Source organism: Tasmannia lanceolata, unplaced genomic scaffold, assembly GCF_043159265.1.
Source record: "Tasmannia lanceolata isolate RefF3 unplaced genomic scaffold, GAP_Taslan_0.1 ptg000015l, whole genome shotgun sequence".
Classification (NCBI taxonomy): Eukaryota; Viridiplantae; Streptophyta; class Magnoliopsida; order Canellales; family Winteraceae; genus Tasmannia; species Tasmannia lanceolata.
In genome coordinates, this window is record NW_027518692.1 from 29,014,173 (window position 1) to 29,073,730 (window position 59,558).

Here is a 59,558-nt window from a genome sequence, read left to right on the forward strand (position 1 = left end):
AAATTTACGCTCAATTTAAGTCAAAAAAAGAGCATAAAATTTGTTTTACGCGCATTTTACGTCAAAAGAAACAGAGCCTGTAGAAAAGCTGGTGCTGGTTTGTGGTTGCACACGTGCATCATTAAAATTCAGGGAATTTTGCTCATCTTGAAAAGCTCAAAACCATTTTCTATCAATTCAGGGGCATTTCCTTGATTTCCACACGCAAGCACACAACAAAAAATTAAAAGGTACACGGCCACATACCATTGTCTTAAGGCAGTCCCAGTCGTTTACTAAAGCCTGCCCAGCTGGACGAACGGACTTCAGCACCTCTGGGCCCTTCTCAGACCCAAACAGAAGATTCCCAATGAGTTCAATACTGTTGTCTACGTGCAATCGATGAGCCATTACATCGAGCAACTGCTTTTGAGCATGATGTTTCCTGGGGGAACCTTCTGGGGATTTCCGAAACTGGAAAGAGAATAAATATTAATGTGTGATTCAGAAAAACTGAATAAAATGTGACAGGAAACTTAAGGTGGGTAACACTAAAACACATCAAGGATGAAAAAGTAACCAAAATGTAACAATTGAAAATCTTAAGCTCTGTATGACAGAAGAGGAGTTTGCGATATCATGATTATCCAAAGTAAAAAGCAATTAAGCTGGAGAAAAAGAAAGTCAACCAACCTTGTTCCAGAAATAAAGAAGATCTGCATCTCGTTGGTTCACAGCCTTTGAAAATGATGGCAATGCGTTGGAATCAATGAAGCTAAAGTTATCATTTGCTGGGTTTGTACCGATATATAAGAACAATTGTTCCTTGCTAAGGCCTACATCCCCATATTGCATAACATGGGAACCAAAACTGTATGTATCATGGTTTGAAGTCCTGGTTTTAACCTACAAATGCCCAAATAATGAAATTATTCAAATTCATAATAGTAATTCAAGCACAATGCAAGGTTTTGGGTTTTTACCAGATGATATTGCTGCTTCAGAGTTTCAGTCCGCAAATTGTGTATGTCACTGTCCACATCAGGAAAATAATTATACACCGTACCAAACTTAACCCAGAATTCAATACTAAAATGACAGTTTTAAGTTTTTAGCTCTTATAAATAACCAGATCCAGCAAACTTAAGCACAGGATCTCGTTCCTCCAGGAATCTTTGCCCAAACACAAATATAATTAAAATGTCCACTGAAGTTGTGAACAAAAAGAAAAAAAGGAGAAAAAGGAAATGCGTAGCTATTTTGAATCTTAGATTTGCAGCAATGCAGTCCACAAGTGAGGCTCACCAGCTAAAGGTGACAAAACTGCAGCACTAATTGAAAAATAAAAGTCCCAAAAAAATCAAAGAATTCAATCAGGGAAAATCATATAAAAATGATAAGAGGACAAAAACTTGAAGATTCAAGTAACAATTTCCATTATCATAACTCATGAGTTATGCAACAAGGACGACAGTTCACTTATTCTAGCTTCCCATGCTGGATGTGGATGGCACGCACTTACCCAGCCTAAAACCAAGAGAGAATTCATCCACATCTTCTCTCGTGTTTTGGTATTCTTGAGAAGGATACAACAATCAGATAAATTAAACGATTCAAAAAAAATTATTATATAATTTTGCTAGTCATGAGTATCCTATAAAAAGATTTTGAACTATTTAATGAGTCTTAGCAGGACACAGGGGCAGATCACCTGCAAGGCCCAGGCCCAAATGCCGGTGTGCAGGTAGTGCCCAACATGGCCTTGGCATCCTTTTATTATTTTTCCTATTTTTCTTTTTGAATAGTGATTCCATTAAACCAAACCAAGAAAAACAGGAAGGCAACAACAAAGGCAAAAGCAATTGATGAAACACTAACAAAAAAGAAATAAAATGGTCCAAACTTAACCAACTGAGGAGCTGCTTTTAGAGATACAATTGGATCATTTTTCTATTTAACAAGTCTCATTACTTCTCAAAGTCCTGATTTCCTAGGGATGGAAGGCGATATGAAGACATGCTTGTATCAATGTTGTCCCAAACAGCCCTCCTAATGTCTCTCTGTATACATAAATAGGGGAATATCTGTCATTTTATTAAAGGTGAAGAAGTATCTAGGTCATTTAAAAATGGCCATTATTGTGACATGATAATTAGAAAGCTCCTTAATATGGCCATTATTGACTTAGACACTTGTTGCAAGTTACATAGAACTTGTGCAACTGAAATTTTTTGCATATAAAGAACAAATTTAACCAATTCCGTGCCGTGGAGAAAAATACAAACCTGTCTTCCATCCAAGCAACACTATACAAGTCCCCAAGACAAGTCTCATATTCTGGAGGCGGACTAGGATTATCTCCAGGACAGTAAGTTCCCCAACTGCTCTCTTCGGCATTTGAAGCTGTGGTTGCATAGATATTTAAATCCTCTGGAAGAAGACCCTCAAAAATACTCCCAGATTCGCAAGCTTCGAGATAAAATACCTATGGTACCACAGAAACACACAATCCATAACTAAAATTGCTCCCATAAACACATTTAGATCATAAAAATGTTAACAGTAACATATGTTCTCTGATACCAAGCTTTTATAAGATCCAGAAGCATGCTTTTTCTTTACGACCGCTATTAGGTCATCTGCATAAAGGTAGGGATAGGTGGGCATCCCTGAAAATAAACCACAACATGGACACTAAAGTTGTCAGTTTCATTATTTCCCAACAAATGACAATAATATTACTCACAAAGAAAAAAAAACCAATGTTTAATAACTCTGAACTCAACTCATTCGAGTTCTCAAAAAAAGTTTGGGACTAATATTTAAGGACTAGAACCAGACTTTAAAGACTGATGTCAAAACTTGATTGAAGAACATGAGTCAAATCTTCACCGACTCAAGTCAACATGGTTATGTGTTTCGAGTGGAGGCGTTTCAACTTTTAACCATGAAAAACCATGCCAATTTCTAGTAAATAGCCAAAAGATTTGAAATATAATAACTACCGGCAAAGAATACTAACCAAGGACCCCAGGACCACCATGATCAGAATAGTAAACAAAGATATGGTCATTAGGACCACTATCGACAACCTTCCCACTGCCTCCAGTAATAGCAGTTTTGTTTCCAAGGAGAGCAGCAAAAAAGTTGTTAACAGTAACATCATCTCCAACGTAATCCTGCAATGAGTAGATTTCAGTCCTGAGAAAACCGAAGGATAATTGGCATATCCATGATGTGGCTGGTTAAGACGTGGATGAGTAAATTAAAGTTATTAAACCTTGGGGACTCCTGCGTAAACATCCCCCCCTTGTGGGTGATTAATGATGATACCGGGCCTAGGATTTTCCTCGTTGTTAGCAATGTCATCATACATGAATACAATGATATTTTCATCTTTCAATCCGCCTTGTTTCATGATCTGATATGCATGGCACACATCGGCCTGAAAAAGAAAAACACTTCAGTTGTGAAAGGGTCACATATGAGCATCAACCAAACAATATTTTTAACTTAAAATCAAGGGAAAGTGCATTGCACTAGAAAGAGTCACTAGTAAGAAGAGAAAAAGAAAGGTCAACATAAGCAAGTGTGCAATAGGGCCTCAGACTCGCAACAGAAATGCTGCATATAAGAACATGACAAGAAACAAGAAGATGGACCTCTTGTAAGAACTAATGATACACATGCCTCACATGTCGGATGCCCGCAGTAGAATTCAACACTTGTAGTCTTGTGGACCTGAAATAAGTTGAACCAGCAAGATGGGAAATTCTAGCTAAGATCTGTGTTCTTTTTAGGGAGTTGATATTTTACCCCAACAGCAGGTAAAACAATATCTTAAACCAGAGGTCTGCACATCGCAGGATGGATTGTAGGAGGATACACCATTGTTAAACAGTACGCCAACACAATTAGTAAAAGTTTTCAACACCAGATATAAAATTGTAGCTCCTTTCCTCTCCCCTTGGAAAATCTCACCCACTTGTTTATGCAATATACTCAAGGGATATGATTGCAACTTACGCCGAGAGAAAAACTTACTTTTTAACATCTGAGTTGCAACATTGTACCACCTTATTTATAACTAACAAAATCAAACAGTGACCGTTCAAAAAAAAATCAAACAGATATTCGCTATATTTAACATACACCCCATAAAACACCTCCATTTTCAAACAATAAAGCTTTATAATACCCGTATGCCACAGAGTCAAGGCTAGGACAACCAGAAAACTGGTAGCAAGTGTATCTGTCCTCTTTTTACTACAATTAGTAGGTACCAAAAGAAGAAAGACCAACAAATTTGCACCAATCCATCAGGGAAGCCCCAGACATGCATGTCAATGCTGAAGGGAGGTTAAATAGCATTCTAAGATACCCTACCCAGAAACCAAAACAATTTTAACAAAACATACTGTAACGACCCGATTTCCAGAACCAAGCCGTTACACCTATTTGACAAATTCACCTGATGTTCTTTATGAGCAGCGGAAGTATTCTCAATAATGAAATCCATTTAAAATTTTAAACTCACTCTGTTCTAAATTAAGGACCTAGCATCCCAAATAAAATTTATTACAGTCCGAAATTAAATACTTAAACTGAGTCTAAATACGACAGGTGACCCATCTGTCACTCCACCCTCTCTATTTATTTCCCATTCCCGCTTTATTTATATGTCTTCGTTTGCGAAGGCTCCCTCTTCTACTAATCCTGTGGAGGGAAATGTAGCAACGTAAGAGCAAGGAAAAAGGCTCACGACATAAAAGAAACAGTACAATAACCATAAAAATTTCAATGATCAACATTAGAATCCATTTTAAACTATACAGTTTTTTTTTCTCAAATAAATCAAATTTGGAAATAAATCAAGTAATATGAACTCTCATCCTTACTGTGATTCCCAATATGTTCTCTCCCCCAATAGTCATACGGTCATTATGGCCATTATGGCAATTCCCCAATTACCCTGACTCTGGCCGTCAACTATTGACCATCAAGGAACCTCCGCCCCCTAATGAGACGTGCTCCTTTCTAGGATTTCCTTTGGGTCACCTTCCACCCGAGGATTTTCTTTGGGTCACCTTCCACCCGAAAATCTCCCCAATAGTCATACGGTCATTATGGTCATTATGGCAATTCTCAATTACCCTGACTCTGGCCGTCAACTATTCTCTCACCCTTCATTTCAACCTAGAATGGCATGCAGAATTTATGCAAATTTTGCTTTCTGAATGAATATGAAACTTTGCTTTCTGAAATGAAATTCTAAAGAAATATGGTATTGAAGATACTTTTACCTTCTAACACAGTCACATATCAAATAATCATAGGAATTACACTGAATTACCGTTATGAAGCGAGTCCATATTCACTTGCCTGAATGTACGTGGAAAGGATCGTGCAGATGAGAATTTCACGAAAGCAACGTGAGAAGTACCCTTTTCAAATTCTGATGTTTCCTGTGTTCAGTGTTCTTTCTATCAAATTCCTTTCTGATAATATTCCCTGTGTTATTTCTATCAAATTTAAGATCATGTGGGCCCCGTATGTTACTATTCATGTGGGCCCCGCATGTTACTATTTATGTGGGCCCCGCATGTTACTATTTATGTGGGCCCCGCATGTTACTATTCATGTGGGCCCCGCATGTTACTTATATAGGTGGTAGAACCAACCATTGCTTTATCTATATAGGTGGTAAAACCAACCATTGCTAAAAAAATAATATAGGTAGGTGGTAGAACCAACCATTCTATATGAAAGAGATTATTGCTAATATAGGTGGTAGAACCAACCATTCTCTAAAAGAAAGACTTACTTGGTAGTGGATTTCCTTCTTCCCTCTCTTCTCTTTCTTCTCTTTCTTCCCTTTCTTCTCTTTCTTCCCTCTCTTCCCTTTCTTCCCTCTCTTTTCTTTCTCTCATTTTCTTCTTCTTCTCTTCGGCTATTTATAGCCTTTTCTCTCAACAGTATTTTGCACTGTTTACTATTAAATTATTATTCTCGTCAACTACGTAACAGTGAAATGAATATTAAATTTTACGTGTAACAGTATAATGAATATAAAATTTGTCGAGAATAGTAACGGTTGCTTGTGAATAGTATTAGGATAAATTTTTATTTTTGTGAACAGTGAGATGATTAATATTATTTAAGTATTATTTTCGTCATGATTAATATTATTTAAGTATTATTTTCTTTCGGTGGAATATTTAATTATTTATTTTCGTTCGGTGGATTATTCTTTTCGTCGGTGGAATATTATTATGGTCCAGCTGACGTTGGTCCCGCTGGTGGTAGGACCCGCTTGTGTGGAGCCCGCTGATGTGGGACCTACTTGTGTGGGACCCGCTTGTGTGGGACCCGCTGATGTGGGACCTACTTGTGTGGGACCCGCTTGTGTGGGACCCGCTGATGTGGGACCTACTTGTGAATAGTACTTGGTGGGTCCTACTGTGAATAGTAATTATGAATAGTCTTATTCTGAATAGTACTTATGAATAGTAATTTGCATAGTAATTTTGCATAGTATTTTTAATATATATTTTTACCGGTTATTACACATACCTCTTTGGATGCCACCAAATTTGGTTTTTATTCTCAAATAAGATTGTTTTAATTTAACGTTATTTGAAAATCAGACATTGAGAACTCTTCGGAAGTCATTAACTGTACTCTTGTTATAACCTATTATATCCATTATTTGCAAATAATCATATTGAACTGCAAAACCAAAGGCATTTAAGATTGTATGCAAATAACTGTGAGAGGCATTTGGCAAGGCCTGCTTATATCTAATAACAAATAAACCAAAAAAAATAAGAACATTCTGAGAAATCCCTAATAATACATTAAAAGTGCCTGAAACAAAAAGAAAAGAAAAAAAACCCATGTTAAGTCTGAGTAGCTCATAACAGGCCGTAAATTCAATACTCCAATGCCACTCAAATGCCCTTCTTAGATGTACAAGAATACTTCAGTCATCAACGTGAAATATGAAGTCGAAGCTCACAGCCACACCAAACGAACACATAAACATCAGATGAGAAACTGTTTATAGAACTATAGAGGCCACTCCATCCAATACAAAATTATCTGCTTACCTTTCGATCAATCGGATTATTATGTAGGGCACAAGGTTTAACACTACTAAGCTACAATATTAATTGACATATTATCGAAGAGGCCTGAAATCTATGAATAACCTTAAATAAATAAGAACTCAATAAATAGTAGAAACCATGATTTTTTATATCAATTTTCGATCAATCACACTATTATGTAGGGCACAAGGTTTAACACCACTATATTACAATTTTTATTGACAAATTGTCGAATGGGCCTGAAATCTATGAATAACTTTAGCTAAATAATAACTCAAGAAATAGTAGAAACCAGGATTTTTATATCACCTTTCGATCAATCGCACTATTATGTGGGGCACAAGGTTTAACACCACTATGCTACAATATTTATTGATATATTATCAAAGGGGCCTGAAATCTATGAATAAACTGTAATAAATAAGAACTCCATAAATAGTAGAACCAAGGTTTTTATATACGCAACATCTTAAGCAGAAAACCCTCTCTCTCAAATATTAGAACAAATTATATCAACAAAATTTACGAAAAGAGAAAACTAATCTCTCACTAACCAGATCATGATTTCAAAAATTAAAAGAATTGTCAAGCATATAAGAATTAAAAGAAAAGGAAACAAACATGATTCCCAGTAATTCATCACTTCTCCAACTAGATCAATAAATTATCATTAAACCATTAAAAACAATAAATTAGCTAAATTAAAAGAAATTCTAGTCACTCAAAATCAAAACTTTCTTTCAGTTCTGAAATCCCCCTCTCCCGAAAACTAAACGTAATAGAAAAAAAATATGTCAAAACTCGATCTGAAAATTACTAAAATCGATCAAAGTCCTTGAAAATCTGTACATCACCAACTAAAAACCAACGAAGCCCTGACACAAATATTTCCTATAGGGATACGGAAGAAAATTACAAAACAATGCAAAATTCAAGAAGAATTCCTTGAAACAAACACCTGATGACAGTAATTTCCGTGTATCCCACAGATCCGGCAGTCTATACATCACTAACACCAAACCCTAGCACAAATATCTCCTAAAGAAATACGAAAGAAAATAACAAAAAAGCGAAAAATTCAAGAAGAATTCCTTGAAACAAACACCTGATGTCTGTATTTTCCATATCCCGCAGATCCGAAAATAGCTAAAATTGTTGAAAAACCATGAAAATCTACACATCTAACACGAAACCCTAGCACAAACATCATCACTATAATCTATCAAAACCCATGAAAATCTACACATCACTAACACGAAACCCTAACACAAATATCTCCTACAGAAATACAAAAGAAAATTACAAAACAAAGCAAAATTCAAGAAGAATTCATTAAAACAAACACCTGATGCCTGTAATTTCCATATCCCGCAGATCCGAAAATAACTAAAATTGCTGAAAAACCATGAAAATCTATACATCAATAACTCGAAACCCTAGCAAAAATACCATCCCTATAATCGATCAAAATCTACACATCACTAACACGAAACCCTAAGAAATAAGAAAGAAAATTATAAAACAAAGCAAAATTCAAGAAGAATTCATAAAAACAAACACCTGATGTCTGTAATTTCCGTATCCCGCAGATCCGGCAATCAGAACGGCCCATCTAGTTCCGATGTCATCATCGCCGTCGCCGGAAAATTCCGACGGCAGCCGGAGATGGTCTTTGAAGAAATTCCGGCAATCGGCTAGTAAAAACGAAGATAAAAGTACGAGAAAGACGGAAAGATTCTTCATCGCTGAGATATTATCGCATCCAAAACGAATTTTGGTTTTGAAAAAGAGCGAGAAATTAAGAGCAGAAAATCCGATATTTATAGCTTTTACCGAGCTGTTTTTTGACTTTCGGTGGCTTCGATGGACCAGGTGGCAAGCTCTCAACCGTTGGATATCTGTCCTTTTTATGGGGCCCACTCTTTTACTAATTTATTTGAATTTATATACTAGTTCCCTTTTCTTCCCTGGACCACCACTCCGAGGGTGTAAGGACGAAGGAGTAGCCATGATTGAATAGACTAAAGGTGGGTGGTCCGGGAAGAAAAGGGGAGAATATATCTCTTCCCAGTTTTATTTGGGTGGTTGAGGAGGAGGGGATTTATCAGCCGTCGATATCTAGTTGGGGCCCAACTCAATCCTGATTTGATGGAGTACCTTTGGCTGCATCTTCATTACTTCGTTGGCAAGTTTGCTGGAAATTGAAATCCCTGGAAAATACGCAATTGCAAATGTCATCTTTTTTGGTTGGGAAGTATAAGAATAGTCTTTTACAGCTCCATGTATAGTAAAAGACAAGGTAAGTTAGTGCAATTATTAAAACATGGTTGAGCTGATATCATTTCCCTCTTGTTTTTCTTCTTTTCGTGAATTTTTGAATGGCCAGAATGCCCTTGTTAGTGCGGTGTATAACAATTTATTTAACTGCCCTGGTAAGAAAAATCACACGTCCGGAAGAGAGGAAGAGAGAAAGTTTATGGGCTATATATATATATATATGAGGAAACTGTTGGTGAGCTTAACCAAACTTATGGTGAGCTAGCTTGCCCAATCACATGGGTCCCACATTTTGGGGAGTGATCCAAACCATTCATTTGCAAGGCCTTATCATAGATAGGGGGTGTACCAAAAATCAGCTCCATAGGATCATCCTAACCCCTCCATTTGTGGAGGACAAAAATGGGGCAGATTTGTGTCTGTCCATTTTTGTCCTCCACAAATGGAAGGGTTAGGATGATCCTATGGAGTTGATTTTTGGTACACCCCCCATCTATGTAAGGGACTTTCAAATGAATGCTTTGGATCATCCTAACAAAGTGGGCCCCCATGTGATTGGGCAAGCTAGCTCACCATAAGTTTGGTGAGCTTAAGCTCACCAACAGTTTCCTCTATATATATATATATATATATATATAGAGAGAGGAAACTGTTGGTGAGCTTAACCAAACTTATGGTGAGCTAGCTTGCCCAATCACATGGGTCTCACATTTTGGGGAGTGATCCAAACCATTCATTTGCAAGGCCTTATCATAGATAGGGTGTACCAAAAATCAGCTCCATAGGATGATCCTATGGAGCTGATTTTTGGTACACCCCCCATGTATGTAAGGGACTTTCAATTGAATGGTTTGGATCATCCTTACAAAGTGGGCCCCCATGTGATTGGGCAAGCTAGCTCACCATAAGTTTGGTGAGCTTAAGCTCACCATAAGTTTCCTCATATATATATATATATATATGTGTGTGTGTGTGTGAAGCCTCACTCTCCCTCTCAAGGTGGCAAACGGGCCTGCCATGCCGGCACGGCACGAAACTTCTAGGCCCAATGTGGCCCACGGGCTAGGCATGGCACGGAAAAGTTTGAGGTTAAGCACGGCACGGCCCACGGCCCGTACCCAGTATCGTGCCGGGCCGTGCCGCTTGTCGTGCCGCGGGCCTAAACCCGCAGCCCGGCACGGCCCATGACTTTGTGCCGTGCTGGCACGGCTCGTGTCACTGTAGCTATTCGTGCCTTGCCTTGCCGGGCCGCGGACCGGCACGGCCCATTTGCCACATTGATCTCCCTCTATAGACGTGCTTTTAGCATCCCCAAGGAGCAGGCGGCCCTGTGGACTGCGGAGTGGGTTGGGCACGTTAATGCTCCCAGAAAACAAAACTGGGAGGGTGGGAGAACCCAGTACCAAACAATATTTACACAGTGGGGTCGAGGAGTGACAAATTAGTATCAAAGTTGTACCTCCCCGCAATACGGTGTGCTAGCTTCTCCCTCTGTATACACATTTTCAACAACCCCAAGGGGTGGGCTCTGAGGAGTATGGTTAGCGTTGCTAGAAAACAAAACCGGAGAGGGTGGGAAAAACCAGAACCAGACAATATCTACACAGTAGGGTTAGGGTGTGACATAGTAAAAGTAACTTTCTATGTTGTTCTAGTATAATTTTACATCATTTTAATATTTTATCATTGTTTTTGCAATTAGACGCATCTTTCTATTTATTTTTCTCGTAATTGAATTTTACTACATTCTTAGCATACTCGGCTGCTCTGCGCGCCATAATAATAAGTATATTCGACCCATTGGAATCGGATTTGATGTTAATCCGGACGACACATATTTATATCTATTGTTAGCTACAGCCCTAATCAGCAAGCATTGAATCAATGTAGAAAGAATGAAGCTGAAGACCAAACTGAAGATCACCATATGTCTTTCTCTAATTTAACTCCTTATTTCAATTTTTCAAATATATATTCGATACAATGTGCCATAGAGAACAGTTATTGGACCCACCTATGCTTTGTATGTGTGATCAGATCCATTGATCGGAACTATAAACCGCAGAATGGAGTTGATAACTACTTGATCTGGTGATCCATCAAGACCTGTTTAGGCATTGTTTGTTTTGGGTTTTGAGTCCAAAACTGATTATTGGAGTCAAAATTGCATCTAATTTTGGGCCTAATAATCAGTTATGGACTCAAAATCAATTCTCCCAATCCAAAACCAAAGGGGCCTCAGGTTTATGCTAAGAAAAACAAGAAAATTTGATTTTTGAACTCTTTTATCTTATGACATGGGATTTCCATTTAGGATGGTACCGAGATCTTGTGTCTCCTTGTCAAATCAACGGTCTTGATTTCACATACAATTTGCCTGTTCCATCCAACGGTTTTCGATTTTAGCTAATTTTATCACCATTTGATCAAAGTGATTTCAATTGATATTAATTCCTCCGTGGGGCCTATTGGTGAATAGTTTGGTTAAAAATGGGCCCCAGCTATTTGTGGTTGGGGCAGCTCTAATAGGCTGTTTGGATTTTTTTTTCATAGAAAACTATTCCTCGCATGTTTGATAAACTCATTTTTCATGGAAATATTTTTGCAAAATCTAAATTTTTCCTTACTTTTAAAGGGAAACTGCAGACCTACTACCTACTAGACACTGAAATTTTATTTTTCATGAATTTTTTTTCCATTGGAAAATTTTTATTTTTCATAAATTTATTTACCCTGGACTAGGAGATGTGCCCAATTTCTTGGTACTGATTCAGTGGGCTGACTCAAGCATGAAAATTGCATGACCCATCAATTTAAACCGTCGGATCCAAGGAATTTTGATGAATAAATGGATGATTCTGTGTCTTGTGAACATGTTTAGATGCAGATATATTTTTCCATGGAAAATGAGTTTTCCAGCATCTGGGTAACGCATTTTCTATGAAATCTCTTTAAGGCCCGTTTGGATACCTCCCATTTTGTATTTGGATTTGGAATTGAATTTTGAATACAAAATGAATAGATCTGGCAGCTCATGTTAAGTGAGAGGGTACTTCCTAGTGGAGGGGAGAGGTTGAGGAGCAAAGAGGGTGAAGGAAACTACCAGAGGATTTCTAATTTTTAATTTCCATAGCAAATTTAGAAATTTGATTTTTTTTTCACTGTCTGTTGCTAAATTAGAAATCCAAGAATTTGATCCGATCCAAATTACAATGCAAAAAGGGCTGCAAATGTGACAAATCCAAATCAAAATCTTCTCAGCATCCAAACGGGCCCTTAATAAAATTGAGAATTCTCCCTATTTTTTAGTTAAATTATAACCCTAATACACTTTGGATTTTTTTTTTATCGGGATTTTTTTTTCCCACCATAGTCCGGTCAACCAAACATGGGATTTTTATTTTACTGGGTTACTTCCGGGGAGTTTTTTTTCCCACCAATCTCCCCGGAAGTTTTTTGTTCCACAAAAGTCCCAAGAACCAAAAATCCCAGGAGTTTGTTTTACTTTCGTGGTAAAATGCTAAACTCACACAAGTCCTTGTAGAAACGGTGGAGAAAGGTGCCTTTATTGGTCCACGTCATTTGCCTCTACCATTTTCAGTGCCTCTATTAATGCACTAACTATGACGTGGATCCAGTAAAGCCTCCCTTCTCCACCGTTTCAACGAGGGCTCCTGTGAGTTTAGCATCCCTCTTTTGGAAAATATCTTTCCATGGATACTTGATATGCAGATTTGATTCCTTATTCTAGGCTTTCCAGCGTACCAAGTTACCAATGGCTTGAGATATTTAATGAGGAACGATTCCATAGAAGTCGTTTTCCAACCTCCAATACATCAACATGCATTGATGTGATATACGCCGATTATTATTTGGATAATCAATGGATGGTGATAAATCGACCCCCTATATCTCTTTCTCTCTCCTAATTAATTCCTACCTCCAAATCTCCAATCAACATACGTAGATACGACGAGAGAGGTGCAACTCAGATCGGGTTGGGTATCTTTCGGTTTGGGTTCGGATTGACTTTTCCTAACCCGAGTTGAGTTCCAGGTTAAGGCGTAGGGCAATCTGACACGGGTGAATAGGTTGTGCCCTAAAAATCATTTTCATAGGCTGATCCTAACCCTTCGATCCACAGAGGGACTGAAACTTTGAGGATTGATCCTAACCCTCCTATGATCTTGACCATTCATTTGAATTGCCATCTCAATTTGTTAGCTGACAATGCCATGTCAGTCCACCATGGAATATTTATTGGGCCAGCTGTGACTTCTGAGAGATTCATTTATGCTATAAACTCATAAAAACCAGGAAAATAAAAAAGTCAATTCTAAATGGCAATCTCTAGTTCTCTACCCGCTCAACTCTTTCTCCTATTTCTCTCCACCCAGCCCTCCTCATTCAATCCTTTACTACTAAAAGGAAAAATTAGTGAAAAATCGTCTGCTTCTTTCCTGCTATTGCCTTATGTGTCCCACCTTAATTTTCGTAAAACTCCCACTTATGTCATTTTTCACCACTTCTTTTTCGTCATTTCCCCTTCTCATATGCCCTTGCACATGAGTTAAAAAAAAAACCCAGCTGTCTCTTTTTATGCCTTTTTTGTTCCGTAATTGTCATAATTTTTTCAATTTTATTTGCAGTTTTGACCGTAATTGTCATATTTTAGTACCTTCGTTCATATTTTCTTCGTAATTTTTCTGCTTTGCTTCCATGTTCCCGTAATTTTTCATTTAAAACTTAGTACCCGCACACGATTATTATTTATTGCTATTATGTATTGCTAGCCACCTTCGCATAAATCGCACTTCTACCAATCTTTTGCAGCAAAGGATGGGCGACAAGCAGAAAAGTACGCTCGGCGAAGGTGGCTAGCAGATCCCTATACAAAAAAAAAAGGAAAATGTTATCCGCACTTCTGTATTTTGATGAGGGACTCCTCACTTTATTAAAAGTACGGTATGGCCATACGTCAAAAATCCATTTGACCCGCGGGTCGGCCCTCACGGGGCGGGTGCGGGTCCAAGCCCAATGACCCGTAAAATTTTCCGCGTCACTTTGACCCGGCCCGCTTGACCCGTTTCCCCATATTTTAGAGGGAAATGATGTGATTATGAGAGTTTTTATATATAGTGTAAGTCATTATAGTGAGTATTGTTTTTCAAAAAGCACTGTATGGCTTACATCGTAGGATGATCCAAACCGTACATTTGATGGGCCACAATGTAAGTAGGTTGAATGCCAAAATTCATTTCCATAGGATAATTACAACCCTCCAATCAATAAATGTCTCCTAAATATGCCGTTCCTCTATAGACTGCAGGGCTAGGATCACCGCATGCAAATGTGTTTTTTCGGAACATCCTATTTACGAGGTGGCCCATCAATTGGACGGTTTGGATCATCCTATTGTGTAAGTTAAACAGTTCTTTTTTTTAATAGGGAGTGTAAGAAATATGTTTTTGGTTTGTAAGCTTTGTCACAAAATTCTTGTTACAATATATATGGTATAAGCCCATGTAGTGAACTATTTTTTAATAAGCCGGTAGGGGTCTTCACAAAACCTCAACTTACCTATCAAAAATTGGAGTGAATATTTTACGGCCTACACCATAGGATGATCCAAACCATCCATTTGATCATTCCCAAAGGAGGATCGCATCCCTGCAATCTATAGATAAATGACATATTTTGGAAACCCCGTAACTGTTGGGATCATCCTATGGAAATGATTTTTGGCATACAACCTATGGTGTAAGTCCGTACAATCAAGCATTTTTCAAAAGAATCGTACGCCCTGTATCATAGGATGATCCAAATCGTCCATTTAATGGGCCACAATATAAATTGATTGTTCCCACAAAATAATGTACATATGATAATTCCATGCCCTTCTTTTAGAAAAACTTCCTACTGTATCCTATTAGCTAGGGGCATTTACGTCATTTTGATGCTAGAAGTTTGTCTGAATGAGAAATGATTTGAGGGTACAATCGTCAATTGCATACGAAAAGTACCGCCATATGGTACCTGTCTATGACAATTGCGGAAAAAAACTACGAAAAAGAGGTATAGACATATGACAATGACGAAAAAACTACGTTATACGACGCATTCGAGACAAGTTACAAAATATTGACGGATTCCGAGCACCTAAAGAGGAACAACAATTATGGAAACCTCTATCGATTGGAGGGCTACGATCAGCCTATGGAAATGATTTTACAAGCACAACCGATTGGTGTTGTGTTCCATCACATGGACGATTTGGATCAACCTATAACCCTCTATAGATCGGAGGGTTAGGATCAACCTATGAAATTTTTTTTTAGGGCACAACCTATTTAGGCAGTGACCCATCTAATGGACGGTTTGGATCATCCTATGGTACGGGCCATACCGTACATTTTAATAAAGTGAGGAGTGCGATCATCAAAATATGGTGAGTAGTGCCATTATAAGATATGGCAGTGAGGACATTAGCACTATATATAATTTGAAACCATCGCTGTTATTTGGATGTTCCCACGCGGGTCGGGTTCAACCTGAATTTGGGTTGGGTTGAGTTAAGATTTTTCGCAAATCGGGTTGGGTTGGAAAAAATCAACCCGAATTGGAAATCGGGTTGGGTCGGGTTGGGGTGTCAGGCAACTCGACCCGAAACCCGAATTTGGGTTCCATCTGAAGAAGTTCTGTATATGTATTTTTCTTTTTCAACATTGAAATAGTCTCCACAGTCCACAATGGATGATTTGGATAATCCTATGGTGCGGGCTATACCGTACTTTAATCAAGTGAGGACTGTGATCATCAAAATATAATAATGCAGATAACATTTCCCTTTTCTAATTATTAGTCCCTGTTTGTTTTGGATTTCGAGAACCGACTGTGAGTTAAAAACTGATTATTGGTGACTCACTATTGGTTCCCCAAATCCAAAACAACTCGGCTTGAGTTTTGGTGGTCAACAATTAATACCATATCAAATCGGGTCAACCCGACCCAACCCGAATTGAAAATCGGGTTGGTTCGGGTTGAGGAAATTGCAAATCGGGTTGGGTTGGGTTGAACCCAGCCGGGTTGGAAAAATAGGTTCCTCGGGTTGGCCTCAACCGACCCAACCCGGCCCAAGTTACTCCCCTAACGATGATGAAAAAACTACTTTTCCTTATTCACTATGTGAGGGTCAAATTACAAAAGACACTTTTTTTCCAAACAACGAAAAAAACTTGTCATAAAAGTAATGAAATAGAGCAGGTCAGCCCTTACGAAACAACGAAAGACACTTAGGAACCAAGAGGATTGATCTTCCCTCTAAGAAGATCAATCACGTTAGGCAATGTCTGAAACCATTTATAATCCCATATGACATGCATACGATACCAACAAAAAATAATTATTACTCACCACTTGACATTTCATAAGGGATGACCTACTCTATTCCATTACTTTTCATGGAGGAGTTAGAAGGACAAAAAAATGAATTGCCAAAGTGCCCGTCGAATAGAAAATGGATTCCGAAGTTTTTGTACAAACTTCTTGTTTTACCTTAAGATTCACAACAATCTCTCCTATTCTGGACAAGTAGATTCAATCCCCTATAGTTGAAAGCTTTGAAGACTATGTGGCTCTCCACCTTGTGATTTGTTTTATGTATTCGGACCATCTCTTCCCCCTTTTTTTTTTGCAATAAAGTTGGCTACCATTTAAAAAAAATGAATTGCCAAAGTGCTCGTCGAATAGAAGATAGATTCCAAAGTCTTTGTACAAACTTCTTGTTAATACGTTGAAATAAACAAATTGAAATAAACAACAAAAGACACTTTTTTTTCATGAAAAGGTCAAATTACTTTTCCTCATTCACTGTGCTTTTTTTAACCAAACTGATCATAAAAAAACTTTTATCTTTTTACCTTTTCTTTCCACGCAAAATTGTACTTAAAACAAATTTTATGCTCATTTTATTTTTTCGCCCATTTTAGAGAGCCTGGCTATTAGTCATTGCTCTTCTACCACTTCAATCAATTGATATGCAACTACGCATTTGTGGTACCTCATGCTCGGAGCATCTTCATCTTGCTTTTCTTTCTGTCTTGCTTTTCAGAAGTTGCCAAGTGGGCTCCATAGCGATTGTTATGTTAGCATAGTATGAATTAAAATTCATATGCAGTATTATCTTGTTTGCTAAGACTCTTAGTCGCACGTGCAAATGCACGTGCCTTTTTTACTAGTTCTAACAGCATAAAAGTGCATCCTTGAAAAATAAAGGCCGTCACCCAAACAATGTAAAACCTATTCCAGGGAAAACTTGTCACCGTCTTAAACATTTCAGTGAAGCAAAATCAGTTCATCCATTCCAAACCTAACTCTGTTTGAGAATGGAGGGAAGTGAGAGCGTGTTAGAAGCCATATACGAAGAAGAAACCCTAGAAGATCTGGATGAGGACATTGACATGATCGATGCAGAAACCCTAGAATCAGACTGGAGAGAGCAGATTGCATTCAGCAAATTGACGAATGATGACGGAGGTGGAGAAGATAAAACGATGAATTCAGAATCTGGAAGCCAAAGCAATCGAAAACGGATGGCGAAGAGAAAGCCTAAAGCAACAAGGCCGATATTGAATGTACAGGACCCTGGCAAGTGAGGTTCTACCGAAATTTTCATTTAATAGTTTTCTTGATTTTAGAGCTTGGAAATGTATAAAGAACAACCATCTCTTTTTGAAGTACGACCCAAATTTTCTTGTAGTATGACCCAAATGGATATTTGAGCTTTAAGTAGTTGTGTAGTTCTAATGATCAGATGAAAAGAACTGTGGGATTTTCTTTTCTTTTTTTATTATTATTATTAACTGAATACATCTCACTTACTGATATGGTAGAAACATATAAGATTTTCTTTTCATTTTTGGAGATTGTTTTGTTCGATTAATTGAATTTACGGTAGAAACATGTGACTGTCTCATGTGTTACCATGTTAGTTTCTATGTGAAATTCTGATTATTTTGCATTTTTATGCTGCCTGATTGTTTATAAATGCCTTTTGAAACTTTCTTCTTACTTCTGTGTTTGATCACACTCTTTTCTAGGTTTGTTTTAGACAGCTGTAGACATTTGAAGGAGAAGAAACTACACTTGGTGAGGACTGCTGTTGATTGTCTTGGTGTTTCTGCTATAGGAGATCTCATCAAAGAGGTAGGGTTTCTATAGCTCTTTCATTTCCTGTAATTATGGGTAAGAGCAAGTTATTGTAAATGAATTGATGGGTTAAATACAATTCCTGCTGATTTCATGAGATTAAACATTGTTTTTATATGGAGCTAACAATGATTAGTATGCAAATCTGAATTTTGTATGACAAACATAAATGCTTATGCTAAAATTCAAATGTCAAAGATATGATGAATAAATTGTATAACTAGGTAGATTAAGTTCCTCCCTATCACCAATGTGGAAATCTATTGTAAAGAAAGGAATAATGAGGAATATCTTTTTGACAGGGGCTCATCACAACAAGCATCCAAAGCAACAAACTAATGGACTTGAACTTAGCTAAATACATGTACACTTGGTCTAGTAAGCAACCACCAGTTATGACATGTAGACTAGATCGTCTCCTTGTACCAAAGGAGTGGGAGGACAGACAAAAACTTTTGGTCCGATTTGTGTTACCTAGATCAATCTCGATCATCATCTGGTTAAGTTAGAAGTCAAAGAATAGTCGAGAACCCCAGCCCCTTTCAGACTGGACTTATCGTGGCCTGGAATCGAAAGAGTTTGTCACCTAAGTAGAAAGCTGGCGGGGAGGACTTTTGAGGACTTATCATGGACTGGAATCAAAGATGCTTTGGCAAAACAAGGAGCCGACCGAAGCGAACTCCTCATTAGTGATATATACCCAATATTTAGTACTGTTTCACTCTTGTATCTTTGCTGGTTTTGATTGAGTTTTTTCACTCCCTTTGAGGACCCATAGTCCTGCTGTTTTTGTACATATATTTTTTCTTTACAATACAGTTACCCTTTTCAAAAAACAAAGAATGACTGGAACGACTAGAACAGCCAAGAATACAGACCGTATGATTCAGTACAATTTCTTTTACATATTCCTTAACAGAACGATAAGGAATTGACAACTATAGTGTAGTATGCTAAGGTTAATTCTTAGGTTCATCACTTGCAACATGCTTTCTGTTGGGTGTGTGTATAGGAGAGTATGCTTGCATTGGGCACAAATGACAAATGTTAGTGTGTGCCATTTCAGAATATTGCATAGTGGTTTTTTTTAGTATGGTTTAGTTGGAAATGTCTTGTCTTATTCTATAGCTTCAGTATAATTTGGTATTCTTCTTGTATGACTCCAGCCATTTAGCAGCAAATGCCGAAATTCATATGGTTAAACCAACCACAACAGAGACAATGTGACATTGCTTGATTTGAATAGATTATGACATGTTTAAGGTATGGATGCTAATACAACTTTCGTATCCATTAGCCATTATATGCTGCTACCGAGCAGAAAATCATGGATAAAGGGGAAACAGTCTCCATCATATAAATATTGGCATTGTACTTTGTTTTTTGATGGGGAGAAGGTTACTATTGTGATTATTTTTTATAAGATTATCATTTTTGACCGTGATAAATCTATGGGTTCTCAACAGGTTTATTATTTTTGGTCTGACTTTTTGTTACATGTATACATTTCTTTCAAATGGTGGTGAAAGGTGGTCTGGGGGTAGATTTGTATAGAAACCTATCAGATCATGAAAAAGTTTGCTATACTAAACTTCTTTGTAGATTGGAGGGGTCATACATCCTAAGGGATCAACCTGATCAGTGGGTATGGCCAGACTCTAGTGGCATCTTCTCTGTCAATTTTTTTTTCATATTCTTAGATCACCCCACAGCTACTCCTTTTCGTTGGCAGAAAATTTGCTCACCCTTTGTTACTCCTAGAGTTCAGGGTTTCTTCTGGACGACGACTCTTGGCAAAATAAAAACTCAGAATAGTTTCATTGTGCATTGGGGGAAGTTTCATATTTAGATTTTAGACCAGTAACAATTATATGGTGCTGAATTGAAAGTTTCATTGTTCATTTGGGATTTCTTACTTTGTTTGCAAGTTGCAGGTGGATACAATTCAGCGTTGTGGGTCAGTTGACCGCTGATGGTAAGCGCTTTCGCACAAGTGGTGGCATATTCTTTAACATCCTAAAAGTACGCGAACCAAAGGCGTACACAGAAATAATGGCAAGGGGAAGGGAGTTTGAGGTGCAAAAGACTATCACATGCATACCTACATTCATATAATATGCACATATGATATAGTTATATAATATATACCCATTTCCCCAAATCTGTATACTCTTTATGTTCGTTATTCACAGTGAATAATTGAAATCGCAATATCTGCAAGGGAAATTGTATATTCATCCCCTTTTCTTACCGGGGACATCTCCTTGTAGTGTAAAAAGAGTAGTCATAAATAAACTAGAGGGTGGTGGACAAAGGAAGAAAAGGGGGTTAATATATCACTTCCCGATCTGCATTCCCATCCTTAAGCTTATCTTGAACCTTCCAATAATTTGAAGCACCATAACTATATAATTCTAATTGTATGTACCTCCATTGCAGAAGCAATGCCGGCGAAAAAACATCAGACAAGTGCCAAAGAGAAGTGAAGAAGTCATTTCTCCAACAATATCGCATGCATCTGGTGGGATTGCCAACCAAGTTTCAAGCACTTCCCAGCGTATGTTACAAGTGCAACCCGAAATTGCACTGTGCAATCCTAATGGGGGGCGCGTGTCTGTTCTGAACAGGATACGCGTACCTGTTACTTATGATGATGAAGTGGTTGGGGAGCATGTGAAAGCTGAGTCGACTTGATTTTTTCTGAAACAAAGGAAGTTCCAAATACAAGGAAGCCCATAGTTGATATGAGTTAAAGTATCAAGTGTTGGGTAATTCGGTTCTGTTGGTAGGATTTCACAGAGATAAGAGTTGGATATTTTGATTTGAATCAGCAAACTACTTCGGCAATCCACACTCCGCAGTTGGCAGTCTTGCTAGACTCCGGTGGATGTTCAGAGAGGAATCCCCAGCTTTTTAAAACCTTCTTGAGAGCAGATGAATTATCCTCTCTTCTTGTAATTTCAGTTCAACCCAAAGGACTCTGCATAGCTTCAAGACCCAATTTATGTCAAATATAGAAAGTGTTTACAAAATTTTCAATCATGTATGCCTCCACATTACCTTCATTTGCAAGCTTGCCCACCTCCAAAGTTGCTTACCGTTTGACATGACAAAAGTGAATTCTATACATGCTGAGCCTTTCAAGAACTTCATAAAATTGTCCACAAGGTTGTAAGGAAAACCCGTGTGTCATCTCTTAACTATCCCAGGTCAAAGGACTTGCCAAGGAACATGGAGACTAGCTAATATCATAGATGAGATTAAAGATCTATGTTTTTTCCTTCTCTCATTCTTAGAAGCACCAACGATTTAGCTGATCAGAGTAGTTAAACTGTTGATTTTTGTAACCATTTATTGGTTAGATACACTTATTGAGTACCAATTTGCGTGGAGCCACAAGGTACAGTGGGTCCCAAATGATCTAGACCATTCATTTATTGGTCCCCAATGTTGCTCCAAAAATCTTCTCTATAGAATGATCCTAACCCTCCGATTTGTGGAGATTTCTATAGCCTGCCATCCATTTTACAGCAAATACTTTGGAGGCAATCGTGATCTTATCATTGGATTATTGGCCTGATTTGGTGCCACTCAATGCAATGTCGTTCAAGTGGACGGTTCAGATTAATTAAAGGCACTATGGTGTAATGTGGGAACCATATTGCATTGAATGCTGATTGTGGGCCCAAAAATTACAGAGCTTAGCTATACAAAAAATTATAGGGCTTAGCTATATCCCCTCTGTCTGATAAATGGGCCTTCATAAGGATGGGTAAAAGGTAGACCGTACAATGGACATAAGTCTGCTAATCGGATGGTTAGTTTGCTAGCCCACCAGATGAACGGTCTAAATGATACCATGGTGAAGCCTTATAAACATCTAGACCGTTCGATGAGCGACTAAACCGCACCGGATCAGGCGCGATTGACTGTAGCCCGCCTCTAGTAGAGAAATGAAGTAATTTAAAGGCTGTCTGTAGTTTCTAGTTAGGGTTTATTCCTCTACTTCTTTGTTTGTCGAAACCCTAGCTCCGCATTTCCCCCTTTCTCTTATTCAGCTCAAGGTACTCTCTCTCTCTCTCTCTCTCTCTATCTTTTTGTTCTTCTGGATTTTTAACTTAAGCAGGAATCTTTGTGTCGTTTTATTGTTAGATTCGATAATGTTGTAGTTTGGGTGATTTCAGATGGATTTGTTAGTTTTTAAATTGGATTTATGCCTTAGACTTGTTTAAAGATCAACGAATTTGGCTCATCTCTGTGCGATTTGTGATAGACTTGTTAATTTTTCTATTAAACTCGTTGCAACATTGTAATTTTTTTGATGCATCTTCTGTGTTTGGAGTTTCGATTAATAACCCTGATAGACTAGTTAATTTTTCGATCTATGATGATTCGGGAAATTTCTCAAAGGAAAAAAGGTCTGCATTATTTTTTACTTTACTTTTGAATGTTTACTATCTATCCATACTTGCTATAACTTTGGCTGATACTTCAAAATGTGTTTCTCAAACTCAGCTATCATTAGTGTAAGGCAAGGGAACCAATTTTTTTTTTTCCATGTCATTGCCGTGGCGTATTAGGTGTGTACATCTTGCATATATACTTAAATATGCACACCCATACATGATGCAACCTCTTTGAGAGAATAGGGGGGAGGTTGTCTGGGTTTGGGTTTTGCGTATTGAAAGATGAGAAATTCAAGAGCTACCATTTAGAAACTAACAAAAAAGAAAGGGAATTCGAGATCTCCTAGAGCTGTCATGCTGACTTGGAAGTGGTTATATCAGTTTAGAGATCAGAGTGTTTGGATCAACGATTCAAATGGTACTTTTTCATTAAAGTATTTTTCCAAGTCCCTTATGGGGGAGGATGATTTCATCTCTTCAATTGCTAAATTATGGAAGGTTGATATTTCTTCTGGAGATCAATCTTTTAGTTGGACGAGACTCATGGAGAAGATCAGTACTCTTGTAATCTTTAAGAACAAATGTTTTGCTTAGCTACTAGATCTTGCCATCATATCGTCACCACTGCAAGGCGGTGGGCATGGTGTGGAGAACATGTTCTTCAATGGTTTGGGCTTAATAAGGGGTTTTTCTTGAGTTCTGAGTCAAAATTCTAGTGTGTTGGAGATCCATTAATCTTGGGACAAAAGTCATATGCTTTGGGGAATGGTTCCATATGCAGTGATGTGGGGAATTTGGAAAGAAAGGAAAAAAAAGTATTTTTGAGGACAATGGAACAAAATGATTTTTTTAATGAATTTTTGTTAGATTCTAAGGAGATGAGGGAAGTTTTTCTTGTAAGAGGATTCCACTAGTGCCATCAAGTGGGGGCCTCTTGTCACAATTCCTTAATGTGGAGGGGTTTTCATATCACAGATGAGATCAATGGGATTTGTAATAATATTTTTATTTCTTGTGAGCATACTTTCAGAGAGGCTAATGATTTAGCAGATAGATTAGCTAATGGGCGTCTCTCTACTTTGTTGTACATTGAGCAATCCCTTAATGTTATTTTTTTTATTTTAATGTTTTTTTGTTATCTTTTCAAAAAGAAAACATTTAGTTGTGCATTTCTTTCTAAACAAAAAGAGGTATCTGGGTATGTGTGAATTCATGTAGTTGTTCACCCTTATAACCATAGTTACAAATGTGTCCGACCTTTTCAAAAATATCACACTATTTTACGTTTTTCTTGATAAAACAGCATAATCCCTACATTTTTCTGCGATCTTGAAAAATCATCGAGCTATCTTCATATTTGTTTCCCACAAAATTATCACGATAAATGGGGCCCGCCACCCTCTCCTCTCTTAACCTGATTTGGCATCAAAAAGTGTTAAAGGTGCCCAATGTTCACGTTATAAGGGGGGCACATGCGTACTGCGGGGGGTGTTGTGAAAATATCATCTCCCTGATAAATTTATGATATTATTCGTTGCCCTAATTTTTTTTCTTCTAAAATTCTATATTTTTATGAAAAAAACTAATTTTTTATATATATATTTTTCAGTTTTCCTTGATGTAAACCTGAAATTCACAAAAAAAAAAGTTTAACCAAGAAAAAATATTTGTGAGTAAGCTTACAACCGATTTGCTATGCGTTTGCAGCCCACTTCCTGTACATTGTTCCAGAATAGGAATTCACTGTTCCAAATGTATGATTTATTGATGCCCAAATCGTTGATTTATTGTAATTTTTCTTTTTATCAGATTCTATCTGACCAAAGCAATCTGAGTGTAGGATTCAGGAGAACATCTTAACAAGGTGATACCATGGTTGAGAAGGGGAAGGACAGAAAAGAGGAGGTCGTTACTAGGGAGTACACGATCAACCTTCACCGACGCTTGCATGGATGGTTAGTGGTTTTCTTTTCTTGACTGTAAATTAAAGTTGCTTATTGTGTTTTAACGTAAAACGTCTTTGTTGGTGGGAATGTGAATGTGTAATGCTTCCTCTTTTCTTTTCTTTAAGTCATTTCTTGTTTAACAAATGGATTATTTACTTTACCCATTGCTTGGTTCTTGAACTGGATCTATATTTGATAGTTCCATGTGGTGGTCATTGATCTTGGATACAGAAAAAAAAAGAACGAAAGAAAAGCATAACTGGGATAGAGTCACTTTGCTGTACATGCACATAATAAGTGCCGTTCAAAGTTTCTTTCTTACTGAAAATTATGAATTTGCCGAACCTATAAAATAAAATAAAAAAAATCACTGAACCTATTAATTTCAATTTTTCCCTTATGTCTGTGAGTAGAGAGCAAGTTCTGTGAGCCTGCCAAACTGCGAACTAGTTAACTATTGTATTGCCTGCTTACAATGAATATGCACCTATTAGTAATTTTACATTTAGTATGCCTATGCGGCTATGCGAATGCACCCAAAATTAAAGTTTCTTCATATTTGCCCGTCATTGTTGTCGCATACCAATATCTCTACCACCAACCTTATGAACTTTGATTTTCCCTTTGGATTTCTCTAAAGCGAGTCCATTCAGGATCATCCATTCCTTGATTAAATGACATTTTCTATGGAGGCACCTTTGCCAAATTTTCTTGGGGATATTTTCCCCTCTTCAACTTATTTGAATATGAGCATCATTTCCTGTTTGTTAAAAGTATGCTAGACTGTAATGCTGAAATAATGTATCACAGCTATATTTATTTAGTGAAGGCTTCCATGGTAGTGTATTTATGATCTCAATGCATGTGAGTTGTAACTAGAGATAGAAATTATGGCATCTCTACAACATGAATGCCATTGATTGGATTTGAAGTATATGAATTGCATTCCTTTTTTAGTCTTTAGCTCAACATTAAGTCCTTTAGAAGTTTCTTAATTTGCTAGTCCTAATAATACGAAAGTCAATAGCCACTTAGCCACTTGTGACATATTATTTAACACGTGCTTTGAGTTGAAATGCCAGCCTGAGTGATCAAATGTGCACGCTAGTTTGTTAGTTATTGGAGGGATCAGTTTGTTTGACTCTTGAAAACCTAATTAGAATTTTCTGATCTTTTGTGTTTTATCCAAATGGTTCTGGTTTCTTTTCATGCATTTTCCTAGTTCCTGAACATCGTAGATTTTGGGGAAGAAAACTTCTATTTATACAGATTATCTTAAAATAAATGTTGTAGGTGAACTATGTAAATGTCCACGCAGCAATTTTTTATGCTCTTATTTTGTAAAAATGACCATACCAATGAGTGCATACTAGTTTTTAGGTTTGACAGGGATATTCTGGTATGAGTTGCATTTTCATAGATGGATTTCAGATTAATCTATCACTAACAAAATTGAGTTTAAAGGATGCCATGCAATGCATAGTTAAATACCCCATCAATAACAAAATTGCTTTTATTGACATTTACATATAACACCCAAAATGTGGGTTTCTTCATATTTGCCCCTTTCCCATCCTCCCTCACCATTGGTTATACTAATGTGGCCTTACTGATTGAAGAAAAAAGCCTTGTGGTTCATTTTTTTTGAGGCTTTTTGTTTGAGTTGTACTATCATGACTACTCTGAAATATTATTGCATGGGTCTTTTTTGAAACAGTACCTTCAAGAAGATGGCTCCTAAGGCCATAAAAGAGATTAGGAAGTTCGCGCTAAAAGCAATGGGAACAAAGGATGTTAGGGTGGACGTAAAATTGAACAAGCAGATCTGGAGCAGGGGGATCCGTAGTGTCCCAAGGAGGGTCCGTGTTCGCATTTCTCGCAAAAGGAATGAAGAGGAAGATGCAAAGGAGGAGCTTTACTCTCTTGTCACCGTTGCCGAAGTCCCTCCAGAAGGGCTCAAGGGATTAGGCACAAAGGTTGTCGAGGAAGGTGATTAATTCATTTGTTATCATCTTATTTGGTTTCATGACCCTCCTATCCTACATAGTTTAAAACTTTATGAGAAATTTTGTGTTTTGAGACTAATTGCTTTTTTAGTGTCTTGCCCCATAGTTGTTTAGAACAACAACAACACTTTTTTATATAGATACTTTCTAGTCATATTCTATAGCTTGTTTTGTGAAATTATTAATTTCTTCTTTTCTTATTCTTTGTTTATTTTCACTTTACGTAATGTCAGAATTTAAATTGATCCAGATCTATGCTACCCTGCTATTATGCTGACATAACTTTAGGGAATTGATATCTGCGCCGCCTTGTTTCAATAATGGCACTCGAGTCTTCACTTTTGAGGCCCTGTTTGGATTGTGAGAAAAACATTTCTGACCGAAAAAAATTTATTTGGAATTTTTTTTCTTTCCACTGTTTACAGGGGAATTACATGATTATGGTTAATTTCGAGGAATGTGATGATAAATTGAATGCCCCTTTAAATAGAGAATGAATATGTTAGTTTCAAGTTATGTTTTTTCTGGTGTAAGAAAAGTAAATTTTTTTAGAAATATCCCAAACTTTTCCAGAAAATTCCTGCAATCCAAACAGGTCCTTAATGTCTTTGAAGCCTACTACAATCTCCAAGATTTTTTTTACAGCCAATTAGAAAAGTGGTTGATAAAGTAGAGAGTTCTATTATCAAAACAGAAAGTGTTGATTCCATTTTCAGATTTCTGAATTCTCAAATGCAGCTGGGCAGGTTTATTGTTTGATAGATGATCATCATCTACAAGGTATTACTTTTGTTGGTTGAAGTCTAGTGATTTAGAAGAGTAAGAAGCAATCACCAATGGGTAGTTGATTGAGTGTTATGCAGCTAAGTTTGATTTATGAACCATCTCTATTGTCAAAATAGGATACTTCTTGGATGTGTCACAGCCAAAAAATCATTGCAATTTCGGAGAAGATCAACTTTCATTGAGAAAACTTCTGTCGGTAGATTATTAGATTAGCTCGAATCTCTAATCGCTACCAAAAACATACATTGAGGTTATGTTCGTTTTGGATTTTGATAATCGATCGAATCCAAAAAAACTGATTACTGGACTCCAATTTAGCCTCACAGCCTTCTTGTTAGCTGAAGTACTCGAGGTGGCAGTTTCAAACCCAGCTTACCAACCAAACAAAATAAAAATTATAGGCATGGTGCGGGAGATCGAGCCTCTAGTTCAATGGTCAAGGCTTTGTTCTTAGACTTGAGGTCAGATGTTCCATCCCACCTTACCAACAAAAACAAAAAACAAAAATAGCATGGTGCCATGAGAGGGCATGGTCAGGGTTGGCTCACCTAGCCTTGTAGGGCTTGGCATAGTTGTGTGTGGGATGACATAGCAGAGTCGTGCTCGGCTTACCTTGACATGGTAATAGTCAGCAAAAGGTGATTCGGCTAAAAAAAAAAGGAAAAAAGGGGACGGGATAGGAAAATTTTGAGTTTAATGCGATATTGGTTCAAAAGAATGTGGGAAAAAAAAAAAAAAAAAAAAAGCAAACACAAAAGGTGTTTAAAATAGGGAAATGATTTCAGCACTCATATGTTTTTATAAGATCTTGTCATGCAGTATTTAAAGGGCTGTCAGAATAAGATGCTTTCGCGCATCATATAAAAATAGTGGAGTGCTGAAATCATTTCCCTTTAAATATTGTCATTTATAAAGTATAGTGGGAGTAAAGTTGGAAAGTAGGCAAAAATGTGTTTAATATGACTTTTTCCTGGAAAAAAAAACAGAATTTATTTAACTGTAAAAGTTTTAAACGGAGTATCAAACGGCAAACGGTGTTTTGCTAACTATGGACATGGTTGGTTGGGCTTGGCTTGCTGAGGAAGGGCCTGCGTTGGCCTTCCACGATTTAGCATTTATTTTCACCAAAGGCCCTGTTTGGATTGCAGGAATTTTCTAGAAAAGTTTGGAAAGAAATTTTTTTTATTTTTATAATTTATAACCTTTTTTACACCCTAAATAAGATAATTTGAACCAACATATTCAATTTTTACTTAGAAGGCCCTTCAATTTATATTATTTCCCTCTAAATCGTGGAAAGGAAAAGTATTCCCAAGAAATGCTTTTCTTGCAATCCAAATAGGACCTAATGTTTTCGTTTCCATGAAAATTTAAAAGAAGAATGATGTTTAATTTAAAAGCTCTTCTCAAAATGCTTCATGAATATTGAATACAAACCAAATCTCAGTTAGATGGTAGATGATCTTTAACCATGTATTGAATTACATTCATTTGGACGGTCACATTCTCCCTGTTGCTAACTAAGGCCCTGTTTAGAATACAGGAATTGTTTGGAAAAGTTTGAGAGAAAATCTTCTCCAGAATTTCTTGCTTTTCCATTGTTTGATTACAAATGAAAAACAGTAGCATGAATCACTCCAGTTTTAAGTTTTACTCTAGAGGGACATTTAATTTAGGGAAATGATACCAACACTCCGCTGTTTTTTTTATAACACGCTCTACTAGCTTGTCTTTTAGTATTTAAAAGGCTGTCAACAGGTTATTAAGGTTCCCAAAAAGCTCTCACAAAGCCCATTAAATACTAAAAGACAAGCAAGGAGAGCGTGGATATCAAAACATTGAAGTGCTGATATCATTTACCTTAATTTATAATGATATCCATCTAACTCGGCCATATTCATATCATTGTCATTACACGATCAATCATGGAAAAGGAAATTTTTCCCAAGAAAAAATAAAATAAAATTCTGCGACAAACGTTCTCCTCGCAATCCAAACAGGGCCCAAGTTGTTTTGCACTCTCAATGTGAGATATATCACATGGTTTAAATCGTCCAAAAAATGCAATTTCTGTTTGTTCAAGAACAAAGATTTGAAAATAACAACAGAAAAGACAGATTCATTACAGAATAGCATCGACATTGAACAAAAGCGACTACATATGAATGAATTTGATATCATTATTCTTACTAGAATTTCTAATATTGAGGAAAGGGTCAATTGTATGTGTAAAAAAATGTATGCTACAAGTTGATATGAGATAGGCATTGAAAGCATTCAATTAGCTCATATGTGATTTTAGAGAACACCTGACTCAGTGATGAATTAATCACAGAACCCAGCTGAAAAGCTATTCTTCCCAGTTCCAGATCCGGGTTCGTTTTGATAATGAGCATTCTTTAATACCAGCTGGGGATCTTCACACTACTTGTACATGGGCCTCTGCTAAATCAACACAGCATCTCCTATGATTTCAAAGTACTCCGCGAATATTTCCACAAACTGACTGCTAAAACCACTGCACCTGCTACGCCCGCCAAAATCTGCCAAGAGCCAAATAAAATTGAGGTTTGATGTTAAAAGAAAAGAAAAGAAAGTCAAAGGATTTTGGATTTACAGTTTTCATAAATATGTGAACATTAAGTAATGAATATACACTAGTGTAGTTGAGATATGAACAAGACTATCCATTCAGTGTAAGCTACTCTACTTTACAAATGACATTAAGGACTGAATTTATACTGGTGTAGTTGAGAATATGAACAAGACTATCATTAAGTGCGAGCTTGTCTAGTTTACGAATGACTAGGTAGGAAAATTTCTCTGGGGCAGAGTACTAATGACCCGAGGAGAAAAAGGCGGCGACAAAAAATTTCTGCACAAGTAACAAAACCTAAGGCCCCTCCATTGACCATGGTCTCCACATGATCAACTTTGGGGGTCGGCCAAGTTTCGGGAGCCTCAGGAGACTCTTAAGATGATAACTTTGGTAGTGTTCGTTGAAAAATACTGGGAAGGTAAGAATGAAAAGCATCTAGCAGGGTGTCCTGTTACAAGAGACTAATAATGCCCCCTCGTTGACACAAATGTACGAAGCAGACGTAAAATACATGAGACTTAGGAAAGGTAAACTAACCGTATCTGAAATCATATCATAAACCATTTACATTGTTTAGGCCTGTTGCTAAGAATCACTAACAGTCCAAAAAAGATAATAGATACACTGATTGATAACCACGGAATTTATATTGGTTGCCATCATGTCTCAAAATAGTCCATGTTCTAACAAGCCAAAGAACAAATAAATTAACAAACCAACGCCGGAAAGTGTAGCCCAAACTATTCAGTACTTTAATAGTCTACACAGCTGAGAAACACTAAAGTTACGGACAATTCCCCTTTGTAGATTATAAGGGTGGCCCAGTGCACAAGGCTCCCGCCATTGCGGGGTCTGGGGAGGGCTAGATGCACGCAGCCCTACCCCTGCTTTGCAGAGAGGCTGTTTCCGTGAATCGAACCCGTGACCATCAGGTCACAATGGAGCAACCTTACCATTTCGCCAAGGCTCGCCCTCTACATTCCCCTTTATAGATTATGGATATTAAAAGCTAAACAACAGAACAACGAATCATGTCTCAAATACTAACCAATGTTATCTGTAAACTCGAGTTAGGCACTACACTCATGTTGGTGGGTTTCTCATTAGCCTCGATTCTGCTCCAGTGTCGTCAAGGGGACGGAGCCAGGAATTTGGTCTAGAGGGGGCAGAGAATGGTAGTTATAGCATGTTGGGGCCACCATTTTACACTTCATGTTTTGATAGATGGAGCCTACCATCTCCTCCTAACTCATGCATACAGTGGAGCCCACAATTTACGCTCTATATTTTGATGTAGTGGGGCCTACTATTTACACCTCATGTTCGATGGGTGGGGCCCACTTTTTTAGAGACCCATGCATGGCATGGCCCAAGATTGGCAGTGATTTAATAAATTCCAAGCACCCCCCAAAAAGGATTGCTTTCTACTATGAAAATCCCAATAATTCCTTAATGAAGTCCAGTATTTAAAACAAAAACTATGGGGCCACTTCATATGATGATCCAAACTGTTCATCTGTTGTGCCACAACATAAATAGGTTGCAAAGCCTAAATCATCTCCATCGGATGGTCCTAACCCTCTAATCTATACAGGTGTCTAATGGGAATCCCATTTTAGATCGAGGATTAGGATCATCCTATGGAGATAATTTAGAGGGTGCAGCCCCTTACCCAATTTAATCAGAGAGAGACTTTACTAATGTACCGTATAGAGATTGACTTTAGTAAAATACCATAGACAGATAGAGAGACTTTGCTAAAATACTGTAGGGACTTTAAACAAGAAAATTTCGAGCTGACTATAATATAGGGATCTCACACGAAGAAAAGGCTAACCAAAGCTAACGACTAGGAAAAAATCCCGAATTTAGGAGACAACTCTACGAAAATTGCTAACAGAACCTATCAACTAGGAAGAAAATCCCAAATGTTGGGTGAGGAACCCAAATTTCAAAGGGGCAATTTTAGGAAGAACTGCAAAAAACCTATTGAATTCGAAAAAATTCCATAATTTTAGGGGGCAATTGCCCCCCTTGGCTCCGTCTCTGAGTGTCGTCCACCATTCAAGTCCGACCAAAGTTACCTTTGCAATGCAAATCATCTGGTCATTGTCTGTATTATGCTGCAGCAAATATGCCTCTAATGCTTTTGCTCATTCAACACATTCTCTTTCACTGACTTCATCAAAACCTGGTATATGTATAATCCTAATGATGTATCGATTATGATCCATAGACTTGGGTCTTCCCGTCACAATCCCACTAAGATGAATAGCCATTCAAACCTAGGCTCTGATACCAAATTGATGCAAGATGTGTACAGAAAGATCATTATACATACAACTCTGATATCAAGTTGATGTAGGACAAATCTATGCAAGGGGCGTTATGGGTGAAAATTAGAGTTTTGGATCTTAAAATATGAGATTATAATGAAAAATACTTCAGGCTTAGGGTAGGTCTAGAAGGGTGCAAACGTATGTCATGAATAAGTAGGCGTATGCCGCAAAGGTGTGCCGCAAAGGTGCACACATATGCAAGGAAGATGCAAAATATGCTGGGAAGGTGCAAGCAAGAGTTTTGGTGAGACTAAGGGATGCAGGGATCAAAGAAAATAAGTAGATAGTGAGAGAAATAAAGAAAGTGTGTATCTTTTAGGTCTTATCCTAGGCTATGGTTCAACCAAGCTTGAAAGCAAAAATCTTGTTTCTCTATTGTGTTCTCAAAAACTTAACCCACTATATCCAATAGAACCCAAATAGCAACTAAAAACAAACTAGAATTCCTAACTTAACTAGAACTCCCTACATGGACATCTCCTATCACCAATAGACTAATATACTTCATTTAAGTTGCAAGGGTGGGTCCTTGGGGTCACTCAAACTCAAGTGATTAATTAAAAATGCCTTAATTACCCTTATCACTCAAGATTTTCGTAATACACTTGTGGGCCCCCTTTTAAACAATTGTAACTTAAAGAAACTAAATAATATTGATGAGAAAAGACTGTGGTACCCCTACTATAACTTAAAGGACCTAAAATCACCTAATAACACTTGAAATAAAAATATGGGGCCTAGGATGGTCCCCATCTGAAAGGAACTGAAGAAAACGCTGGCAAGTCAGATGAAACAAGAGTTTCTTTGAAAATTTATTTTGGTGAGGTGCCCTTTTCAACAACTATTGACATCGGGTTTGGATCTCAAGAGGGCCGTGATGTATTCATCCCCGAAATTAGGATTGTTTCCAGCTCTTTGGATCAGTGTGATAATGGCCCTTATGTTCTGTTGGCCTTGGTTGAAGTTGTGAACTCGTGTAGTAAGGGATATCTCGACCTCACGGTTTTTGAAGCTAATGCTAGATAGATGCGGTGAAGCACCTTTTCCTTGATAAACGGGAATTTGCTCTGTTGACATCCTTAGGAGAAACCCTATCCCCTTCCCTATATCGATTTCCGAAGGTTCAAGCCACTATTGAGTCCATATCGGAGGATGCAATTATGTCTCTCAAAGCTAACCTGGTTTCCAGGTGGGACACCAAGCTTGGAGTTGCCGTTCCGAAAGAGAGCCCTAGTGTCAAGTCTATATTAAGAATAGCGGAAAACTCTGCTAAAGCAGTTAAGATATGCTCTAAGGAATTGATCAATCTTGTTAACTACTTGTCGAAGTCCAGGATTAAGTCTAAGGGTCCCAGAGGCCCCAAATAAGCCTATTTTGCTGATGATCCGTTATTGGTTCATGTGTGGGCATTGGGACCCTATTTGGAGATCGTCGCTGAGGGTCTTTAGTTGCTCTTTATGATGGGAGTTGTTTTCTCATGGATTCAAAAATTGAAATTTGAGATGCATGGCGGCTGATCGGTTCACCAATTTGGTGCATCCTTCTCTGGAGTGGGGGTTTGGCATAAGTTTCTATCAGTGTTTTTGCCTTTAGTGCCTTGTTTGTAATCCTTTTTAAAAAAAAATTTCCTCTTTATCTTTGTAACAGCCTTGGAGGTTTTTTTAATGTTAATTCACTTCTTCAAAAAATATTATATTTCAAATAAAAATATTTTATTTTGATCATTCGAAAGAAAATTTCTTGAATATCACGATGCAAATATAAATAGGCATCAAGAGAAGAATTCAAGTAAACTTAAAATAGTATAATTTTCACTGGAAATGGGTGGACATACTTAACATACCATTTTACAAGATAATGAGCACATTGTAATTAGTAAGTAAGTACTTGCATATCCATTGACTTCTTCTAACACTTTTCAAATAACAATTTACACTAAATTGTGGTATTTGAACTTTAGGTTGAACAGTAGCAAATAGCATAAAATATTTACACAATACATGAGACAAACCACTAGATGTCAAAGACAAAATAAATGACTGCTTGCCAGAGAAAACTAACAAAACCCATGGCTTGTCCATGCTTCAGAACTGCTATTTGCATTTTATAGCTTGAAACTTGAAACTTAGTTTAACTTCATATATACGGTAAAATAACTCCCTAGGTAATATTCTTAGACAAAGTTTCTATCCTTTATGAATTTCAAGCAAATGAACTTTCAGTTCTGGAGTGAAAAACAGCTAAAGCCCCCATAATATAACTGAAAAAAAAAACACAAACTATTTTGAAATTGTGTGCTAAAAAGAAATTAATATTCATGATAAAATGTGACTGACCTTTGCATCTCGTCCAATTTTGTTTGGTGAAAATTGAAAGAATGAACTAACCAACTTTATGCGAGACAACTGGGGCATAAGAATGACCACAGTGTACTGTTTACTGCATGGAAAAGGCAATATCCTTTGTAATGCTAACTGTGCTGTTGATGGTCTTAACGATTCTCTTACTTTGGCACGGCCTTCATCTTGAATCTGCAGACATGAGAAAAGAAAATAAAAATAACTCATAAGAAAAGCCGCGAGAACGAAACCAAGTTCTTTGTGTGAGGAATGCATGTATAAAATATTTCAATGTATATAATAGAGGGCATATGTAATATCCATAGCTTGTGAGAGCTCCAAAAAAAAGTACGGGGTGCCTCTGCATGTCGAAATATACTTGAACAAAAAATCAAGTTGAGGGTTCAAGAATTCCGAGAATACCATCAGCATTTTTAGTCTAAGATAGTTTTAAAAGTTAACTAACAGCACTGAAGCTATATAACTTCACTCCTTTTATTCTTTTTTGTGGGGATTACAACATCAGATACAAGCCTCAAATTTCCTCTAGCAGAGTGATATTTAGAAAACAAAATACCTGCGGAAACAAATGTCTAAGTCCATAGGGTGCTGGGTCATAGCAGGCCTAGATGATTTTTGTTGCATTGATATTGGGCAAATAACCGTGTGTTCTTGCTAGCTAAAGATGGAGTAATGAGATGTCTCTTTAATATTGACGGGATGCAATCCTTCTCGAGCATTCTGTTTTGTGATTATATTCCGTATCTTATGGGCCTATATATTTTTCTCGATAAATTACGATCATAAAAGAGAAAGGTACTCAACCAGTTTGGGATAAAGGCTTCGTTGAGTTGAGTTGAGTTGAGAAATTACCATCATAAAAGAGGTGATATTTATCAAAGAGAAAGGCCCTCAGATCCATTCTGGCCTGTTTCCATATGTTTGATACTTCTATCCACGTTAAGAAAATAAATAAAACAAAGTATGTAATCCTGAGGTGTTGTTTGGAAGTGCAGAAAATCAATTCTATTGAAAACCCTGATTTCATTTTTCTTTTAATGGTGAAAAGGGGTCAGGTGCCTACCTCAAAAGAAGCACTAACATCACCAAAATAGACTCGTGACTGGTAGCTTCGCAGAATTCGCTCCAGCCAGTAATAGTTTTCCTATAAGGAGGCAAATTTATCACTTATTAAGATACAACTAGAAGGAAAAATATGCTTGCAAATAAAATCTATGAAACATTAAGATACTAAATACACAAGAAATATGTCTATAACTTTACCTGCAGTCCATTTTCATGGGCTCGTTGCTCAATTTCAAGGATAGCTGCGACGTCCTGATCTGATGGGCCTTCCTCCTGAATATGCAATATCTCATCCAAGGCAAGTTCAACCTGCAGGAATGTTTCCAAGAATTAAAAGGAATAAGTTGCAGCCAACGGCATGCAAAAAGGAGAAAAAAGAAAAAAAGTGGAAATAATAGATAATGAAAAATAACAGTAATTTGGCATAGCATGTGATTTTCATTTCTAGCCTCTGTTTCTTTCAACGTAAAATCGGCAAAAAAAAAAAATCTACCCATTTTTAAGTGAAAAAATGGACATAAAATTTATTTTACACCCATTTTACATCGAAAGAAACAAAACCCTAAGAAAAAAATGTGGAAATAAATATATAATGAAAAATAACAGTATATTGGCATAGCATATGATTTTTCACATCTATCAAAGATGTTCGATTTATAAATTAGGACATACCAGCTTCCATGAGATATCTGGATCACACGAAAAATTTACACTAATATCACCACGCACATCCCCCGTCCTTGAAGGTCTATTACCACCAAGGAACACAGATACACCAACGGAGTAGATCTAAAACATACATGTAATTAGAAGAAGATTAGGTTAATGAATATCATATTGGCACAAACTCTCAACAACTGAAGAGTAAAGAACTGAGTAGAAATAACTAAAGTACCTTCCCATGCTTGAAACGAAGAACTTGCATAATTCTGGTTTCCAGAAGTTTGTTCAAAAATCCAACAAAGTGAATTTCTTCCATCTTGCATTTGGTAGTTACACACAAAACAGAATAATTATTCATCAATGTGATCTAATTAGTCTAATAGACATGGACATTTCTCTTCGGTTTGTTATTAAAAATAGTCAATTAAATTATCGAAAAGATTCCACACCATAGATGTGTTCTTTAGCTCGACAGGAAAGGCTAACTGGACAGAACATTGTGCTTCCACCATAGGGCTGCGCACTACTTCTCTACAATCACAACACGGAACACATTTAGAGGACTTTACAAAAACCCCAATATGATCATATATGAGAACTTAAACATGAAAATTCAAAGTTCTAAAGTTTAGAACCAAAGATAAGTGGAATTTATACATGCATATCTACCTAACAATGGTTGCGGGAAAAGTGAATGGCAGACCCTTTAATTCGTCACGGTTGAAATGTAGGATTGGTTCGGAGGGCCTTGGTATTCCACCCTACATTTAGAAGCAACAACCAAGTCAACATAGATTTAAAGCTCAATGCATAAGTATATTAAGAGCACGGTTTTAAATTTCGGCCGAAATACAGAAATTTCGGTTGGGACCGACACCGAAATCACATAAATCCGAAATTTGGCCATAATTCAAAATTTCGGGAATATGTAATTTTTATTTTTTTTTCCTGAAATTTATTTTTTTTCCAGAATTTCGGCCAAAATTTTGGCATGATAATGAAAATTGTTTTTTTACCTAATTTCGGTATTTCGGCTGAAATTTCGGTTTTGGCTATGTCTGAAACCAAAACCGAAATTTTAAACCTTGATTAAGAGGGAGAAGAACCTTACCAAGTACTGCAAAATCAAAGGAACAGCCACTCTTGGGTCAACATTTCCAACAATGGCAACAGTAAAAGTTGAGGGGTCCTCGAAACAATTATTGAAATATTCACATGCTCTTTTCGGATCCACTTTTTGAAGGTCCCTAATTTTAATTGGCTGCAACCAAAAAAAATAAGTATCACTTGGAAGAAAGATGCAGCCAATCAGAAAAATTGCTCCTTAGAACAGTTAGACCATGCATACCCTAAAAAAATAGGAGTTCCCATAGTTCAGCTCGCGCACACGGTTTGCAAATGCAGTGTATGGGTCCCTTTCTTGTGCTCGAATCGCCTCTTCTGCCATTTGCATTACTATCTTAACTTCTTCTTCTCCTGGTACCACATTTGTTATAAATAGTTGATAGACAAGCTGTAGGATAGTCATAAAATAAATAGATTAGACAAACATGGAATAGGGCTATACACAATAAATAATAGTGTATCTATTACTAAACGATAATGGGGAGCACGACCATTGTGGAAGGGAAATTTTTTTACAATGGACATTAGAATGACTTCCGAGAGGGCATACCTGCAAGGCAGTCTCCAGGTCAGAAGGCGAGCAATCACCAGAAAAGGTTCTCATGTAAGCTCCAACTTTTGTACCAACTTCAGCCCTCTTACCAGCGAGCATATCCATTAGCACGGATGGTCTGTAACCAAATACACCAATTTCTCCAGCAATGGTTGAGCCCATAGAACATGAAAAATAATCACTTTCTGGAAGTTCAGATAAACCACCATAAGAAAACCCAGTGAAAAGAACCTGTTGAATATCAATTATGAATAAGAATCAAATTTCAACTGAAAATTATCTTTACAAACGGAAGAAAACCACCTTTGATAAGGAGAGCAGTTAAAAGTGAACATCAATGGTAATAAAATGCATTCTTGGTATTTACTGAAACGCATAATTAAGCAACCCAAGTATTTGTAACAGAGATTCTACAGAAGTGGACGACAAATAGAATATACAAATATATACAATAATACAACCACCCCACCCCAAACGTAATGAGACATCACTATAATGGTAAATGGAAACAAACAGCAACCACCAATATCCACACAGCCTCTTTAGCAAGTGGATCCGCCACCTTGCTGGATATGATGAAATATTGAAACGAAACTTGAAACTCCATCTGAATGTCAAAAGGCTCACAGCAACCACCAATATCCACACAGCCTCTTTAGCAAGTGGATCCGCCACCTTGCTGGATATGATGAAATATTGAAACGAAACTTGAAACTCCATCTGAATGTCAAAAGGCTCACAGCAACCACCAATATCCACACAGCCTCTTTAGCAAGTGGATCCGCCACCTTGCTGGATATGATGAAATGAAACTTGAAACTCCATCTGAATGTCAAAAGGCTCTTCAATGACATTTGCACAACACTGAAATTCAATTCAACTTCTCATCTATTTTTATTATTGACATTCCATTCAAAAAAATATTATTGTTATTTATTGAAGTGCTCTAATCAGTATCTAATTTTTCATTCAAATTTTACTTTTATTATTTTCACTCACAAAGATGGAGCTGCCATAGAATACAGTATTCTCCAAACAATATGATCTAGTATTTCTTATCGGACGTAAAAGTAGAAAAATCAAAAAACCATTTCCATTATTATGTAGAAAATGGCACTACTTGTTTAAGAAAAATTATCTCTTAAGTCTGTGCCAGAGAATTCATGCAACATACTACTTCATACAATAAAATAAAAGTAAAAAAGGAACCAGACATATGACTTTACATTCTTACAAACAATTAATGTCAGTGGATTTCAGGAACAATGTGTGTGCAAGACTCAATAAAGAACATAATAAACCAATCGGCCATGTCAATGTAGCACTGTAGCCCCATCTGCTAAAATACAACTTTAACAGCAACAGCTGGCAGAAATCCAACTATCAAGCACAAACTATATAAAAGATTCCTAAGCAATGTGGGATTAAGCTTGAGACGTTAATCCAGAATAACAAAGAAATAATTGAGCATGGCAAGTAGGTTATGTGGCATGGAGCCCAATTCTTATCATGCAACAAAAAAAAATCAATTTCTCAAGGGAGTCCACATGGAATTTATTCTCGTTGGAATCTTCTAAATCAAAAAATTTACAAGTACCTGATCATCAAGGAAATCCGTGCACTTATAGCACACCCTCATGCCATTTGATAAGAGTAACTCAGTGACCCCAATAGTTGGAAACTCAGACTGTTCTGTAATAATCCTGAAGCAAACAATTAGATAAAATGTAAAAATGCACAGCACAAAGGAAAGCTACAACTCCCAATGATTAAATGCAAAGATAATCATAAAGAAGCAACCAACTGAAATCACGACAAGAACTAACTAGAATGAGAACAATAACCAATTAGCATGTACTAACCCTCGATAATTCGATATGTTTTGTGCAATTGCAATAGAAATCAGAAAACTACGCATCAATGAACTAAGTTATTCACCAGAAAATGGAGAAAAATTAATACGCAAGCACATTATAAGGAGATTGCTTTAGAGAACAACTTCCTACCGCACACGTCTTTTCTGCAAAGAAAGGAGACAAGTGGGGCTCCTAGGTGACCCCCTCCTCAAGTTCAATTATGATGGTTCGTGAGTTAGGGAACCCAGGTTCTGTAGACATTAAGGGGATCTTGAATATAATAGTAAATTAGTAAATTATTTGCCAATATATTTATATAATTGTTTTCATTGAGGTGACCAGTTTTTTTATGTGAAAATATAGTTCCTTTGTTAAATTTACACACATGATGATATAAATTTAGAATTTTTTGGCATGAATAAACGTTTTTTTTCTACAATCTTTACTTCATGGACAAGACAGAGAGATTCTTTATGTCCTCAGGCCCCATAGGTGTGAGAGGCTCCAATGGATGGAAGTGCTTGCCCTTAGGAATGGTATTCTTCTCATCGACCAGGATGCCGTTGACTCTTTGGGGGTTGAGGGAGAGTCTCTTAACGTTATTTGATGGGTTAAGGATGGAAAGAATTTTCCTTGGAGATTCGCCAATGCTCTTGAGGATGGCCTCGATCATATTGAGGGCCACATGTACATATCCGTCAGCTAATGGAGAAAATTTGAGGACTCCTTGGTTGTTAGTGCCATTTTCCCACTAGAGGTCAATGTTGGCTGTTCTTTTCTATTTCTTCTTTGTTTGCCACTGACCATCTCGGTCGTGGTCGTTTCTCCTCCTTTCTTTTTTAAATTTTTGTATCAGTCAAAAGAAGTATCATTCATTTTATGGAAAAAAATCTAGAACATGAGAACAGAAAATTTTCCATCAAGTAATGATTTTTTCTGATCAGATAAATAAAACTGTTATTTAAAAACAAAATTATTTCAGTAAAGACCCCAAAAAATGTCAATAAAATGAACTAAATAACTACGTAAACAGACAGCAACAGCAGTGACTTCCCAGTGAATCTGTGAATATGTTCCAAAGTTTCTGAGTCCAAGGATGTCAAAGAATATCAACATTTTGACAAGATAAAGTAACCAATGGTAAATGGAAATCCTACAGTTCAAAGGTTACCCTGGATCTGGCATCGTGCTGACAATTTCTTCAGGAATGTGTTCTTCATCCCAAGGAGGGATGCTCTTTTCTTCCTCGAATGAATTTATTTTCAAAACAGAAGCTTTCAGGTCTTCAACTGTCGCACGAAATCGTGGTTCCACTGTCTTAATTACACAGCTGCATGTTGTACGAAAATTCTCGGAAAATTTGGAAATCTCTGATGCTGAAATATCTGTTGAAAAGATTTGACAAGAACAGCTTAGTTATAAAGTATAATAAATGGTGCCGCAGATGATACCAGCTTATGGAAAAGATACAAGGCAAAGCTTCAGCCATTTTGGTGAACATATACGAGATATGATTTAAGTCGAGTTAAGCTTCTGCAATGTGGAATATGGACAGCTCACTAAAACTTTTATACGGTGATAAAGAAGGCTGTGCTCTTAAGTTAGGCATTACTATTTAGCATCCATATGAGGGTTCATCAAATCTTTGAAGAAAACCATTTGAGGATCCAAAACAGGAATGCATGCATGCATGCATACATGGAAAACATGTCGACAAAAAGAATAGAGCATCTTTGAGGAAAAGAATAGCCTCCCACTAATTTCTAAAAATAGTTTGAGAAAACTTGGCTGAATCAATTCAACTCGAATGGATTCAGGGTCAAATAGCAACGGAGATGTGATTTTAGCAAGAGATTCAAACGTGACTCAGTCAACTGGACCAGTTGACTTGTGAAACCTAAGTGATTCAATAGGCCTGCAAGACTCAATTGAGTATTGTGCTTTACGTTTTAGAGAAGAAAATAGCGCACTTCTGTCGCTGCATTTTCTATTTTGATTCATATTTAGAGAGCGTATGACACTCACCTACAAATGGTGAGACTCTGTATCACACCTTTTGAGAAATTTCCTCACCATTACATAGGCCAAAGCTAAGTCTCATCCTCATCGATTCCCACTACAACCTCATTAATTTACACCAAAATTTGTTGCATTATCTCTGAAAGTAAGCATGCATTTCCCTTATTATTATATACGTAGACTTTTACAGTTACCTTGTCTCAGATTTTTTTTTTAAATGGTACCTTGTCTCAAATCTCAAATTTGATGACTGTTTCATCAAACATTTTTCAGAGTAAGCATTATTATTATTATTATTATTGTTGTTAACTACCAGTTACTACAAAAGCTTAAGCTGTTGGAGAAGGCGTTATTTATCTTTTATACTTTAACACTCCCCCGCACGTGTGGCCCACTTGGCAAACACGCGGCACATGTGGTCCCACTTTGAGCTGACCATCACATGTGGATTTTTGCTATCCGGGAGGTTTGAACTCGAGACCTTTGGCTCTGATACCATGTTAACTTACCAACTTCTCCAAAAGCTTAAGCTCTTGGAGAAGGCGTTATTTAATCTTTTATACTTTAACACTCCCCCTCACGTGTGGCCCCTCTTTCTAGGGTTGGCCTACATGTGGCACATGGGGCCCTTCTTTTGGGTTTGTCGATTGCATGTGGATTTTTGCTATCAAGGAGGTTTGAACCCAAGCATTTGCTCTGATAACATGTTAACTACCAGTTACTCCAAAAGCTTAAGCTGTTGGAGAAAGGCGTTATTTATCTTTTATACTTTCACAACCATCATCATCATTATAATTCAACTGAGGTGGATGCTCCCTCATGCAACAGCTGGTCCATGAAATGCCTTCTGCAATTGTCCCTAGCAAATCCCTATTATTATATACATATACTTTTGCAGTTACCTGATTATTGTCTCAGATTTGCTGATCGTTTCATCAATTTTTTTTTCAGAATTTTAATACTTCTACTTTTATATTTTTGTTATACTTTAAAATGATAGTTAAATAATGAATCTTAATTTCATGAGTCCTTTCTAAATCATTGGAAAAATTCAAGTCTTGATTTTCAATTTTAGATTTCCAAGATTCAATGAACTGAAGGCTCAACTCGCCTGAGTTCGAGTCGATTCAGGTTTCCGGGTTACCGTACTACAATTCTAATTAAAGATGAATTTTCCCACTCTGCTCATCAAAATTCTGTAAACAGATCTGTGATCCATCATTAGTCCCCCAAGGCCAGTAAGCCAATCTAGAAAGGTAGATGAAGTATCACTACCACCAAGTAAACATCAAGACAAAAAAGCGATAAAACAGCACAATTTGAAATATTTTCATCATCATTACTTACGTGCCAAACTAAAAAACATCAAGACACCTTTAGAAAACTGTTTGATTATATAACATAACAAAACTTATATTACCTTAAATGACTGCAATGCATTAATATGTGAAAACTATTCCGGTGTTGCTTAAACATGTATATATACCACAAACTGATATATGCAGAAAGACACATACAAGGATATATGTGTGTGTGTATTTACATAACTTATTTAGCTTAAATGACTGTGCAATGCATCTTAAACATGCATCTATACCACAAACTGCAATTATGCAGAAAGCTAAATACAAGTTTATAATGTAAGAAGTTGTAAATCTTGACAAGTCGATTAACTAACAGATTAGCTTACATGATTAACGAGAAAAAAAAAACACTTTCCATACGGAGCCTCCCTAAACCATGAAGGCCACACTAGCAGTGGCTGGAGATGATTCTCGCTTTAATTTGCTAAAGTAGAAGAGCGAAGGTAACATACAAGAAGGAAATTGGAAATAAAGACAAGGAAATCAAAGCAGCAATCACACACACAGCTAAATTAAGTCATGTATATAAATAAATTCCATTCAGTAATTACAATAATTGTAGGTGCTTTATTTTTTGTAACAGTTGAGTGAATTAAAGTCATGAAATTTTTCTAAAGGATTCATTTAGCCGACCCCAACTAGTTTGGGACAAAGGCTTTGTTGACTTGAGTTGAGTTGAGTTGAAGCTGGATGAAGAAAGAGCCAGACAATGGACAGCCATTCACACGTCGCATGTCAATCAGAGATAACCCAGATGGACCTTTTACCCATGTTTTCATATTCTTTTTGTATCTTTATTATCCGTACATAAATTTTATAAACTGCGTACAGATACCTATTGTATGTTTTCTGGAAGGGGTAAAATATCTGCATGGACATTCTCTTGCTTTTTGATGTCGATGTCTTAGACACCTCAGTTCATGTCAAAACTGAGACACGAGTCTGTGCCCATGATACATACCTATAAAGTCTGGATCCCCATTTATAATGAATCGAAGTTCCATAGAATGTGATGTCACAATTTATGAGATTGACTAATACGAAATATATGTAGAGGAGAAGATAAGTACTAAGTAGTTCAACTACGTAGTTACTCTGACAACAGGGAGTGGGAGTCACCACATTAAGCAGAGATTTCATGGGTCACAATTACAGAAACTAATATGCAAGTGTCAGTTGATTTCTTCGCATTCATTTTCCATTATAGTTTATACTTGAACATATAGAGTTCTTGGTAAGAAAGGTGAGTGAGAGCTCAAATTGGAAAAAACTGCGCTGGAAAAATAAATGCCTCCAAGGTTTTCAAGGTAGCTGGGCTATAACCAAGATAGGGAATATAAATCCTAGATTTAAATAACGTCATGTAAGAAATTTTGCAACTAAAACAAATCAAAGAATAATACCAAATAGACATGTAAGTAAAAGATACAAGCACTACTCACGAGGTAGAATAGTCTTTTGTAGTTGTGCTTCATACTCAATCCCAACAACAGGTTCATTGTGAAAAAAATGCTGCAAAATAACCAAACTAAGTTATCATGATGCAAAAGTGTTGGGAGGAGATAACCATTTCAAGCATCAGAATTTAAGAAATGAAAACAATTGGAAATGATTTAATAACTAAAGGGAATTTAAACTCCTAAGTCACTAAGTGGGTTAACAAATGCAAGGTTTTAAATTTCGGTTTTGGTGTTTCGGTCCTCACCGAAACCGAAATTCACGAAATCAGATAAAATAATATTTTATTCCATAGAAAATTTCGGCTGAAATTTTGGGAAAGTATTATTTAACGGAAAAAAATCTACTTTTTGGGCGAAATTCCTAAAATTTCAGCCGAAATTTACGGGGAAACGAAATTTCGACTGAAATTTTATACCGTATCGTGTATACCCAATTTCGGTTTCGTTCTTGACCGAAACCCGAAATTTTGGTCAAAATTTAAAACCTTGAACAAATGTACCATCCCACCAAATAGACTTGCCCATATTCAAGATTTATTCAATATCTTGATGGAATTGCATGCTTAATCTCGGTCATCTTTAGGGACACAAACTCCATGGATGATGACTTTGCAGACAATGTAGTCGACCTTCCAGAAATATGCATTTGAGAATGAATGTACAAGCACAATGTTCATTTCAAATTGTTTTTCGTTAATATATTTTCACCATCTATTGACCAAAAGGAAAACTACGTCACCAACTTGGATACAAAGTGAAAAGAACAGAAGAACAACACTCTAGCAGTCTAGCATCTTTTAATTGCTAACTTTTCCAAAATTAATTAACTATGTAGTATTATGGTTAGAGTTGATCGCTAACAACACGGACGTTATGACTCCAAAAGCAAGGTCAAGTCCAAAAAATACTTCTCCGAAAGCATGAAATAGCATAGAAAACTATTATACTGTAACAAATACAAAAAAAAGGGACGTCATAGAAAACGGTTTCCCTTTCCATGATGACAAAAATTCTGACACGCGTAAAATCCACTAGTATTCTGATCCCATGCTAAGCATGGGTGTGAAATGATGGGCCCCACACCATCAAAACATGAGGTGTAAAATGGTGGGGCCACCCCAATGCATAAGTTTGGATAGAGATGGTGGACCCCACATCATCAATAATATTAGGGGCAAAATGGTGGGCTCCACCCTATGCATCAGAGATGGTGCCCCCCACCCACCAAAACTTGAGGTGTAAAATGGCAGGTCCCATCCCATAAAAGACACGAGGTGTGAAATGTTGGCCCCATCCCATCAATAACATGAGTTGTAAAATGGTAGGCCCCACCCTATGCATGGGTTTGGATGGAGATGGTGGACCCACCACATCAAAACATGAGATGTAGAAGGCTGGGCCCACCCATACTAGGCATGGTTTATAAAATGTAGGGTCCCATCCATTATAGCATGAGGTGTAAAATAGTGGCCCCACCAGAGCAAGTGTACAATGGTGGCCTTCACCCATGCAATGTTTAGGCTGAAGCTCCACACTATCAAAACAAACCATGAGGTCTAAATAAAAGGTTTTCCAGTAAAAAAAATTCTTGAAAAGAAAGCAAATGACAATGGAAAGAAACATGCTTAGTATATATTATAGATAGATAGATTATAGATAGATAGGTAATGAACAAGAATAAAGGCAAGAAATCATAGAAAATTAAAAATAAAACCAATGATTTGGATTTTAGAAATACTTGTAAATATTCATCTCGCAGGGTTGCCGATTGCATCTGATCACGCTCCAGATAGGCAGATTCAATCTCTGACATCATTAAAGCACGGACAGTAGCTATTTCACGATCTGAAAACCCATGAATTCGAACCCTAGCAATCTGAAAATAAAGGCAGCCTAAGAATAAAAGAGAAACAAGCAAGTTGCCATTGTAACTTTTACAGCAAAAAAAATACCTCCATTAGCATTGATTCCAGAGCCTCAATTGTCCCGCTTTCTTTGCAAGCTGAAGTCATTATATATGCTTTGACAGGACGAACAAGAACATCTGCGGCAGAAGAACATGAGAAATATGGTGGATCTTTTCTGCGAGATATTTTAAAAAATCTCTGGTTCAAGGCACAATGGAACATGGCTTCTACTAGTGAATCCCTGTAGTCTTTCACCGTTTTCATCTCGCCAACTGGCATCTTACAACTGATCATCACTGCCGACTGGAAAGGCCAACCAAAGAGAGCAATTTTAGCACCATGGTTTTAATTTTCAGCCAAAATACCGAAATTTTGGATTTCGGTTGGGACTGACACCGAAATCACATAAATCCGAAATTTCGGCCAAAATCCAAAATCCAAAATTTCTGAATTTTGGGAAAATGTAATTTTTTTTTCTGAAATTTACTTTTTTCCCAAAAAATTTCGTCTGAAATTTCGGCATAATAATGAAATTTGTTTTTTTACCGAATTTTGGCCAAAATTTTGGTATTTCAGCTGAAATTTTGGTTTAGGCTATGTCCAATACCAATTTTTTTTTTTAAAAAAAACCTTGTTCAGCACTAGTGTTCCTTTTGTACATGGGTGAGTTAAAGTTGTTGACTGCATAATGTGTAATCTATACATGTATATGTGTTTTTCCGTATTGACAAACACACAAATGCAAAAAGAAACATGAAGATCTCGACTACTAACCCCGCCAGCTTCAGATTCAACAAAACATGAAAAGCGTGGTTCTCCATGAGAAGGAACAGGAAAAGCTGGTATATTAGGAGGGCTGGAGACTGAAACTTTTTGCCCAAAGTGAGTCTTTATCAAATCAACCACACTCTGCAAGAATAATGGCACTATTTAGAAGGGTAGACCAGAGAAGTTACTAAAAATGAAAAATAACTTAATAATTGTGCATGCAAATACCAATCCAACCAATTCAAACCTGTGTATCTGAAAAATCCCCAACCGCGACCACAGCCATGTTATGTAAATGGTACCACTTCTTGTAGAATTGTTTTACCGTTTCAGAAGAAACTGTTCTAACCACCTTTTCTAATCCAATTGGTAGACGTTCGGCATACTGCAATTGACCAAGAACAAGTTTAAAATATATTACCATGAAACTCACTACTCCTGCAAGATTAAGAAAATAATTACAATGGATATGAATAAATGATAATTAATTACAAGACATACGGTTTTAAACTTTTACCGAAAAAACACTAAACAACAGAAATGCTTCCGCTTCCATCCCCACCGAAGTGCATGAAACCAGTATGTGTTACATAATTATATAAATTGTATATGAATTGTGGTATATGTATTATTATTATTATTATTATTACTATTATTATTTTGAATAGTAGAAGCAGAAATGTGGTATATGTATTATTATGTGAAATGTGGCATGTACTGGATAATTAGACATGCGCAGTAGTGCATATGACTAGGTGTTCAATGTTGCTAAACCATCACTGGTAGTGTTTTTTTGCCTACGTGATGTTTTTTGAATGCATATTTGTCCATATTTTATCACTTCTTGAAGTTTCATATTAGATGTCCATTATTTGCATTTTTTTTCATGTGTTACCGTGATTTCATAGGATTTCCACCTAAATTTCAATCCAAAACGGAAATGTTTCCATTTCTGTCACAAATGAAACACGTAACAGAAATCGAAACCTGAAACGTAGAAGATTATAAAATCTACATAAAAATGCATCCTTCAGACTGCATTATGATTTGGAGTTACAATAAACATTTGTATCATTTACAATTACTCATTAAAAAGGTAGTTGCACAATGTGGGAGGGAGAGTGGGTTCAGATCTGGGTGCAGGAGCGGGGAATCAACAGTGTGAAGGAGGTTCAAAAGTAAAACAAGGATCAAGAGTCTAAAATGAGAGCATACCTTGCACAATTAAGCTTCCTGTAATAAGGTAGAGAATGCAAGGAAGCCAATTATTATGTTTTCCAATAAACCCAATTTTGTTTTTTTAACGATTGTACCCAAAAGAATTTTATTAATAAAGATGTACGGATGGACTAAGTGGGGAAGCCACAAAAAGAACATGAAGTTACAAAAAAAAACACACAAGCCTACACCATAGTTAAAGTATGCCTAACACAAAGCTCCACTTGGTCAAGTCCCTCACTCAAAGTATCAGGTACATTCTTAGTGCTTCTTTGGATATGTCTAAAGGAGGGAACCCAACTCCTTACTATGATCCATGATTGTAGTGCAACAATCATAGCTTCCCAGAAACTTTTTCCTTAAAAATGAGAAATCCAATGAGAGAAGTCTCAATCTTTTTGAAGAACTCTTCAACAACCTCCCCTAGATTATTCATAGAAACCCAATGAACATCAACTGGGCCCTGATTTCCACGAGAACTTCCTAAAAAGCTGAGTTTGATAAAGTTGAAGAGAAAGAAGAGAGAAGGAGAGGAGATACGTAAAATATGGACAAAAAATTGGAAGTACTTAGTAATAAAAAAAATGCCTTTGATTTAGCAATTACCTATCACACATATCGGGTTAGTTGGAAGCATGGTTTGAAATTTCCACTAAACCCGACACGAAACAACCGAAATGTTTTCGTTTTCATCCCCACCAAACACATACCGAAACTGAAACGCATACCAAAACCAAAACTGTAAGTGTATTAGTGGAATAGTATATCAGAATGTGTTACATAATTATATTTATATGAATTACATATAAAGTGTATGTATTATGTATTATGTATTAATATTTACATGAATTACATGTGAAATGTGGTATGTACTGAATTATCAAACATGCGTGATACCTCATGTCACCAAGTGTTCGATATTTGTTAAACCATTATGGATGGTTGTCATGTTTATGTGAATTTAAGTGTGCATTTGTGCTTAGTCTAGCATCTTCTGAAGTTTGATCTTAAAATTCTATCATTTGCAACCAAAACTTCCAACCGACGTCGAAATGCTTACATTACTGTGACAACCGAAACCAAAAATGAAACTTTAAAACTTGGTTGCAAGCACCACCATTCATATTGTATTCAACATAATTCTAGTAACAACGGTAAATTAATAGTAAAAATCAAACTAAAAGGAATTGGAAGTACTCTATAATCAAATGCCTTTGATTCAGCAACTGCATGTCACACATATCAGTGTAGTTGGAAACATCACCATTGAAACTATATTCAACGTATTTCTAGTAGAAGTCCCATATAAATAACAATCAAAAATGAATCTCAGATGAATGTTTTGATTCTCGGGAAATACCCATTGGTCTGAATTGGGTGGGGGGTCAACAGACAAAAGAAGAGAGAGGACTCTGACAACCCATGAAACAATCTTATTCAGACGGAGATTCCTAAATAAAATCCAAAGCCATCTCTTTCCTGCATTCGTCCAATCTTGATCGCATGCAATCAAAGAACTTGCAGAATGAAATATTTACAAGCACAAATTAAAAAAGAAAAAGAAAAGAATACAGAATGTGACTATAATAAATTTAGTAGCAGAACCTTTGATCCTTCCATCATAAGAACCCAATGCGCGTCCTGCATCCGTCCGGCAGCATTCCGCCCTCCCCTGTATTCTTCCAAAACTGCTCCTCTTTCTTTTTCCAAGTCTTCTGATGAAACTCGAACCTATGCAGTAAAAATGAGCAACTTAACAAGGAATAGTAAAGGTGTTGGCTATGTCACAAATGTAGTTCTCGGAAATTTCTCCGCAAGGGAAAATCTCGGGATATATTAATTTTTTTTAATTTCGTCGGGTTTATATCAAGAAAGAAACAATAAAAATAAAATTATTTAAAAAATATATAAAATATAAATTTAAGAAAAAATATTAATAAAAATATTGATAAAATATCAGGATATTATCACGATATTTTATGGTAAAAATGAAAATATCGCTATATTTTTAAAATCTCAGGATTATTTTGGGATTTTGTCGTTTTCTGTCGCGATAAAAACGCAATTTTTTGAAAATATCGGAGCTATTTGTGACATAGGGTGTTGGGGGGGCAAGTAGAGCACAACAGAGGACTGATGCTACCTCAGAGCTAAATTCTGCCAAAACTGATAAGGCTTGGGATAGGAGATCGGGCTTGTCAACAGGAACAAACAACTCATAGATGGTTTCATCTGCAGACGTTGAAGCATTCTGACAAGCACCAAACTCTGCCCCAATGCTTTCCAAAAACTTAATAATGTCGTGATTAGTATATTTCTTAGTGGCACTGAAAGCAAGATGTTCGACTATGTGAGCAACCCCACGCTCCTCCTCCTCTTCCAAAACTGAGCTGCCACAAACCAACAAACTCATTCATTTAATAAATCCGGTGAGTGGAAATATGTACAATTAAATAGAAATAAATAGCTTTCAAATGGGAAAATTCATTTTCCTTAATCAAGAAAAGGTTCCATTTAAAATTTTAACATTAAGGCAGCTGCAAACAGGAATGAATAAATTTAACATAAGGTAAAAAACAGAACATTGTGCTAAACAACATGAAAACGGATGCTCACTGCAACTCAACTCAACAAAGCCTTTGACCCAAACTAGTTGGGGTCGGCTAAATGAATCCTTTAGAAAAATTTCATGAAGAAGGTGAAAGGAATCTACCTGGCTCTAGTTGGGTTCTTCTACGGGGATCATTTTCTTCCATTCTATCCTATCCAAGGTCATGTTCTCTTTTATGTTCCTAGCTATCGAGTCTTTCCTCACTATTTCTACACAAGTTGTTTTCAGTCTGCCTCTACCTCTTTTTACTCCATCAATTTGCACGAGTCGCCAAATTAAAACAATAAATACAGGTCCCATTTGATTTGTCCTCGCTCCAAAACTTAATAGGTGTAATGGTACGCAGAATGAATATATTGAAACATTAAAAAAAACTCAAAAAAAAAACACAAAAAAGGGTTATAGGTCAGGATAAATGAATTGCATGAAAACAAGAAGAGAACAGCAAGACAACAATTAATGCATACACTTCATAAGTACTGCAACTTCAATCATTTGTGCCCTAACATTGGACATAGTCTGACACAATCTCATGGTGAAAATAAAGCAAGGGGCAGAGATAGGAAATGATATCAACACAGCCATATTTTGATATCTGCACAAACCCAAGAAATATAGTTGTGCTGATAACATTTCCCATACAGATTTGCAAAATCATAGTTTAACTAATCATGCAAAAGCTAATAACAGCAGCAAGGAAACCCCTTGAATAAAAGAAACATGCTAGGAAAAACTTAATACTATGTTCAACTTCAACTATCAACGAATTTAAGTCTTCGGCACATGGCCTTTACATGGTTTACATCGACCTTCAGTATGCTCCACGGATTTGTAATCCTTATCAGATCCTAAGTTTCCAATTATATACAGATTTAAAGCGAAGGGAAAACAAACCAGAGAGAAGGTATTCATTAGTATAGAGGTGTATAAAATGGAAAGACGTACAGCAGAAGAAAACTGGGACGTAAATTAGCATGAACAGAAAAAGGATGGGTGAAGAAGAGATAATGAGAAAAGAAAAGATTAAAATGCCCATTTGTGTGCTCCTTCAAGCCAATAAAATACCTCTTTTGATCAGTAAAAGCTATGTAGGAAGGAAAGGTACCATCAGCTTTTTGGAATGTGGTTATGCTACAACTGCATTAGAGACCACCAAAGAAACAGGAGTAACGGAGACCAATTCAACCCTCAACTCAACTAAGCCTTTGTCTCAAACTAGTTGGGGTCGGCTAATGAATACTTTAGAAAATAATGCACACAAATGGCACGGGCCTATCACCCCCAGCTACTTCCATAGTTTTAAATTTCCACCGAAACCGACACGAAATGACCAAAATATTTTCCATTCCCACCGAAACATATATCGAAAACAAAATCGTTAGTGCGTTGTCGCTATGCTATATCAGTAAGTATTACATAGTTACATTTCTATGAATTGCATCTAAAATGCAGTGTGTGTGTGTGTGTGTGTGTGTGTGTGTGTGTGTGAGAGAGAGAGAGAGAGAGCGAGAGAGAGAGAGAGAGAGAGAGAAATTATACGGTGGACGGCCGTGCATGCACGTGCAGCCAAAAAATACAGTGGGGCCTACATTATTTGGGTGATTCAAACCATCCATTTGTTGGGACCTTACGTAGATAGGGTGTGCCCAGAAAATCTTCTCCACAGGATGATCCTAACAGTCTGATTTCCGGAGGTTTAAAATGAACGGCACAGTATGTATCCTCCATGGATCAAAGGGTTAGAGTCATCCTACCGAGCAAATTTCTAGCCACACCCTACCGACATCCGGGCCCAACAAATGGATGGTTTGGATCACCCAAATAATGTGGGCCACACTATATTCTTGGGCTGCACGGTCCTCCACCCTATAATTTCTCATATGTGTGTGTGTGTGTCTATATATGAGTAAAGTGTTTCTGAGCTCGAGCTCAGATAGCTAATCTGAGCTCGAGCGTCAAAAACTCATGTGGGCCCACATTTGTTGGGTGATCCAAATCATTCATTTGAAAGGCCCTTACATGGATAGGGTGTGTACCAAAAATCAGATCCATACGATCATCCTAACCCATCCAAAAGTGGAGGATGGACAGATACTGTTTCTCCACAGATCTACCAATTTTTTCCCTCGACAAATGGAAGGGTTAGGATGAACCTATGGGCCTGATTTTTTGTAGGCACCCTATCCATGTAAGGGCCTTTCAAATGATTGCTTTGGATCACCCCAAAAACGTGGGCCAACATGAGTTTTTGAGCTCGAGCTCAGATAAGCTTATCTGAGCTCGAGCTCAAAAATACTTCTCTCTCTCTCTCTCTCTCTCTCTCTCTCTCTCTCTCTCTCTCTCTCTCTCTCTCTCTCTATATATATATATATATATATATATATATATATATATATATATATATATCACTTTACATGGGAGCTCCCTCAAGGAGACTCCCATCTTTTTTTCTTTTTTAATGGTATCAAAGCTGATCCTCAGAATCAAGGGAAGAGAGATATTAAGAAAATAAAAAAAAGGACCATCCTCTTCTTCCTCTCCTACTCGCTGCCCCAACCCTCTCAATCCCTTATTCCCACCCCACTGGTGCGCACTCCCCACCCTCAAACACCTAATCCCCTCCCTCTCAATCCCGTATTCACACCGATACCCCCCTCCACTCGCGCCTCTCCATCCCCAACCTCGCACAACCCCACTAACCACCCCGCACAATCCCACTGCCCCACCTCGCGCGCTTAGGCATTCTGCAACTCCTCTTCTTATTTCGTAACAGCTCCCTCTCCCATCTCCATTCATCACTCCCACCCACCATCTCCATTCGATGCCTCCCTTCGTAACCCTAAACCCCTAATCCATCCACCATATTCCTTCACCTATTCCTCCACCACCTATGCATTTCAAAAGTTTTTGCATCAATCTGAAGGACCCTTATTTTCTGACAGCATCAGAGACAAAAACAAAAATTATTGATAAGGATGACACATTCACAAGGGAAGCTATAAGCAACAGCTAGAGTGTGGACAGAGGAGATCCTACAAACTACATAGATAGTCGATCAACGGCGATCAAAGTACACTAAGGCATAGATGAAGACTAAAAAAGAGGCAAAGGGGCTGCGGACCTTCTCTTTGGCAAGCATATTGGCCATCTAGTTCGCCAATCGCCGGAAATGGTGGAATGACATCTCTTCCCCAATCAGATAGTTTGTTACTTCATCAATGATATTAATATAGCGCCAAGGGACCTTAGCCGGGACCTCCAACCACTAGATGACATTCCAAGTGTTGACTAAAATAAAAAAGGGCTGAAAGTTCCAACCTGTACGAATCCACAATACTAACCAAACTCGAAAAAGCCACTCTAGTCGAGCCATCATGACCACGAACGATACCTTCCACGCCAGCAAGACCTACTTTCCATAAGCTACATTCATCAAAGTTTAGCTTAAAAGAAACCGAAGGGAAGGGCATCACCTAGGAGTCAGGTGATCCACATGCACAACACTACACTGATAGAATTCCCCTCGCATCTCAGCTCAAAGCAAGAAATCCCCGTCAACCAGCTTGAGGATGAGGCACATAGGACATAGCTATACATAGTAGTGCATATCTGCCTGCTCGACCTTGCAAGAACCCTAGAAGACACTCTTATTCCTCTCCTTCCAGATGACACGGAGGGTAGCTATTAGGGATAGACACCACAACACGATCCAAGAAAGAAAGACCAATTCTCAATCAATTCTGCAACCGATCTTGGGAACAATAAGAGGATCCGAGAGAGGTTCAACAAAAATCTCTAGATCGAATGAAGCGGTGAGGACTCCAATGAAGCAGAGGTCTAAGCGCTCCTTAGTGGAGTCTGACCAATGGGTCAGACTCTGATGGATTATCTCGTTATTGATGGAGATTCCAGTAATGTGATTAGGTGGATCAGAGAAGGCGCTTGTTCCCCTTGTAGGTTTACAGATGTTATTGAGAAAACCCTTGGTTTGATCGATAGCTACGCTATTGAGATCCGACATGTTTGGCGCTCGACTAATGATGATGTTGATCTTCTTGCCCGTTCTAGAGCTGATAGAGATCAATTTTTGAGTTTTGATCATCTCCTTCCTTGAGAAGACCTGTTTTATTTCTGTGTTTGTTTGTTTTTCGATGCTTGCTATTGCCTTTGTTGTTTAGACCTCCTCTGTCTTCCTACTTTCTTGTTTCTGCTTAATGGAATCACTATTCAAAAAAAAAGAACACATAAATTTATAGCTTCCATCTACACAAATTGAATTGCTTGTGTGCTGTCAATGGATTAGACATCTAGCATATCTTCTTGTATTTTAGTATATAATGGACTCCTACATGTCAATACATTGAAATTTTTATGGCCTGGGAGAATCCATTCTATTTCAAAATCACCAAAACCCATCAAAGGAGGTTGAAATAATGGAAAGAAACTAAAGAGAATACCTAGAACCTGATAAAGCAGGGAAAAGAATCAACATAACCTTTAAAAAAGAAAAGAAAAAAAAATCCTTCCATTCAAATAGCCACTTCAGCTAAAAAATATTCTCAAAAGTACGTTAAACCAACAAAATCCCAACTACTGAATTCAGCAAAACCACCAAGAAAACCAACTGGTTTCAACTGAACCATTCTAAAAAACAAAATTCAGTAAAAAAAATGATTGCTATTTATCAAGATAATTCACTTAACCCTTCTACTTCAAACTCGCCAAAACCCATCAAATAAAAAGGTTCATTTAAAGAAAGAGAGTTTAAAAAAAAAAAAAAAAGACGCATAAGAAAGGCCTACTAGAGTCTTGAGCAGGGAAAGAAAAATTCACAACGCATTGAAGAAAATCCACTTCATTCAAGTAGGAAATTCACCGAGACCCAATTCCCAGAATTCAAAAATAAAAAAAGGAAACAACAACAAAAAAAAAGGCCACCAAGTTTTTCAATTAACTACCAAGAAGACCAATCAATGTCCATTGACTCATTCAGCTAAGCAAGTGAAACAGAACAATCAAAATTTCTCAAGACAATTCCCTTCACTCATTCTAGTTCAAATGAAACAAATCCATAAAAATTCTCTGCACTCAAGCTACCACAGCAAATTCACAAGAACCCAATTCACAGAAATCAAAAAATGAAAAACCCAACAAAACCCATCAAACAAATTGAAAAGAAAAACAATTAACACCCAAAAAAAACCCATATAAAACCATTAAAACAAAATTTATAATCACTCACCCGACCTTCACGGCTAGAGCAAGAGCTGCTCTCATTTTAGGCTTAGAATTGGATCGAACATAGTAATAAAGCCCATTTTCGAGCCTCCCATAATCAACTCCAACTGGGTTTTCTCCAAGAAGTTCATCCATTGAGACGTTTACAAGCTTCAGAGATCTGAATCCATGTCGGCGAACAATCGAGGGGGTGTCTGTAGGAAGTAAATCCATGGCAATAAAAAGAAAAAAGCCCCCCAAATGCTGAAGATGGAGGAGGAGAAGAGAAAATGAAAGAAAAAAGCCCCCCTAATTCTTTCTTTCGCACCCCTCTTTTGCTCTTCTCTTCTCCTCTAACCCCTTCTGCAAATCTATAAAATGCCAATTTTTATTTTTATTTTTCGCTGTCAAACTATAACTTATGAAGAAGAACAAAGTGAGAAAACCTACGCATTGGAATGTGCCACGTGTAACTTTAATTGCTTGGGACAGCTCCCTCTAGTATATTTAAGACTACTCTTTTACAATAGAGGGGGCTGTGCTAAGTAAAAAACGAAATATATCACTTCCCATAAGTAAAATAGTCTTTGGCAACTACGCATAAAGTCACTTTGACGATCAATGGTTGACAGTAATTTTTGGGTCCCACATGGAAGTTCTGTATGTAGAAATCAAGACCGTTGCATCACAAGCAACCCCCATGGTCTTCATCCTGATAGAAAATCAACGGTTTAGCTTTTTCGGCACGTACATGTCCCTGTGTAGGGCCCGAAAACCAATCGTTACCATTATGACTCTCATAACAATTAGTCGTTCTCATCTTTAAATAAGAGACAATCTTGTGATTGATATGGGTGATCTTCATCATAACTGCATCTTCTTCTCCATTCTCCATTAGTTGTGCCCGCAAGATGAACGATCCAGATGAACCGCCATGAGTTCAGTGATGAAATCTTGATCTAGTCGTAACTTCTCTTCCAAAAGCAAGCACTTGACATGAGATGGACCCCATTGCTTCCACCAAGGTGACTGGTGAGTAGGCATAGTATCAATTCCATAGCCTGTAAGGACGATGGAACATGTCCACTTAAAGTGTCATGATTGAACATACATATGAACAACTAAGACCCTACCATTGGTATTTGATGCTTCGTTATATTAGGAAATAAATGCGAAGAAAGTACGAAGAGTAGAGTAGAGTGACATGGGATTCCCCCGAGTTACCACGCCGTAGCTCTGATACCACTATTGAGACCCGGGTAGAACTCAACCTTTAGAAGCCCGTTGTTAAGGGAAGGGTGCCCGAGTCCTTATAAGCCCTCCACATTAGTTCCTCACCAACTAGCATTGGATAGTTTGCTTTTACATCTAAATGCTGCAAAATTAGGTCCGCTTTCCTTTTTGCCAGATCTATTGGAGGAGGATTCATGGTAGGTGATTTTTGCAAGTTAAAAAAAATTAAAAAATTAAAAGTTGAATTTTATTAAGAAAGAGGTGAGACCGCTGATTATTTTTTTTGTCAACGGTCATGGTTAAGCCGTGCATAAAGACCAAATTGGCATGGTTTAGGCGGACCAAAGATGGTTTAACTTTTTTCCATGGGTTGCTTTCAAAATTTATGCTTTCCTCTGTAAATAGACGCCCTCTTCTTCTACAGCCACCCCTTTGGGGGTGCTGCGGGAAAACTATACGAAAGTATTTCCGCAAGATCCCCTAATTCCCTAATTTTTCACCAATCCCTCCCTGTCAATTTCCCTTTTACACTCGTGCCCATGAATATTCTATGGAATAATTTTTCACGATTGCTAAACATGCTTGGAATTATTTTTCACAGTTGCCAAACATGCCCCCTCGTGCACCCTTTTCTCGATTAGGTTCTTCTACAAGCTACACTAAGGCCTGAAGGGTGATTCTCCTCTATTCCCGAAGCCAATTGAAGAATAAAAGAGGAGTCCCATATCACAGAAAACTAGTTATAATCATAGTTATCAATTCCGTTCCGTTCTGGTCCGAGCCGGAACGGTTTGGGCATATTTTCCGTTCCGGAAGGAATTCCAGATGAAACAGGCGGAATGCCCTGTTTCGCCCATAATTGAATAAAAATGCACAAACTTCTCGAAAAAATACAGCAATGCTGTTATAGCTGTTGGGATTGCTTTTTGACCCTTTTACCCTCATTCTATGACTGTTTATGATCATTTTATGGCCGTTGGAAGGGTATTTTTTTAATAAATATGCATTTGTGACACATATTTTGGACTATTTGTTACTTTTTTATCCTTTTCTATTGATTTTTTATTTTTGGAATTTTTCTCATATTTTTTAATATATTTTTTTGTGACCGAAATCCCACTGTAATTTCGTTTCGGTCGCCAAAATGGAATGGCCACTGAAACGGAATTTACAACTATGATTTAATTATTTTGGGCCATGAATATTCCATGGAATAATTTTTTATTTAGTTGCCAATCATGCTCCCTAATAGAAGCCTTAATCGTGTTGATATATCCTTGGTAAAGACCATTGCTGAGCCTTACGTCTCTCTCTCTCCCTCTCCCTCTCCCTCTCCCGTGAGTGTTACCTATTTACATAATTTAATCAAATCAGGAAGCTTAGTTAAGATTGATTTCTCTACCCTTCTCTAGAAGATGACTATTTTTCTGCCACTAGACACGCACAAGGAAATAGAATGTTCAAAGTGGGGGGCTCTGATTATGA

At 37.2% G+C, this 59,558-nt stretch overlaps 3 protein-coding genes across 8 annotated transcripts in view; 1 reads left to right on the top strand and 2 right to left on the bottom strand.

Annotated features, from left to right (window-relative positions):
• The window catches only part of LOC143846126 (vacuolar-processing enzyme-like), a 10,033-nt gene extending 1,144 nt beyond the window's left edge, over positions 1-8,889 (bottom strand). The window contains exons 1-8 of the mRNA XM_077354541.1: positions 8,649-8,889; positions 3,260-3,424; positions 3,002-3,158; positions 2,563-2,648; positions 2,265-2,464; positions 963-1,011; positions 673-885; positions 247-453 (exon numbers count right to left, since the gene is read on the bottom strand). Coding sequence (XP_077210656.1) covers positions 247-453; positions 673-885; positions 963-1,011; positions 2,265-2,464; positions 2,563-2,648; positions 3,002-3,158; positions 3,260-3,424; positions 8,649-8,831 — 1,260 coding nt within the window. The 5' untranslated portion in view covers positions 8,832-8,889. The remainder of the gene's footprint in view (positions 1-246; positions 454-672; positions 886-962; positions 1,012-2,264; positions 2,465-2,562; positions 2,649-3,001; positions 3,159-3,259; positions 3,425-8,648) is intronic.
• An 8,752-nt stretch (positions 8,890-17,641) lies between these two features.
• LOC143846128 (large ribosomal subunit protein eL31) lies at positions 17,642-27,108 on the top strand. 6 transcript variants are annotated; one of them, XM_077354544.1, is made up of 5 exons: positions 17,642-18,015; positions 18,464-18,569; positions 19,739-20,648; positions 21,012-22,636; positions 24,686-24,733. In XM_077354544.1, the coding sequence occupies exons 1-3, from the start codon at positions 17,750-17,752 to the stop codon at positions 19,772-19,774; spliced, it is 408 nt and encodes a 135-aa protein (XP_077210659.1). In that variant the 5' UTR covers positions 17,642-17,749; the 3' UTR covers positions 19,775-20,648; positions 21,012-22,636; positions 24,686-24,733. The 6 variants fall into 6 exon arrangements, with proteins under 6 accessions (XP_077210659.1, XP_077210658.1, XP_077210660.1 ...); XM_077354543.1 differs by having other exon boundaries at positions 17,646-18,015; positions 20,507-20,648; positions 24,686-24,721; XM_077354546.1 differs by lacking the exons at positions 17,642-18,015; positions 18,464-18,569; positions 19,739-20,648 and adding exons at positions 24,819-24,933; positions 26,642-27,108 and having other exon boundaries at positions 22,552-22,636; positions 24,686-24,732.
• A 2,699-nt stretch (positions 27,109-29,807) lies between these two features.
• Positions 29,808-57,243, bottom strand: LOC143846127 (Insulinase (Peptidase family M16) protein). Its single transcript, XM_077354542.1, has 21 exons — positions 56,866-57,243; positions 51,156-51,402; positions 50,618-50,743; positions 48,042-48,179; positions 47,801-47,935; positions 47,072-47,329; positions 46,858-46,995; positions 45,102-45,171; positions 41,448-41,661; positions 40,018-40,123; positions 38,418-38,651; positions 38,091-38,255; positions 37,854-38,003; positions 37,412-37,503; positions 37,192-37,273; positions 36,975-37,058; positions 36,752-36,868; positions 36,278-36,388; positions 36,078-36,158; positions 34,991-35,185; positions 29,808-30,259 (listed from the first exon to the last, which is right to left on the bottom strand). The coding sequence occupies exons 1-21, from the start codon at positions 57,072-57,074 to the stop codon at positions 30,182-30,184; spliced, it is 3,030 nt and encodes a 1,009-aa protein (XP_077210657.1). The 5' UTR covers positions 57,075-57,243; the 3' UTR covers positions 29,808-30,181.
• Positions 57,244-59,558: the final 2,315 nt, after the last annotated feature.

What these genes read in the sequence shown, in the direction of transcription:
- LOC143846128 (XM_077354543.1), top strand. Translation starts at nt 17,750, where the DNA reads ATGGAGGGAAGTGAGAGCGTGTTAGAAGCCATATACGAAGAAGAAACC. An exon ending in AATGTACAGGACCCTGGCAA is followed by an intron (nt 18,016 to 18,463) that starts GTGAGGTTCTAC and finishes ACTCTTTTCTAG; the next exon opens with GTTTGTTTTAGACAGCTGTA. An exon ending in TAGGAGATCTCATCAAAGAG is followed by an intron (nt 18,570 to 20,506) that starts GTAGGGTTTCTA and finishes TGCAAGTTGCAG; the next exon opens with GTGGATACAATTCAGCGTTG.
- LOC143846127 (XM_077354542.1), bottom strand. Translation starts at nt 57,074, where the DNA reads ATGGATTTACTTCCTACAGACACCCCCTCGATTGTTCGCCGACATGGA. An exon ending in TGGAATCAATGCTAATGGAG is followed by an intron (nt 46,996 to 47,071) that starts GTATTTTTTTTG and finishes CTTTATTTTCAG; the next exon opens with ATTGCTAGGGTTCGAATTCA. An exon ending in CAGATATCTCATGGAAGCTG is followed by an intron (nt 36,389 to 36,751) that starts GTATGTCCTAAT and finishes ACATTCCTGCAG; the next exon opens with GTTGAACTTGCCTTGGATGA.